The 72,089-nt window shown below is 36.2% G+C and overlaps 3 protein-coding genes across 3 annotated transcripts; all 3 read right to left on the bottom strand.

The window, feature by feature from the left end:
- Positions 1–885: 885 nt before the first annotated feature.
- LOC146166522 (uncharacterized) lies at positions 886–10,231 on the bottom strand. The gene is made up of 3 exons (XM_083388089.1): positions 9,737–10,231; positions 1,268–1,656; positions 886–1,225 (listed from the first exon to the last, which is right to left on the bottom strand). Exons 1-3 carry the CDS (start codon positions 10,229–10,231, stop codon positions 886–888), a joined length of 1,224 nt encoding a protein of 407 aa, XP_083244215.1.
- A 5,071-nt stretch (positions 10,232–15,302) lies between these two features.
- Positions 15,303–38,666, bottom strand: LOC146166521 (uncharacterized). Its single transcript, XM_083387574.1, is given in 7 exon segments — positions 15,303–15,675; positions 19,638–19,977; positions 26,253–26,626; positions 30,662–31,308; positions 33,243–33,969; positions 37,362–37,533; positions 37,536–38,666. Coding segments are annotated over 7 exon segments (3,762 nt in total). The 5' UTR covers positions 38,665–38,666.
- Positions 38,667–51,946: 13,280 nt separating this feature from the next.
- LOC146166520 (uncharacterized) lies at positions 51,947–53,215 on the bottom strand. Its single transcript, XM_083389373.1, has one exon. It carries the CDS (start codon positions 53,207–53,209, stop codon positions 52,391–52,393), a length of 819 nt encoding a protein of 272 aa, XP_083245499.1. The 5' UTR covers positions 53,210–53,215; the 3' UTR covers positions 51,947–52,390.
- Positions 53,216–72,089: the final 18,874 nt, after the last annotated feature.

The raw sequence follows: 72,089 nt of genomic DNA, 5'->3' as shown, positions 1-72,089 counted from the left end.
GGACAAAACAACGCCAAACATTGTAGGGAGAGGGTATGGGAATGGGACCATTAATTTAGTTAACACCATTGCGACGACAAAAAGAATAAGATTGAATAAATATTCTAAAACTTAAAGCCACTGCTTTAACGATATCAATAACTCAAAATGTATAGATGTATTGTACAGTTGGCAAAAAATATAGAATTAAACTTTATCAATTTTGGAAATGTAATGCAGTCTTATGAACTGGTCATTCATTTTATTTTTGCTGAATTGGCATAAAGTACAGCATATAAAGTTGCAAATATATTTCAATTATTGACAACCATTGTGGTTCATTTTCTGTAAACATATAACTTGCAACTTCTATGTTTAATATATTACACAAAACGTTCACACGTATATGTTTTTGTGAGATTTAAAACTAATCACAAGTTTTGGTTTTGAAGGATTTATCTTTAGAGTGCCTTCTTTTATGTTTATTGAAACTGGATGTCTGGCTAAAACATTTTCCGCATTGTCTGCATTCGTAAGGTTTTTCTCCAGTGTGAATTCTTTCATGATCTTTAAGATGTCCTGCCCGTAGAAAACATTTTCCACAAACTTTGCATTTGTAAGGTTTTTCTCCAGTGTGTATTTTATTATGTTGGTTGAGATATGACGGTCGTGTGAAACATTTTCCACAATCTTTGCACTCATATGGTCGTTCACCAGTATGAATTCGGTCGTGTAATATTAAGGTTTTAGCATGGCTGAAACATTTTTCGCAATAAGGGCATTTAAAAGATTTGTTTTTAGTGTGAATTTTTTCATGAGCTTTAAGATTCCCGGTCCGGGAAAAACATTTGCCACAAACTTTGCACCCATACGGCCTTTCGCCAGTGTGGATTCTTTCGTGAGCTTTTAAGGTTTGAACATGGCTAAAACATTTACAGCAATAAGCACATTTAAAGGGCTTTTCACCAGTGTGAACTCGCACGTGTACTTTAAGGTTTTGAGCACAGTTGAAACGTTTAACGCAATAAACACAGTTGTAAGATTTTTTTCCGGATGAATTCTTTCATGATGTTTAAGACTTCCTGACTGGCTAAAACTCCTGCCGCAAACTTTGCATTTGTGAGTTTTTTTTTCAGTGTGTATTTTAATATGTTGACTGAGATTTGACGGTCGTGTAAAACTTTTTTCACAATGTTGGCACTCATATGGTCTTTCCCCATGATGGGCTCTTTCGTGTACTTTTAAACTTTGAACATGGTTGAAACATTTTAGCACAATAAGCACATTTTTTTCTCCAGTGTGAATTCTCATGTGGTTTTCAAGTGCGGTAATTTCTCGAAAAAGTTTCCCACAAACCTTGCATTTGTGTTTCTTAAAATGAACTCTGGATAAATGCCTTTTCAGTTTAATACTACTCGTAAAACACTTTTCGCAAACGTGACATCGGAACTCTGTATTCTGTATTGACGGATTCTTACTTTGTCCTTTCCTGATATTCATTTCATGCAAGTCACTTTGTTCGTCACAATCGGACTCTTCACTTAGAGGTTTATGTTCTTGTGATGACCATTCTGTAATGGTGACAATAGAATCATCAGAAAATCCATCATCGCTCTGACATTTTAAATCGTTTGACGCAACTTCAATCTCATAGTTCGACATGTTTTTTTTGTAAATCTTAAAAAAATCAGCACATAGTTAATCATGGTATCATTAACCTATATTGTGGCAAAATATAACCAGCCAGTTAAACTATGAAAACACAACACCAGTCTGTAGTGAAAGTACTTTGGGGCCAGGGGAACCTGAGACCACAATGCGCCCGTTATGGTTTGGCCACCATTGGATGCCAATAGCCACATTCCTTACTTTAAGCTCATGGTAAAATGTGCAAAGGAACAAGTTACTTATTTCTAACTGACTGTATTACCAGCAACGACCCAGGTTCATTACTTCTAAGTTAAGGCCAATTTACACTACTAGCGAGGGGAGCTTAAGCGCTTGCGACGATGCGTTTACAGCGCAAATTCGCGTGTTTAACGGTGGCGCTCGAGAGTCAAGGTTAAAAGGTGAAACTTGAAATAAATGTTGATCATATTTAATGAAAATGCTTACAGAGTCGGGCGCTGGTATAAAATCCTACAACAAAGAACATTATTTGGATTAAGCTGCTTTGGGTAGGCTAAGCAATATTATTAAATAATAATACTTGACCCACCCTGAACACTAACCGACACCCTAACCCAAATATTGTGCCTTGATTTAATAATTGTTTCAAAAGAATATTGTAAATGAGACAGGCCTCGGATCTTTTTTTGCACTTAAAAACGTGTTAAATTACATTTAAGAAAGCAGTAAAGTGTCGGCTCAAAACGCGAAAAAAGAGTTTTCTAATTCGAGTTTACTCGTCCTCATCCATACTACTAATGAAAAGTGTAATAAAACTACTTTGTGAAAACGCGATAACCGTAAATAGTTAATTAGTGTTTGTTAATATTTTAAGTCAACTACGCACCTCAAATATTTAAACTAGTTAACTTGCTGCCAACTATTTTCTTTTTTGCATTCCTGTCATGGTAAGGCAATTAGAAACCTTTAACCTTATTAATGAAAATCTCACCCATATTAATTTATTCTCCGAGTTTGCAATTTCAATTTTGAATATACCAGAAAAAATGTGGTAGGAATCTAAACCAGCGCCAAAATAGAAACAACTAGTACAGAAAGGCTAGCATTTGATATGCTGCCCAAAGAAAGCACTAAATGTGTACAAAATTTTGCAAGTACTTAACGTTTTTACTAAAACATACACGAATATAGAAAAATTAACATAAACAGCGAAACGGATTCCCTGCACTCCAGGGTCAGGTTTCAAGCGTCAAGCGATTTTTCGCTTCGCAAGCGATTCGGCGCGACGCTTAAGCGAGCCAGGGTAGACGGTTGCATTAAATCAATTTAAAAACGATCCAGCGTCGCTTGCAGTGTAAATGAGCCTTTAATGTGCTATCCGAAAACAAACACATTCTTTACTTTGAAACTACTGTATTATCAGTAAGAAAAAAATGCCTCACTTCCTCTAACCTAGTATATCAATCCTTTTAAATTATTGCATTCACAAAACGCCACATTCCCTACTTCTAACTTACTGTATTATCCAAAAGGATTAACATTTCTTTTTTTCTAACCTACTGTATTATGAGCAGAGAATATTTGAACAACAACATAACTTTTCTGTAACCATTAGATACAAGATAATAAGCTACTAAAATATGTTCATCTGGTTTATACCTGGTGGCGCAAACATTAATGCTTCAACGATTGTAAAAGTTGCAATATTTCCTATCAAATGACTTCGTATAATAAAATAGCTCCTAATTTTACTTTATTACTTCTTGCAGCAGTTAACAGACACGAAAATGTACTTTGCAACTACATTAGCTCGCTCAATCGCTCAAAAAAATGTACTTACTGTAATCGTGCAACTACATTAGCTCGCTCAATCACTTGATCTAAGTCAGCTTACAAAAGCCTCAGGCTATATTACTAGCAACCGTGCGTACTGGAGCGTAGCAGCATAAAAAGAAAAAAATGAATCAGTGGCTGCTCGAATTATCGATGCTGCTTTTAAAATGCTCTTATTCTTACTACTACATTGGAATGTTTTGGTGACATTTGCTTTAATGAATCCTGCATTTATCGTTGATGAAACTAATGCTTCCCCAACCCAACATATAAGCCACTGACTAACTAATTGTCTTGATGTTCAAAATAATACTTAACTTTCTTCCATCGATTAGCATTAAACTTACCAGCACTGTAAACAACCATACACATAAGGTACTGAACGTTACGCATACTGAACAGTATAATAGTGCTTTATCTTTGTTGATATACAGTTGCCTAGCTGTTAGTGCAATATAACTCCTATGTGTTTTAAAGCAACATTTTAACCTCACTATGTTAAACTATATGCCAATGCGCGCATTACAGAAGTGCAGTCTAAACCAATAGCTGTTCATTTCTTTAGCCCCCAAAGCATGGCTTTATATACACAGATTGGTTTTGTGTAACGCATGTCTAGTTTTAGGTAAAGGCGCACTGGTTTTATGTAGCAGCTAGGATTGGAGTGGAAAATTTAATGTTGAAAACATTTTAAACTATCTCAACGGTTAGCATTCATTTCTAGTTGTTGGCCGTTTGCAGAGATATTTTTTTATTTTTTGGTGGTGTTGTAGCGCACGGCTATAACTTACCGACTAAAAGATTGTGTTTACAGTAACTTTTGTGATGTATTTGCTTATGCCACAGATTTATCGCCTACTCGCTCCAAAGTGCTAAGTAGTTGTTGGCTTGCATTAAGTTGTTGGCTTGCATTATTATATTATTTGAGTACTTAAGACCGCCTTCCGCTTGTAAGAAAGACTTCTTCTCAGTTATCGTCTTGCTGTTCGCAACTTTTATATTGCAAGTAGCATCTGCTATATGCTAACTTGTCCGCCTTCAATAGTTTAACTGGTTGTTCGCTTATCATATAATACAATTCTATTAACCTATACGTCTTGTGGTTGGCTCACGAGTTATACGCACACAACCTTCAAGCAACCTTAAAGCGAGAGTCAGAAGCTTCAACCCAACCAAACTATGCTCGTGCCCCACAGTGTGTCTTGGCCCCAGAGTTACAAAGCTATATTCATATTTTATTACAAATAGAATATAAAGTAAAAGTGGTGTGTTGTTTGTTGTATATCAATTGGTACTGGCGGTTTTTGTACAGAATAGCTAAAATCTAGTTAAACTGAAAATGCAACCATGGCTGCTGTGTGAAAGGAAAAAAGTTGACCTAGATCAACTCTTCAATATGAACTGCTTAATTTTAATAAATATGCAAAACAAAACTTAAAGGTGTTTGGTGTATTGCTAGAACATAAAATTGAAATGCGTTTTTTTGTGTGTGCATCAATACAAATAGCTCCACATTCCATAAATCATCTCATACCAAAAAATAACCTTGCAATCACAAGACAGGGGTGTACAACGTCCTAAAAATATAGCGATATATAAAATAAATAAGTAGTTCCTTTACTTAACAAGATTGCTTAAATTTTATCCGAAAAGTAAAGCTTAATACATACGGATGGCACAGGGATAATTGCAAACCCTTTATTTAACACCATTGCGACGATAAAAAGAACAGGGTTAAAACAACTTAAAGCAACTGTTTCAACCATATCAATGAGTAAAAGTAAACTTCATAAAGGTTCTACGTGTAAAAAATACAGAATCCCGCTTCTAAATTGATTTTATAAGTTGAAGACGTCCTTATTAGGCCTAACTGGTCTTTCCCTTTTACTGAAGTGGCATAAAGTACAGCATAGGAAGTTGTACATCAATACAAGTTTGTAGTTTGCGCAATATTCACAATTTCCTTCAAGTTGCATATATATCTTTAACTATTACAGCCATGGTTGCGTTTCTTTTTCTGTGAAGCAATTTCTACGTTTCATATATTATAAATAAAGTTTTACAGATATAACTATTTGTGAGATTCAAAACTAATCAAAAGTTTTGAAAGGTTTATTTTAGAGTGCGTTCTTTTGTGTCTATTAAGATGTCCTGTCTGGCTAAAACACTTTCCACAGTCTTTGCATTCGTAAAGTTTTTCGCCAGTGTGAACACTTTTGTGATGCTTAAGGCTTGTCCGAAAGTGAAACATTTTTCCACAAACTTTGCAGTCATATGGTGTTTCACCTGTGTGAACTCGTTCGTGCAATTTCAAGTTTTGAGCTAGATTGAAACATTTAGCGCAAAAATTACATTTAAAAGGCTTTTCTCCAGTGTAAATTCTCATGTGGTTTTTCAGTTCGAAAATTGTTCCAAATTGTTTTCCACAAACCTCGCATTTGTGTTTCTTGAAGTGAACTCTAGACAAATGTTTATTTAGCAGATCAAGTTTTTTGAACAACTTTTCGCAAACGTAACATCGGAACTCTGTATTGTGTGTTAAAAGATTCTTGCTTTGTTCTTTCTTGGTATTCGTTTGATCCAAGTCACTTTGTTCTTCACAATAGGACTCTTTACTTACAGGTTGATGTTCTTGTGATGACCAATCTGTAATGGTGGCAATGGAATTATCATAAAATCCCTCATCGCTGTGGTTTTTCAAATATTTTGTTGCAAAGTTGGTCTGGTGGTGTGACATGTTTATTTATTTCTAGAAAAATAAAAGTGTGGTAAACTATATTTATTAGTGATTTAATAACACAACAAAGATGGACAACCTAACCTGATTACAAAAAACTAAGTCTCGTTAAATAAGACTGTGATACAATCTATGATGTTTATTGGCGATGGAATTCGATGCGAAGAATGCAACATTACTAGCGTCGATCCTGCTGCTTAATTATTCCACGTGTAAATACAACGCAGGTTATCGTCCTAATCGTTTTAGCAACCCTGTGCAGCTTATGTTGTTCCATATTTAAGACCGAGTGTTACCTTTGCAATACAAACGCGTTGAATTACAAGTTCGCCGCTTGCGCAATAATATTTGATTGATACTTGACATTAATTAGACAGGAAGGATTTACAATCACTCGCTAACCATAACGACGTTTTACGGGAACCAACACATTTGAAATATGCATTGAAAATGTTTGCAGCGACACCAGTTGTCCAAATCTAAAATTTGCAATGCTATAAAGATTTATGAATCAACCACCTATCGCATTTAAACGAGTTTTGCACAAATTATATCTTTTCCAACCACTTTATATTAACGACTGTTAGGATTGAATGGCTCTGGTTCTTATAATCTAAGAAACTACTTTAACTTCACTTTATTATTTATAAGGCTTCAACGAATTCAAGCTACCGGATGAAAGAGCTTTAATAGGAAATATAACCAACCACTTTTCAAATTTATATTGCTTGGAATCCATAAGAAATTAGATTCGCCCAATGAAAACCTGACGTCTCTCTTAATAAAGCATCGTCGTACCTAAAGCTGGTGTCGTTTCTATGTTTATATCACCGCCCAGTGTTGTATATAAACAATATTGTGATAAAACATAATAATAACAAATTTATATATACTTTGCTCATCATTAATTTACATAAACTAGTGATTTCCGCCTTACAGCCTTTCTTTTTAATCATAGATAATATATATTTACAACAACTAGTCAGTAGGCTACAGCCTTGTACCATAAAGCAAACTCCACTCAGTCCAACACTTATATAACGTTAAACACGTTTGCTTGGTTGGTTTTATCGGGTCGAACGACAAGATGTTTCCTGTTCAGATAAACGGTGATAATTGTCCTGGCGCCGGATTAACAAAGCGGCGAACACTGCACAGTAAGCCAGGATAACGACGGGTTCGATCCACGCAACGCTGCTGCTAGCAGAGTGTTATATATCACAGCTGCAAAGAGATTATCGCTTGCACCATGATGTCTTGATTTATAACTGATATAGTTTTAAACAATTATAAAACTTTTCACCTTAGAACACTGTGTTGTCTTTTTGGGCGAACCAAAACCAGTATTAAGTCAAAGTTCACTGCAAGAACGTGGTCTATTTCGTATATTATCCAGGTACAAACAAAATATACATTAACAGGTTTAAAAACTGTGGCTCGCAGGCCACATGCGACTCTTTGAGATATTTGTTTCAAAGATTGATAAAGTTCTGTTACGCATCTATAGTATTAATTATGGTCAAATTGTTTAAAATCAGAAATAATTCCGCAACAAACTAGTTTATCCTGTGTTGTTGTATTATTTCAGTGTTGCTGCTTCAAAGAACATAAACACGACGATGTTCGGCTGTTCTGGCCTTAAAGAAGCCATTCTGTGAAATAACCACAATATTCATCATTTGTTTTCATGTTCCAACATTCTATTGTGGCTTCAGAGTCCTCGCGTGGTTGCATAAATATATACTTTAATTAATTTAATGCAGATCCTTAAACTCATGAATTGTGGAATGCAAGTTACTCACTTTTGCGTCGAAATTGTCTAATAACTATAAAACTTTAAAATACCACCAACTTATATATCCAAAATTTAAACGGAAACAACAGAAATCAGTATCCTGGTATATTTATTATCTTTAGTTTATTGCCGCAAATCTAATTAAACGAAATTACCTTGACTCAGCGAGAAAATGAAAATCTTGTTGCGTTTAAAGTTGTTACCAGCACAGTCGCACCCGGACGACGTAAAGATTAATTGAAGAGCTGAATCAACAGTATAACTAGCATTAAATACCAGAGAAAATTTAAATCTATTTTGCCATTATTAAAATATTTGTAAGACTTGTATCATAACCTTACATTTTTGACATATTTAGCACTCAAGTGTTTTTCTGTAATGTTAATTTATGTGTGGTTTTTAATATGCAACTCTTTCTAAAACCTCAGATGCGTGTTGTTGAATAATCATTTTTATATATGCCCTTTAAAATGTAGCGTTTATAAAACACAAAACATATAATTTGTACATTCCTTTACGCAACAAGATGGCTTAGATTTTAAAATGCGAAGGGCAAATGTCATGACAGCGTTTGAAACGGGTTACACATACAAATTATATACATCGATAATTACAAACGCTTTAAAACCATTTCGATGAGAAAACTAACAAGATTAAATGAAGATTTCACGCTTTAAAGCAACTGTTTTAATGATAACTCTAAAGGCTCGGTGGGTAAAAAAACAAAGCATCCCGTTTTATTTAAAACAATAAACATACATCCTTATGAACTGGTCCGCCATTTTTACTTTTGTTGAAGTAGCAAAGTCCAGCAGAGGAAGTTTGCCCCCAAAGCTTGCGAAATATTCACATTTCTAATGACAGATAAAATTTCAATTATTTACAATCATTGTTATGTTTTATATTGGAATATGTTTATTATAGAACTAAAAATAATTTTTAGGTATATTTTTGTAGGCTAAATGGACAAAACAACGCCAAACATTGTAGGTAGAGGGTATGGGAATGGAACCATTAATTTATTTAACACCATTTCGACGACAAAAAGATTAAGATTAAATAAATATTTTAAAACTTAAAGTCACTGCTTTAACGATAATAATAGCTCAAAATGTATATATGTACAGCTGGTAAAAAAATATAGAATTCTTCATTAATTTTGGGAATTTAATGCAGTCTTGTGAACTGGTCCTTCATTTAATTTTTGCTGAATTGGCAGAAAGTACAGCATATAAAGTTGCACATAAATATATGTTCGACGCTCGCGCATTTTCACATTTTCTTTATGTCACAAATATATTTTCAATTATTTACAACCATTGTGTTTCATTTTCTGTAATGATGTAATGTGCATTTTCTATGTTTAATATAATACAAAAATGCTTTACACGTATATGTTTTTGTATGATTTAAAACTAATCGCAAGTTTTGTTTTTGAAGGATTTTTCTTTAGAGTGCCTTCTTTTATGTTTATTAAAATTGGATGTCTCGCTAAAACATTTTCCGCATTGTCTGCATTCGTAAGGTTTTTCTCCAGTGTGAGTTCTTTCATGATCTTTAAGATCTCCTGCCCGCATAAAACATTTTCCACAAACTTTGCATTCGTAAGGTTTTTCTCCAGTGTGTATTTTATTATGTTGGTTGAGACATGACGGTCGTGTGAAACATTTTCCACAATCTTTGCACTTGTAAGGTTTTTCTCCAGTGTGTATTTTATTATGTTGGTTGAGATGCCCGGCCCGGGAAAAACATTTGCCACAAACTTTGCACCCATACGGCCTTTCGCCAGTGTGGATTCTTTCATGAGGTTTTAAGGTTTGAACATGACTAAAACATTTATAGCAATAAGCACATTTAAAGGGCTTTTCACCAGTGTGAATTCGCACGTGGTTTTTAAGAGCGGCAATTTGTCCAAAAAGTTTTCCACAAACTTTGCATTTGTGTTTCTTGAAGTGGAATCTAGACAAATGTGAGTTGAGCTCATGTCGCTTTTTGAACAACTTTTCGCAAATGTTGCATCGAAACTCGATGTTGTTGTTTGTAATTTTGTTCTTTGCTGAATTATCTTTACTCATATCCTTCTGGGGAATGTCTATTTGATCCAAGCCACTTGGTCCTTCACAATCAGAATCTTCACTTAGAGCTTGATGTTCTTCTGATGACCAATATGTTATCGTGGCAACAGAATCATCAGAAAATCCTTCATCGTTCTCTGTTTTTATCTGAGTCATTGCATCATCACTTTGACGGTTTGACATGTTTTAACTTAAGTTCTGAAAAGTATCAAGTAGCTCGTTAATAATACGAAGCACTGCATAACCACGACCTTGACAATAGTGTTTTGTATGATATACTTGATTTTGCTTATTGTTGCAACTAAGTTAAATTCCCCTTTTCTCATGTGGCTTAATTTTTATATAATTCTTCCAATTGAAAGTCCCAAATTTGTGAACAGACTATTAGGTTAAACGGTTAGATTTGGTGTTATGGGTTTATAGGGTTAGGGGTTGAGGTTAAAGGGTTAGATTTAGTTTTCTGGGGTATAGAGGGTTGGTGGGTCGAGGTTAAAGGGTTAGATTTAGTTTTCTGGTGTATAGAGGGCTAGTGGGTTGAGGTTAAAGGGTTAGATTTGGTGTTATGGGTTTAGAGGGTTAGTGGGTTGAGATTAAAGGGTTAGATTTGGAGTTCTGGGTTTTAGAGGGGTGAGGTTAAAGGGTTAGATTTGGTGTTATGGGTTTAGAGGGATCAAAGAGTTAGATTTAGTTTTTTGGGTTAGTGGGTTGAGGATAAATGGTTAGATTTAGTGTTCTGATTATTATAGAGTTAGTGGGTTAATTAGTGGGTTGAGATTAAAAGGTTAGATTTGGTGTTATGGGTTTAGAGGGTTAGTGGGTTGAGGTTAAAGGGTTAGATTTAGTTTTCTGGGGTATAGAGGGTTAGTGGGTTGAGGATAAATGGTTAGATTTAGTGTTCTGGGTATTATAGAGTTAGTGGGTTAAGGTTAAAGGGTTCGATTTAGTTGGTTGGGGTTAGATTTAGTTTTTTGGGGTATAGAGGGTTAGTGGGTTGAGGTTAAAGGGTTAGATTTAGTTTTCTGGGGTATAGAGGGTTAGGGGGTTGAGGTTAAAGGGTTAGATTTAGTGTTCTGGGTTTATAGGGTTAGTGGGTTGAGGTTAAAGGATTAGATTAAGTGTTCTGGGTTTTATAGGGTTAGTGGGTTGAGGTTAAAGGGTTAGATTTAGTTTTCTGGGTTTTATGGGGTTAGTGGGTTGAGGTTAAAGGGTTAGATTTAGTGTTCTGGGTTTTATGGGGTTAGTGGGTTGAGGTTAAAGGGTTAGATTTAGTGTTATGGGTTTAGAGGGTTAGTGGGTTGAGGTTAAAGGGTTAGATTTAGTGGTATGGGTTTAGAGGGTTAGTGGAACCACTGTGCTAAGGTAAATGTAATGTGGATATGCTGACAAAGTTCAAAAGAATCGTGAAGATAAATCGAGACATTAATAACCAAAACTTAAGACAAAATGTTGAAATATATTTGAGTGATAAGATGACGTCTAATAAGAAATACAGAACCAAACCAAACGCGTGAATTAAATTGTTTAATCGCCTTAAATTCACAACCCGACCCAACTTAATTGTAAAGTTTATAACAATGCCTTAAACTAAATATTTTAACTCGCTAAATCACTAAATGTTATTTTTAGTGTTTTTGGTAACTCCCAAGAAGCCAAAACTATCTGAAACAGTGGACCTTAACTAATGCAACAGTTTACTTTAAAAATATGTTGCAATGCAGATTGCCCAAGTGCGATTTTTATTTCGCGTGTGCATGTGATTTCATACCAAGTTGTTATTGCTTTGTATTGCGCAGCGTAGACCAAGTAAAACAACAGCGTCTAAAGCGGAAACTCAACTGGTTGTGTTGTTTCTATCATGAAGGCGTTATACTTTAATTCCCTACCAATAAATATTGCTTTTCAACAAAGGAGCAATGCAGTACAATATGTTAAATGTTGTATTATTAGAAGAAACTGGACAAACAATCAGAAAGCGCATGAATGGACATAAAAGTGACATAAGGCATGGACATATGGAGAAACCAGTCGGCGAACATTTTAACCAAGGATCACACAGTGTAAAAGACCTTAGAGTTTCGGTGATCAAAAAAGTAAGTAACGGCACCCAAGCGAGGCTCACAGTCGAACAAAACATAATTAAAAAGTTCGATGCCATTAATGTGGGGCTCAATCGGGATTTGGGCTTTATGTCACACTACACCTCATAGCAGGCTGTACTACACCCATCGTACCTTGAAGCGCAGGCATCGTAGCATAATTGTTTTTGCGTCAGTAACACGCTTTTGCGAGCATGTGCCTGGATATGTTAGACGTCACCATTCTTATCGCTTTTACTTGCGCCTGTGCTTTTACGTGCATTTTAATTGTTTTCATTTATGCTTTGACCTGATGAAGCACGGTTGTGCGAAAGCTTGTCGAGAATCAAATACAATTTGTCTTTATACAGTGCCACCTGATTTCTCTATTAAGGTTACTCATGGGCGTCGAAGTAAAGTTGTACACAAGAATGTTATAACAAAAAGGCCCAAGCAACACTTTACAACTTTGCGAATGTTGAGATTTTTTCAAATATAAATACTAGTTGTCGGCTAATTTTACAATATGCCCTAAACAACGCCATTTTAATTATTCTGTTCGTTATCATCATGTGTTAAAATCAACTAACAACCTGTCGCTCTTGTATGACCCAAAAGACCCCGACAGTTTTACCTCGGGACGCTGGAGCACTGGAAGCAATCCAGACCTTGCTTTTGCGAGAGTGACTTCTGGACAAGCCCTTCCCGAACGACACGTCATCAGTCGGTTCCCTCGGTCACAGCACAGAGTTTCAATAACATCAATGGCCGGTCATTTAAAACCCGCCCCAAGCAAACCTGTGAGACGGTGGAATTTCCGAAAGGCACGTTGGTTGCTCTACAACAAGGCAACACACCACATGGCAAAAACCTTGGCTAGCCCAGACTCGCAAGACCAAAATAAGGCCTATTACGCTTTCGCAGGAATGCTGACACGCGCGGCAAAACAGGCAATCCCGCGGGGATTCCGCAATAACTACGTCCCATGCTGGGACCAGGACTGCCAGGACCTGTATAGCCAGTTTAAACGCTCCAGCAATTTGGAAGAAACCAAATCAGCAGCCGATGAACTGGTAAACCACCTAGACCGAAAGCGCCAAGCTCGCTGGATCGAGACAGTAGAGTCCATCGACTTCATACACTCTAGCCGAAAGGCGTGGCTCACCATTAATCGACTCACGGGCCGTGGCAAGGCTGCTCCGGGCAAGTGTCATGTCACAGCAAACGCTATAGCTTCGCGTCTAGTGAAAAATGGTCGCAATGCCAAAATCCATCGGCAATCCAAGACAACTCTGGTAAAGAAACTATCAGAGCTTTGGAGATCACCGACTGCAGACGCAAACCTCTCTAGCGAGTTTACACCCGAAGAAGTCCGCAACGCCCTTCGGAAGCTAAAGTCCGGCAAAGCACCTGGCCCCGATCGCCTCCATCCAGAATTCCTCATACACATGGGGGACTCTGCAATCCATTGGCTTGCAAAGTTCCTCTCGTCGTGCATGAACCGGCTAAAAATTCCAAGGATATGGAGAAGAGCCCTTGTGATAGCCATACCCAAGCCAAACAAGCGAACCGACGATGCGAAGAGCTACCGCCTAATATCCCTGCTAAGCATCCCTTTCAAGATCCTTGAGCGAATCATACACTCACGATTAGAACCTGTCGTTGATCCCCAATTACCATCAGAGCAAGCAGGCTTCAGACGTGGTAGGTGCACATCAGACCAAGTCACCCTCCTGACGCAGGATATTGAAGACGGTTACCAAGCCAACAACAAAACAGGCGCTGTATTCTTAGACCTGACAGCTGTCTATGACACCATATGGTACCAGGGCCTAACCTACAAGCTCCTGAAAACCGTCCCTGACAAACGCATGGTACAGTTTATCATGGAACTGGTATCTAACAGGAGTTTCATTCTCCGTACCAGCGACGGCCAACAAAGTCGTTTATGGCGGCTAAGAAATGGGGTCCCACAGGGTTCTGTGCTTGCACCGATGCTCTTCAACATATACATATATGACCTTCCCCAAACCACTGCCCGCAAATACTCATACGCAGATGACATCGCAATACTTACGTCAAGCCGGAGTTGGGAAACTGTCAAAAGTACTCTCATCAAGGATGTCGGCACACTCTCAACATACCTTGAAAAATGGAGACTGGTGCTGAGCGAAACAAAGTCTGTCGCCTTCGCCTTCCACTTAAACAACAGGGAAGCCTCCAGGGAGATACGCATCATATGTAACGGCTTCAACCTTCCCTTTGACCCGTGCCCAACCTACCTTGGAGTCAAACTGGACCGTTCCCTCACGTATCGAAAACACCTGGAGGGTTTGAGGAACAAGGTCTCATCCCGAGCAGCTCTAATTAGAAGACTCGCTGGCACAACATGGGGTTCCAGCAGCAATGTTTTGCGATCTACTGCACTCGCGCTTGTATACGCGCCAGCAGAATACTGTGCGGCCGAATGGTCCAGGAGTGCACACACCAAACTACTGGACGTGCCAATAAATAACTGCTTGCGGACCATCACTGGCTGTCTAACAGCGACCCCAGTAAACAACCTCCCAGTGCTAGCAGGGATTGTGCCAACTGACATAAGGCGAAAGGGAGCAACCTTTGCTCAATCGCGCAATGCACTTTTGTGGCCTGACCATCTACTGCACAGCAAAATCTCAGGCTGTGCGCAGGCAACGCGACTGAAGTCACGACACTCCTTTGTAACCGCAGCACAGTCATTCAAGAAAGCAATCCTTGATGGCAAAACTGCGTCAGAAAGGAAGGAGGAAACCTGGGAAGAAGAATGGTCAACAAACAAGACAAAGCTACACGCATCCATCTCCGCGGCTCGCTACCACGCCCCAGAGCTGTCGAGAACAGCGAATGTGAGACGCAACCACTTATTAACAGGAGTCGGCCGTTTTGCCTCCTCTATGTTTCAATGGGGCCTTGCCCCTTCCCCACTATGTGAGTGCGGAGCCACACAAACGGCAAGCCACATCGTGGAAGAATGTCCAAACTTTTCCTGTCCCGGTGGTTGGGCAGCGATATTGGCCGCAAAACCCTCTAACACGCAGTGGCTCACAAGCCACTGCCCAGATATCTAAGCAACACGAAAGAAGATGTGTTAAAATCGTTGCAGAAGTAAAATATATTTTTTTTGAATTTGGAACTAATCCTTAGACCGTTTTCACCATGGTTTCTTTACAATAAATTATTTTGTGTCTTTTAAGACTTCCTGCCTGGTTAAAACACTTTCCACAAGCTTTGCATTCAAACGGTTTTTCTCCTGTGTGAATAATTTTGTGTCTGTCGTGATCTGCTGACTGGCCAAAACTCTTGCCACATTCTTTGCAATTGTAAGGTTTTTCACCAGTGTGAATTCTTTCATGTTTTTTAAGACTTCCTGCCCGGGTAAAACACTTGGCACAAATCTGACATTTGTAAGGTCTTTCTCCAGTGTGAATTCTTTCATGATATTTAAGATCTCCAGTCTGGGTAAAACACCTGCCACAAACTTTGCACTCATATGGTCTTTCTCCAGTGTGAATTGGTTCGTAGTGTTCGAGTTTGTTCCAAAACGTTTCTCGCATACTTTGCATTTGTGTTTTTTGAAGTGAACTGTGGACAAATGTATATTAAGCTTACGACGCTTTTTGAACAACTTTTCGCAAATGTTGCATCGAAACTCTGTGTTGTTGTTTGTCATTTTGTTCTTCTTTGTTCGATTATTACTATTTAAGCCTACATCTTTCTTAGAAATGTCCATTTGATCCAAGTCACTTTGTTCTTCACAATCGGACTCTTCACTTACAGCTTTGTGTTCTTGTGATGACCAATCTATATCCGTGGCAACAGAATCGTCAGAAAATCCATCATCGCTCTCTTTTGTCTGTTCTGTCGTAACAAAATCGCTATGCTGGTTTGACATGTTTTAGTTTTATGTCGGAAAAGTATGAAGTAGCTCAATCATAATACGAAGCACTGTATATCCACTACCTTTTGCCAATGATCTTTCATATTTATTGATGCAACTAAATTAAATTTACTTTTTCTTATTTGTCCTAATTTTTATATACCTGTTCAGCGCAAATGTGTGGCCAGGCTATTGTTGTATAATGTTGCACAATTAACATGAAAAACTTTTGTCGTTTCCTAGTATCTTTCAATAGCGATTTGCTTTCTATCTTTAACCAAATTATTAGTTTATCAGTAACTTATAAAATAACAACGCAACAACACTAGAGATAGACTGATATATCGGTTTACGGGTAGACTTCTACCGATATATCGCTGTCGGTAAATGTAGGCCGATATTTTAGTACGAAATTATAATCTAATTTTTCCTCTACAACAAACAACTTACCCATTTTGTCATCATAAACATTTGAGTTTAAGCATCACGCCAAGTTAATCGGCAAATAATAGTTTAATATAATTGATAATTTAATAGAGGTATATAAAATAAAACGACGAGTTACTATACAATGTCGGTTATCGCCTAATTTTTAGCAAACTTACATAGCGTATCCTGTCCACAATTTACTAACGAGTGTTATTTTTTCAATACAAACGCACTTCAAAGAATTGAAATTACAAGTTCGCCGGTCCCCCAATAAAATTTGATTGAAACTTGATAATAATTAGACGAAGGTAGGAAATATTCACAATCACTCGCTAACCACAACGTCGTCTTAAAGGAAGTAATGCATTTTAAATAACCATTTAAGATGTTTACAGCGACATTATCTTGCAACGTTAGTATAAAGATATATGAACCAACTTTTAACGAGCTTTGCATGAAATTATATCTCTTCCAATTACTTTATATTAACGACCGTCGGATTAAAATAGCTATGGTTCTTACGATCTGAGAGTCAAACAACCTTAGCTTCCATACATTGTTTATAAGGCTTTACACAACTTAAAGCTACTAAAGTGCCTAACAATAAGAATTATAACGAACTATAAGAGAAATACCCAACCAATTCTCCAATTTATATTGGCTGGAATCAACTAGAAGTTAGATAGGCCTAATGAAAACCTGACTTCTATACAAATAAAGCATCGGCGTACCTAAAAAAGCCTTGCATTTTTTATCAGCTTCAAGTGTTGTATATTATTACTGGCTTGTAATAAATCATAAAACATAAAAAGATATATACTTTCTTATCATATATTTGCAGCAACCATTCATTTCACACTTACAGCATTTCCTTTATCCATATTTCTGATATATATTGACAGTAACTAGTCAGTACAGCATTGCATAGTAAACTCCACTCAGTCCCAAATCTAATATGAGGTTAAACACATTTGCTTGGTTGGTTTTAGCGGGTCGAATGACAAGATGCTTTCTGCTCAGGGAAACGAGAGCTAATTGTCCTGGCGCGGGGATTAACAAAGCGGCGAACACTGCACAGTAAGCCAGGATAACGACGGGTTCGATCCAAGCAACGCTGCTGCTAGCAGAGTGTTATTTATCACAGCTGCGAATGAGATTAGACGCTTGTACATTTGATGATGTGTTGATACAAAACAGATTTACTAGTTTTACACAATTATTAAACATTTTCAAATTAGAACACCGTGTTGTGTTGTTGAGCGAAAAAAAAATAGTAATAAGTTAAAGCGATGTATTTCGTATATTATCAAGGTACAAACAAAATATACATTTACTGAGGTTGGCAAACTGTGGCTCGCAGGCCATGCGACTCTTTTAGATAAAAGATTGATAAAGTTCTCTTACGCATATATTTATTATTACATCGTTACAAGACCGTAATTTTTTTTATATATAATTCCGCAACAAACTAGTTTATGCTGTGTTGTAGCATTTCAGTGTCGCTGCTTCAAAAAAAATTACGACGATGTTCGGCAGTTATAGTGACCTTAAATTTTTGGATATATATGCTACTGGCTTAATGTTTATCGAAAGTTTATAATTATTACACAATTTTGACGCAAAAGTGAGGAACTTGCATTCTATGTATCATGAGTTTAAACATCTGCATTAAATTAATTAAAGTATATATTTATGAAACCACGCGAGGGCTTTGAAGGCTTGAAGCAACAAATAAATTTTGAAACGTGTTATTTTACAGAGTTGGTTCTTTAAACGGAAAACTTAACGGAAACAACAGAAATCAGTATCCAGGTATATTTATTATCTTTAGTTTATTGCCGTAAATCTAGTTAAACAAAACTACCTTGACTCAGCGAGAAAATGAAAATCGTGTTGTGTTAAAGTTGTTACCAGTACAGTCGCACCCGGACGACGTAAAGATAAATTAAAGAGCTGAATAAACGTTATAACTAGGATTCAATATCCGAGAAAATTTAAATCTTTTTTGCCATTATTAAAATATTTGTAAGACTTGTATCACAACCTTACATTTTTGACATATTTAGCACTCAAATGTTTTTCTGTAATGTTAATTTCTGTGTGGTTTTAAATATGCAACTCTTTCTAAAACCTCAGATGCGTGTTGTTGAATAATCATTTTTATATATGCCCTTTAAAATGTAGCGTTTATAAAACACAAAATATATAATTTGTATTTTCCTTTACGCAACAAGATGGCTTAGATTTTAAAATGCGAAGGGCAAATGTCATGACAGCGTTTGAAACGGGTTACACATACAAATTATATACATCGATAATTACAAACGCTTTAACACCATTTCGATGAGAAAACTAACAAGATTAAATGAAGATTTCACGCTTTAAAGCAACTGTTTTAATGATAACTCTAAAGGCTCGGTGGGTAAAAAAACAAAGCATCCCGTTTTATTTAAAACAATAAACATACATCCTTATGAACTGGTCCGCCGTTTTTACTTTTGTTGAAGTAGCAAAGTCCAGCAGAGGAAGTTTGCCCCCAAAGCTTGCGAAATATTCACATTTCTAATGACAGATAAAATTTCAATTATTTACAATCATTGTTATGTTTTATATTGCAATATGTTTATTATAGAACTAAAAATAATTTTTAGGTATATTTTTGTAGGCTAAATGGACAAAACAACGCCAAACATTGTAGGTAGAGGGTATGGGAATGGGACCATTAATTTATTTAACACCATTTCGACGACAAAAAGATTAAGATTAAATAAATATTTTAAAACTTAGAGTCACTGCTTTAACGATAATAATAGCTCAAAATGTATATATGTACAGCTGGTAAAAAAATATAGAATTCTTCATTAATTTTGGGAATTTAATGCAGTCTTGTGAACTGGTCCTTCATTTAATTTTTGCTGAATTGGCAGAAAGTACAGCATATAAAGTTGCACATAAATATATGTTCGACGCTCGCGCATTTTCACATTTTCTTTATGTCACAAATATATTTTCAATTATTTACAACCATTGTGTTTCATTTTCTGTAAAGATGTAATGTGAAATTTCTATGTTTAATATAATACAAAAATGCTTTACACGTATATGTTTTTGTATGACTTAAAACTAATCGCAAGTTTTGTTTTTGAAGGATTTTTCTTTAGAGTGCCTTCTTTTATGTTTATTAAAATTGGATGTCTCGCTAAAACATTTTCCGCATTGTCTGCATTCGTAAGGTTTTTCTCCAGTGTGAGTTCTTTCATGATCTTTAAGATCTCCTGCCCGCATAAAACATTTTCCACAAACTTTGCATTTGTAAGGTTTTTCTCCAGTGTGTATTTTATTATGTTGGTTGAGACATGACGGTCGTGTGAAACATTTTCCACAATCTTTGCACTTGTAAGGTTTTTCTCCAGTGTGTATTTTATTATGTTGGTTGAGATGCCCGGCCCGGGAAAAACATTTGCCACAAACTTTGCACCCATACGGCCTTTCGCCAGTGTGGATTCTTTCATGAGGTTTTAAGGATTGAACATGACTAAAACATTTATAGCAATAAGCACATTTAAAGGGCTTTTCACCAGTGTGAATTCGCACGTGGTTTTTAAGAGCGGCAATTTGTCCAAAAAGTTTTCCACAAACTTTGCATTTGTGTTTCTTGAAGTGGAATCTAGACAAATGTGAGTTGAGCTCATGTCGCTTTTTGAACAACTTTTCGCAAATGTTGCATCGAAACTCGATGTTGTTGTTTGTAATTTTGTTCTTTGCTGAATTAACTTTACTCATATCCTTCTGGGGAATGTCTATTTGATCCAAGCCACTTGGTCCTTCACAATCAGAATCTTCACTTAGAGTTTGATGTTCTTCTGATGACCAATATGTTATCGTGGCAACAGAATCATCAGAAAATCCTTCATGGCTCTCTGTTTTTATCTGAGTCGTTGCATAATCACTTTGACGGTTTGACATGTTTTAACTTAAGTTCTGAAAAGTATCAAGTAGCTCATTAATAATACGAAGCACTGCATAACCACGACCTTGACAATAGTGTTTTGTATGATATACTTGATTTTGCTTATTGTTGCAACTAAGTTAAATTCCCCTTTTCTCATGTGGCTTAATTTTTATATAATTCTTCCAATTGAAAGTCCCAAATTTGTGAACAGACTATTAGGTTAAACGGTTAGATTTGGTGTTATGGGTTTATAGGGTTAGGGGGTTGAGGTTAAAGGGTTAGATTTAGTTTTCTGGGGTATAGAGGGCTAGTGGGTTGAGGTTAAAGGGTTAGATTTGGTGTTATGGGTTTAGAGGGTTAGTGGGTTGAGATTAAAGGGTTAGATTTGGAGTTCTGGGTTTTAGAGGGGTGAGGTTAAAGGGTTAGATTTGGTGTTATGGGTTTAGAGGGTTAGTGGGTTGAGATGAAAGAGTTAGATTTAGTTTTTTGGGTTAGTGGGTTGAGGATAAATGGTTAGATTTAGTGTTCTGGGTATTATAGAGTTAGTGGGTTAATTAGTTGGTTGAGGTTAAAGGGTTAGATTTAGTTTTATGGGGTATAGAGGGTTAGTGGGTTTAGGTTAAAGGGTTGGATTTAGTTTTCTGGGGTATAGAGGGTTAGTGGGTTGAGGTTAATGGGTTAGATTTAGTGTTATGGGTTTAGAGGGTTAGTGGGTTGAGGTTAAAGGGTTAGATTTAGTTTTGTGGGGTATAGAGGGTTAGTGGGTTGAGGTTAAAGGGTTAGATTTAGTTTTCTGGGGTATAGAGGGTTAGTTGGTTGAGGTTAAAGGGTTAGATTTAGTTTTGTGGGGTATAGAGGGTTAGTGGGTTGAGGTTAAATGGTTAGATTTAGTGTTCTGGGTATTATAGAGTTAGTGGGTTAATTAGTTGGTTGAGGTTAAAGGGTTAGATTTAGTTTTATGGAGTATAGAGGGTTAGTTGGTTGAGGTTAAAGGGTTAGATTTAGTTTTGTGGGTATAGAGGGTTAGTGGGTTGAGGTTAAAGGGTTCGATTTAGTGTTCTGGGTTTTATAGGGTTAGTGGGTTGAGGTTAAAGGGTTAGATTTAGTTTTCTGGGGTATGGAGGGTTAGGGGGTTGAGGTTAAAGGGTTAGATTTAGTGTTCTGGGTTTTATAGGGTTAGTGGGTTGAAGTTAAAGGGTTAGATTTAGTTTTCTGGGGTATGGAGGGTTAGGGGGTTGAGGTTAAAGGATTAGATTAAGTGTTCTGGGTTTTATAGGGTTAGTGGGTTGAGGTTAAAGGGTTGGATTTAGTTTTCTGGTGTATAGAGGGTTAGTGGGTTGAGGTTAAAGGGTTAGATTTAATGTTATGGGTTTAGAGGGTTAGTGGGTTGAGGTTAAAGGGTTAGATTTGGTTTTATGGGTTTAGAGGGTTAGTGGGTTGAGGTTAAAGGGTTAGATTTAGTTTTCTGGGGTATAGTGGGTTGAGGTTAAAGGGTTAGATTTGGTTTTATGGGTTTAGAGGGTTAGTGGGTTGAGGTTAAAGGGTTAGATTTAGTTTTCTGGGGTATAGAGGGTTAGTGGGTTGAGGTTAAAGGGTTAGATTTAGTGGTATGGGTTTAGAGGGTTAGTGGGTTGAGGTTAAAGGGTTAGATTTAGTGTTATGGGTTTAGAGGGTTAGTGGGTTGAGGTTAAAGGGTTAGATTTAGTGTTTTGGGTTTAGAGGGTTAGTGGGTTGAGGTTAAAGGGTTAGATTTAGTGTTATGGGTTTAGAGGGTTAGTGGGTTGAGGTTAAAGGGTGAGATTTGGTTTTATGGGTTTAAAGGGTTAGTGGGTTGAGGTTAAAGGGTTAGATTTAGTGGTATGGGTTTAGAGGGTTAGTGGAACCACTGTGCTAAGGTAAATGTAATGTGGATATGCTGACAAAGTTCAAAAGAATCGTGAAGATAAATCGAGACATTAATAACCAAAACTTAAGACAAAATGTTGAAATATATTTGAGTGATAAGATGACGTCTAATAAGAAATACAGAACCAAACCAAACGCGTGAATTAAATTGTTTAATCGCCTTAAATTCACAACCCGACCCAACTTAATTGTAAAGTTTATAACAATGCCTTAAACTAAATATTTTAACTCGCTAAATCACTAAATGTTATTTTTAGTGTTTTTGGTAACTCCCAAGAAGCCAAAACTATCTGAAACAGTGGACCTTAATTAATGCAACAGTTTACTTTAAAAATATGTTGCAATGCAGATTGCCCAAGTGCGATTTTTATTTCGCGTGTGCATGTGATTTCATACCAAGTTGTTATTGCTTTGTATTGCGCAGCGTAGACCAAGTAAAACAACAGCGTCTAAAGCGGAAACTCAACTGGTTGTGTTGTTTCTATCATGAAGGCGTTATACTTTAATTCCCTACCAATAAATATTGCTTTTCAACAAAGGAGCAATGCAGTACAATATGTTAAATGTTGTATTATTAGAAGAAACTGGACAAACAATCAGAAAGCGCATGAATGGACATAACAGTGACATAAGGCATGGACATATGGAGAAACCAGTCGGCGAACATTTTAACCAAGGATCACACAGTGTAAAAGACCTTAGAGTTTCGGTGATCAAAAAAGTAAGTAACGGCACCCAAGCGAGGCTCACAGTCGAACAAAACATAATTAAAACGTTCGATGCCATTAATGTGGGGCTCAATCGGGATTTGGGCTTTATGTCACACTACACCTCATAGCAGGCTGTACTACACCCATCGTACCTTGAAGCGCAGGCATCGTAGCATAATTGTTTTTGCGTCAGTAACACGCTTTTGCGAGCATGTGCCTGGATATGTTAGACGTCACCATTCTTATCGCCTTTTACTTGCGCCTGTGCTTTTACGTGCATTTTAATTGTTTTCATTTATGCTTTGACCTGATGAAGCACGGTTGTGCGAAAGCTTGTCGAGAATCAAATACAATTTGTCTTTATACAGTGCCACCTGATTTCTCTATTAAGGTTACTCATGGGCGTCGAAGTAAAGTTGTACACAAGAATGTTATAACAAAAAGGCCCAAGCAACACTTTACAACTTTGCGAATGTTGAGATTTTTTCAAATATAAATACTAGTTGTCGGCTAATTTTACAATATGCCCTAAACAACGCCATTTTAATTATTCTGTTCGTTATCATCGTGTGTTAAAATCAACTAACAACCTGTCGCTCTTGTATGACCCAAAAGACCCCGACAGTTTTACCTCGGGACGCTGGAGCACTGGAAGCAATCCAGACCTTGCTTTTGCGAGAGTGACTTCTGGACAAGCCCTTCCCGAACGACACGTCATCAGTCGGTTCCCTCGGTCACAGCACAGAGTTTCAATAACATCAATGGCCGGTCATTTAAAACCCACCCCAAGCAAACCTGTGAGACGGTGGAATTTCCGAAAGGCACGTTGGTTGCTCTACAACAAGGCAACACACCACATGGCAAAAACCTTGGCTAGCCCAGACTCGCAAGACCAAAATAAGGCCTATTACGCTTTCGCAGGAATGCTGACACGCGCGGCAAAACAGGAAATCCCGCGGGGATTCCGCAATAACTACGTCCCATGCTGGGACCAGGACTGCCAGGACCTGTATAGCCAGTTTAAACGCTCCAGCAATTTGGAAGAAACCAAATCAGCAGCCGATGAACTGGTAAACCACCTAGACCGAAAGCGCCAAGCTCGCTGGATCGAGACAGTAGAGTCCATCGACTTCATACACTCTAGCCGAAAGGCGTGGCTCACCATTAATCGACTCACGGGCCGTGGCAAGGCTGCTCCGGGCAAGTGTCATGTCACAGCAAACGCTATAGCTTCGCGTCTAGTGAAAAATGGTCGCAATGCCAAAATCCATCGGCAATCCAAGACAACTCTGGTAAAGAAACTATCAGAGCTTTGGAGATCACCGACTGCAGACGCAAACCTCTCTAGCGAGTTTACACCCGAAGAAGTCCGCAACGCCCTTCGGAAGCTAAAGTCCGGCAAAGCACCTGGCCCCGATCGCCTCCATCCAGAATTCCTCATACACATGGGGGACTCTGCAATCCATTGGCTTGCAAAGTTTCTCTCGTCGTGCATGAACCGGCTAAAAATTCCAAGGATATGGAGAAGAGTCCTTGTGATAGCCATACCCAAGCCAAACAAGCCAACCGACGATGCGAAGAGCTACCGCCTAATATCCCTGCTAAGCATCCCTTTCAAGATCCTTGAGCGAATCATACACTAACGATTAGAACCTGTCGTTGATCCCCAATTACCATCAGAGCAAGCAGGCTTCAGACGTGGTAGGTGCACATCAGACCAAGTCACCCTCCTGACGCAGGATATTGAAGACGGTTACCAAGCCAACAACAAAACAGGCGCTGTATTCTTAGACCTGACAGCTGTCTATGACACCATATGGTACCAGGGCCTAACCTACAAGCTCCTGAAAACCGTCCCTGACAAACGCATGGTACAGTTTATCATGGAACTGGTATCTAACAGGAGTTTCATTCTCCGTACCAGCGACGGCCAACAAAGTCGTTTAAGGCGGCTAAGAAATGGGGTCCCACAGGGTTCTGTGCTTGCACCGATGCTCTTCAACATATACATATATGACCTTCCCCAAACCACTGCCCGCAAATACTCATACGCAGATGACATCGCAATACTTACGTCAAGCCGGAGTTGGGAAACTGTCGAAAGTACTCTCATCAAGGATGTCGGCACACTCTCAACATACCTCGAAAAATGGAGACTGGTGCTGAGCGAAACAAAGTCTGTCGCTTCCGCCTTCCACTTAAACAACAGGGAAGCCTCCAGGGAGATACGCATCATATGTAACGGCTTCAACCTTCCCTTTGACCCGTGCCCAACCTACCTTGGAGTCAAACTGGACCGTTCCCTCACGTATCGAAAACACCTGGAGGGTTTGAGGAACAAGGTCTCATCCCGAGCAGCTCTAATTAGAAGACTCGCTGGCACAACATGGGGTTCCAGCAGCAATGTTTTGCGATCTACTGCACTCGCGCTTGTATACGCGCCAGCAGAATACTGTGCGGCCGAATGGTCCAGGAGTGCACACATCAAACTACTGGACGTGCCAATAAATAACTGCTTGCGGACCATCACTGGCTGTCTAACAGCGACCCCAGTAAACAACCTCCCAGTGCTAGCAGGGATTGTGCCAACTGACATAAGGCGAAAGGGAGCAACCTTTGCTCAATCGCGCAAGGCACTTTTGTGGCCTGACCATCTACTGCACAGCAAAATCTCAGGCTGTGCGCAGGCAACGCGACTGAAGTCACGACACTCCTTTGTAACCGCAGCACAGTCATTCAAGAAAGCAATTCTTGATGGCAAAACTGCGTCAGAAAGGAAGGAGGAAACCTGGGAAGAAGAATGGTCAACAAACAAGACAAAGCTACACGCATCCATCTCCGCGGCTCGCTACCACGCCCCAGAGCTGTCGAGAACAGCGAATGTGAGACGCAACCACTTATTAACAGGAGTCGGCCGTTTTGCCTCCTCTATGTTTCAATGGGGCCTTGCCCCTTCCCCACTATGTGAGTGCGGAGCCACACAAACGGCAAGCCACATCGTGGAAGAATGTCCAAACTTTTCCTGTCCCGGTGGTTGGGCAGCGATATTGGCCGCAAAACCCTCTAACACGCAGTGGCTCACAAGCCACTGCCCAGATATCTAAGCAACACGAAAGAAGATGTGTTAAAATCGTTGCAGAAGTAAAATATATTTTTTTTGAATTTGGAACTAATCCTTAGACCGTTTTCACCATGGTTTCTTTACAATAAATTATTTTGTGTCTTTTAAGACTTCCTGCCTGGTTAAAACACTTTCCACAAGCTTTGCATTCAAACGGTTTTTCTCCTGTGTGAATAATTTTGTGTCTGTCGTGATCTGCTGACTGGCCAAAACTCTTGCCACATTCTTTGCAATTGTAAGGTTTTTCACCAGTGTGAATTCTTTCATGTTTTTTAAGACTTCCTGCCCGGGTAAAACACTTGGCACAAATCTGACATTTGTAAGGTCTTTCTCCAGTGTGAATTCTTTCATGATATTTAAGATCTCCAGTCTGGGTAAAACACCTGCCACAAACTTTGCACTCATATGGTCTTTCTCCAGTGTGAATTGGTTCGTAGTGTTCGAGTTTGTTCCAAAACGTTTCTCGCATACTTTGCATTTGTGTTTTTTGAAGTGAACTGTGGACAAATGTATATTAAGCTTACGACGCTTTTTGAACAACTTTTCGCAAATGTTGCATCGAAACTCTGTGTTGTTGTTTGTCATTTTGTTCTTCTTTGTTCGATTATTACTATTTAAGCCTACATCTTTCTTAGAAATGTCCATTTGATCCAAGTCACTTTGTTCTTCACAATCGGACTCTTCACTTACAGCTTTGTGTTCTTGTGATGACCAATCTATATCCGTGGCAACAGAATCGTCAGAAAATCCATCATCGCTCTCTTTTGTCTGTTCTGTCGTAACAAAATCGCTATGCTGGTTTGACATGTTTTAGTTTTATGTCGGAAAAGTATGAAGTAGCTCAATCATAATACGAAGCACTGTATATCCACGACCTTTTGCCAATGATCTTTCATATTTATTGATGCAACTAAATTAAATTTACTTTTTCTTATTTGTCTTAATTTTTATATACCTGTTCAGCGCAAATGTGTGGCCAGGCTATTGTTGTATAATGTTGCACAATTAACATGAAAAATTTTTGTCGTTTCCTAGTATCTTTCAATAGCGATTTGCTTTCTATCTTCAACCAAATTCTTAGTTTATCAGTAACTTATAAAATAACAACGCAACAACACTAGAGATAGACTGATATATTGGTTTATCGGTAGACTTCTACCGATATATCGCTGTCGGTAAATGTAGGCCGATATTTTAGTACGAAATTATGATCTAATTTTTCCTCTACAACAAACAGCTTACCCATTTTGTCATCATAAACATTTGAGTTTAAGCATCACGCCAAGTTAATCGGCAAATAATAGTTTAATATAATTGATAATTTAATAGAGGTATATAAAATAAAACGACGAGTTACTATACAATGTCGGTTATCGCCTAATTTTTAGCAAACTTACATAGCGTATCCTGTCCACAATTTACTAACGAGTGTTATTTTTTCAATACAAACGCACTTCAAAGAATTGAAATTACAAGTTCGCCGGTCCCCCAATAAAATTTGATTGAAACTTGATAATAAATAGACGAAGGTAGGAAATATTCACAATCACTCGCTAACCACAACGTCGTCTTAAAGGAATTAATGCATTTTAAATAACCATTTAAGATGTTTACAGCGACATTATCTTGCAACGTTAGTATAAAGATATATGAACCAACTTTTAACGAGCTTTGCATGAAATTATATCTCTTCCAATTACTTTATATTAACGACCGTCGGATTAAAATAGCTATGGTTCTTACGATCTGAGAGTCAAACAACCTTAGCTTCCATACATTGTTTATAAGGCTTTACACAACTTAAAGCTACTAAAGTGCCTAACAATAATAATTATAACGAACTATAAGAGAAATACCCAACCAATTCTCCAATTTATATTGGCTGGAATCAACTAGAAGTTAGATAGGCCTAATGAAAACCTGACTTCTATACAAATAAAGCATCGGCGTACCTAAAAAAACCTTGCATTTTTTATCAGCTTCAAGTGTTGTATATTATTACTGGCTTGTAATAAAACATAAAACATAAACAGATATATACTTTCTTATCATATATTTGCAGCAACCATTCATTTCACACTTATAGCATTTCCTTTATCCATATTTCTGATGTATATTGACAGTAACTAGTCAGTACAGCATTGCATAGTAAACTCCACTCAGTCCCAAATCTAATATGAGGTTAAACACATGGGTTGGTTGGTTTATCGGGTCGAACGATAAGATGTTTCCTGCTCAGGGAAACGAGAGCTAATTGTCGTGGCGCGGGGATTAACAAAGCGGCAAACACTGCACAGTAAGCCAGGATAACGACGGGTTCGATCCAAGCAACGCTGCTGCTAGCAGAGTGTTATTTATCGCAGCTGCGAATGAGATTAGATGCTTGTACATTTGATGATGTGTTGATACAAAACAGATTTACCAGTTTTACACAATAATTAAACATTTTCAAATTAGAACACCGTGTTGTCTTGTTGAGCAAAAAAAAAATAGTAATAAGTTAAAGCGATGTATTTCGTATATTATCAAGGTACAAACAAAATATACATTTACTGAGGTTGGCAAACTGTGGCTCGCAGGCCATGCGACTCTTTTAGATAAAAGATTGATAAAGTTCTCTTACGCATATATTTATTATTACATCGTTACAAGACCGTAATGTTTTTTTTTTATATATAATTCCGCAACAAACTAGTTTATGCTGTGTTGTAGCATTTCAGTGTCGCTGCTTCAAAAAAAATTACGACGATGTTCGGCAGTTATAGTGACCTTAAACTTTTGGATATATATGCTACTGGCTTAATGTTTGTCGAAAGTTTATAATTATTACACAATTTTGACGCAAAAGTGAGGAACTTGCATTCTATGTATCATGAGTTTAAACATCTGCATTAAATTAATTAAAGTATTTATTTATGAAACCACGCGAGGGCTTTGAAGGCTTGAAGCAACAAAGAAATTTTAAAACGTGTTATTTTACAGAGTTGGTTCTTTAAACGGAAAACTTAACGGAAACAACAGAAATCAGTATCCAGGTATATTTATTATCTTAAGTTTATTGCCGTAAATCTAGTTAAACAAAACTACCTTGACTCAGCGAGAAAATGAAAATCGTGTTGTGTTAAAGTTGTTACCAGTACAGTCGCACCCGGACGACGTAAAGATAAATTAAAGAGCTGAATAAACGTTATAACTAGGATTCAATATCCGAGAAAATTTAAATCTTTTTTGCCATTATTAAAATATTTGTAAGACTTGTATTATAACCTTACATTTTTGACATATTTTGCACTTAAATGTTTTTCTGTAATGTTAATTTCTGTGTGGTTTTAAATATGCAACTCTTTCTAAAACCTCAGATGCGTGTTGTTGAATAATCATTTTTATATATGCCCTTTAAAATGTAGCGTTTATAAAACACAAAACATATAATTTGTATTTTCCTTTACGCAACAAGATGGCTTAGATTTTAAAATGCGAAGGGCAAATGTCATGACAGCGTTTGAAACGGGTTACACATACAAATTATATACATCGATAATACCAATGCTTTAACACCATTTCGATGAGAAAACTAACAAGATTAAATGAAGATTTCACGCTTTAAAGCAACTGTTTTAATGATAACTCTAAAGGCTCGGTGGGTAAAAAAACAAAGCATCCCGTTTTATTTAAAACAATAAACATACATCCTTATGAACTGGTCCGCCGTTTTTACTTTTGTTGAAGTGGCAAAGTCCAGCAGAGGAAGTTTGCCCCCAAAGCTTGCGAAATATTCACATTTCTAATGACAGATAAAATTTCAATTATTTACAATCATTGTTATGTTTTATATTGCAATATGTTTATTATAGAACTAAAAATAATTTTTAGGTATATTTTTGTAGGCTAAATGGACAAAACAACGCCAAACATTGTAGGTAGAGGGTATGGGAATGGGACCATTAATTTATTTAACACCATTTCGACGACAAAAAGATTAAGATTAAATAAATATTTTAAAACTTAAAGTCACTGCTTTAACGATAATAATAGCTCAAAATGTATATATGTACAGCTGGTAAAAAAATATAGAATTCTTCATTAATTTTGGGAATTTAATGCAGTCTTGTGAACTGGTCCTTCATTTAATTTTTGCTGAATTGGCAGAAAGTACAGCATATAAAGTTGCACATAAATATATGTTCGACGCTCGCGCATTTTCACATTTTCTTTATGTCACAAATATATTTTCAATTATTTACAACCATTGTGTTTCATTTTCTGTAATGATGTAATGTGCAATTTCTATGTTTAATATAATACAAAAATGCTTTACACGTATATGTTTTTGTATGATTTAAAACTAATCGCAAGTTTTGTTTTTGAAGGATTTTTCGTTAGAGTGCCTTCTTTTATGTTTATTAAAATTGGATGTCTCGCTAAAACATTTTCCGCGTTGTCTGCATTCGTAAGGTTTTTCTCCAGTGTGAGTTCTTTCATGATCTTTAAGATCTCCTGCCCGCATAAAACATTTTCCACAAACTTTGCATTTGTAAGGTTTTTCTCCAGTGTGTATTTTATTATGTTGGTTGAGACATGACGGTCGTGTGAAACATTTTCCACAATCTTTGCACTTGTAAGGTTTTTCTCCAGTGTGTATTTTATTATGTTGGTTGAGATGCCCGGCCCGGGAAAAACATTTGCCACAAACTTTGCACCCATACGGCCTTTCGCCAGTGTGGATTCTTTCATGAGGTTTTAAGGATTGAACATGACTAAAACATTTATAGCAATAAGCACATTTAAAGGGCTTTTCACCAGTGTGAATTCGCACGTGGTTTTTAAGAGCGGCAATTTGTCCAAAAAGTTTTCCACAAACTTTGCATTTGTGTTTCTTGAAGTGGAATCTAGACAAATGTGAGTTGAGCTCATGTCGCTTTTTGAACAACTTTTCGCAAATGTTGCATCGAAACTCGATGTTGTTGTTTGTAATTTTGTTCTTTGCTGAATTATCTTTACTCATATCCTTCTGGGGAATGTCTATTTGATCCAAGCCACTTGGTCCTTCACAATCAGAATCTTCACTTAGGGCTTGATGTTCTTCTGATGACCAATATGTTATCGTGGCAACAGAATCATCAGAAAATCCTTCATCGCTCTCTGTTTTTATCTGAGTCATTGCATCATCACTTTGACGGTTTGACATGTTTTAACTTAAGTTCTGAAAAGTATCAAGTAGCTCGTTAATAATACGAAGCACTGCATAACCACGACCTTGACAATAGTGTTTTGTATGATATACTTGATTTTGCTTATTGTTGCAACTAAGTTAAATTCCCCTTTTCTCATGTGGCTTAATTTTTATATAATTCTTCCAATTGAAAGTCCCAAATTTGTGAACAGACTATTAGGTTAAACGGTTAGATTTGGTGTTATGGGTTTATAGGGTTAGGGGTTGAGGTTAAAGGGTTAGATTTAGTTTTCTGGGGTATAGAGGGTTGGTGGGTCGAGGTTAAAGGGTTAGATTTAGTTTTCTGGTGTATAGAGGGTTAGTGGGTTGAGATTAAAGGGTTAGATTTGGTGTTATGGGTTTAGAGGGTTAGTGGGTTGAGATTAAAGGGTTAGATTTGGAGTTCTGGGTTTTAGAGGGGTGAGGTTAAAGGGTTAGATTTGGTGTTATGGGTTTAGAGGGTTAGTGGGTTGAGGATAAATGGTTAGATTTAGTGTTCTGGGTATTATAGAGTTAGTGGGTTAATTAGTTGGTTGAGGTTAAAGGGTTGGATTTAGTTTTATGTGTTTAGAGGGTTAGTGGGTTAAGTTTAAAGGGTTCGATTTAGTGTTCTGGGTAATATAGAGTTAGTGGGTTAAGGTTAAAGGGTTCGATTTAGTTGGTTGGGGTTAGATTTAGTTTTGTGGGGTATAGAGGGTTAGTGGGTTGAGGTTAAAGGGTTAGATTTAGTGTTCTGGGTTTTATAGGGTTAGTGGGTTGAGGTTAAAGGGTTAGATTTAGTTTTCTGGGGTATAGAGGGTTAGTGGGTTGAGGTTAAAGGGTTAGATTTAGTGTTATGGGTTTAGAGGGTTAGTGGGTTGAGGTTAAAGGGTTAGATTTGGTTTTATGGGTTTAAAGGGTTAGTGGGTTGAGGTTAAAGGGTTAGATTTGTTGTCATGGGTTTAAAGGGTTAGTGGGTTGAGGTTAAAGGGTTAGATTTAGTGGTATGGGTTTAGAGGGTTAGTGGAACCACTGTGCTAAGGTAAATGTAATGTGGATATGCTGACAAAGTTCAAAAGAATCGTGAAGATAAATCGAGACATTAATAACCAAAACTTAAGACAAAATGTTGAAATATATTTGAGTGATAAGATGACGTCTAATAAGAAATACAGAACCAAACCAAACGCGTGAATTAAATTGTTTAGTCGCCTTAAATTCACAACCCGACCAAACTTAATTGTAAAGGAGCCTTATCTGACTTTATAACAATGCCTAAAACTAAATATTTTAACTCGCTAAATCACTAAATGTTATTTTTAGTGTTTTTGGTAACTCCCAAGAAGCCAAAACTATCTGAAACAGTGGACCTTAATTAATGCAACAGTTTACTTTAAAAATATGTTGCACTGCAGATTGCTCAAGTGCGATTTTTATTTCGCGTGTGCATGTGATTTCATACCAAGTTGTTATTGCTTTGTATTGCGCAGCGTAGACCATGTAAAACAACAGCGTCTAAAGCGGAAACTCAACTGGTTGTGTTGTTTCTATCATGAAGGCGTTATATTTTAATTCCCTACCAATAAATAGTGCTTTTCAACAAAGGAGCAATGCAGTACAATATGCTAAATGTTGTATTATTAGAAGGTTACTTATGGGCGTCGAAGTAAAGTTGTACACAAGAATGTATTCACAAAAAGACCCAAGCAACACTTTACGACTTTGCGAATGTTGAAATTTCTTCAAATATAAATACTAGTTGTCGGCTAATTTTACAATATGCCCTAAACAACGCCATTTTAATTATTCTGTTCGTTATCTTCATGTGTTAAAATCGTTGCAGAAGTAAAATATATTTTTTTTGAATTTGGAACTAATCCTTAGACCGTTTTCACCATGGTTTCTTTACAATAAATTATTTTGTGTCTTTTAAGACTTCCTGCCTGGTTAAAACACTTTCCACAAGCTTTGCATTCAAACGGTTTTTCTCCTGTGTGAATAATTTTGTGTCTGTCGTGATCTGCTGACTGGCCAAAACTCTTGCCACATTCTTTGCAATTGTAAGGTTTTTCACCAGTGTGAATTCTTTCATGTTTTTTAAGACTTCCTGCCCGGGTAAAACACTTGGCACAAATCTGACATTTGTAAGGTCTTTCTCCAGTGTGAATTCTTTCATGATATTTAAGATCTCCAGTCTGGGTAAAACACCTGCCACAAACTCTGCACTCATATGGTCTTTCTCCAGGGTGAATTCGTTCGTGGTGTTCGAGTTTAAAAATTGTTCCAAAGCGTTTCTCGCAAACTTTGCATTTGTGTTTTTTAAGTGAAACTGTGGACAAATGTATATTGAGCTTACGACGCTTTTTGAACAACTTTTCGCAAATGTTGCATCGAAACTCTGTGTTGTTGTTTGTAATTTTGTTCTTCTTTGTTCGATTATTACTATTTAAGCCTACATCTTTCTTAGAAATGTCCATTTGATCCAAGTCACTTTGTTCTTCACAATCGGACTCTTTACTTACAGGTTGATGTTCTTGTGATGACCAATCTATATCCGTGGCAACAGAATCATCAGAAAATCCATCATCGCTCTCTTTTGTCTGTTCTGTCGTAACAAAATCGCTATGGTGGTTTGACATGTTTTAGTTTTATGTCGGAAAAGTATGAAGTAGCTCACTCATAATACGAAGCACTGTATATCCACGACCTTTTGCCAATGATCTTTCATATTTATTGATGCAACTAAATTAAATTTACTTTTTCTTATTTGTCTTAATTTTTATATACCTGTTCAGCGCAAATGTGTGGCCAGGCTATTGTTGTATAATGTTGCACAATTAACTGAAAAACTTTTGTCGTTTCCTAGAATCTTTCAATAGCGATTTGCTTTCTATCTTTAACCAAATTATTAGTTTATCAGTAACTTATAAAATAACAACGCAACAACTAGAGATAGACCGATATATCGGTTTACGGGTAGACTTCTACCGATATATCGCTGTCGGTAAATGTAGGCCGATATTTTAGTACGAAATTATAATCTAATTTTTCCTCTACAACAAACAACTTATTTGTTATCATAAACATTTGAGTTTAAGCATCACGCCAAGTAAATCGGCAAATAATAGTTTAATATAATTGATAATTTAATAGAGGTATATGAAATAAAACGACGAGATACTATACAATGTTGGTTATCGCCTAATTTTTAGCAAACTTACACAGCGTATTCTGTCCACAATTTACTAACGAGTGTTATTTTTTCAATACAAACGCACTTCAAAGAATTGAAATTACAAGTTCGCCGCTCCACCAATAAAATTTGATTGAAACTTGATAATAATTAGACGAAGGCAGGAAATATTCACAATCACTCGCTAACCACAACGTCGTCTTAAGGGAAGTAATGCATTTTAAATAACCATTTAAGATGTTTACAGCGACATTATCCAAACTTGCAACGTTAGTATAAAGATATATGAACCAAATTTTAACGAGCTTTGCATGAAATTATATCTCTTCCAATTGCTTTATATTAACCACCGTCGGATTAAAATAGCTATGGTTCTTACGATCTGAGAACATGCTTTAAACAACCTTAGCTTCCATACATTGTTTATAAGGCTTTACACAATTTAAAGCTACTAAAGTGCCTAACAATAAGAATTATAACGAACTATAAGAGAAATAATCAACCAATTATCAAATTTATATTGGCTGGAATCAACTAGAAGTTAGATAGGCCTAATGAAAACCTGACTTCTATACAAATAAAGCATCGGCGTACCTAAAAAAACCTTGCATTTTTCATCAGTTTCAAGTGTTCTATATTACTACTGGCTTGTAATAAAACTTAAAATACAAAAAATATATATACTTTCTTATCATATATTTGCAGCAACCATTCATTTCACACTTATAGCATTTCCTTTATCCATATTTCTGATATATATTGACAGTAACTAGTCAGTACAGCATTGCATAGTAAACTCCACTCAGTCCCAAATCTAATATGAGGTTAAACACATTTGCTTGGTTGGTTTTATCGGGTCGAACGATAAGATGTTTCCTGCTCAGGGAAACGAGAGCTAATTGTCCTGGCGCGGGGATTAACAAAGCGGCGAACACTGCACAGTAAGCCAGGATAACGACGGGTTCGATCCAAGCAACGCTGCTGCTAGCAGAGTGTTATTTATCACAGCTGCGAATGAGATTAGACGCTTGTACATTTGATGATGTGTTGATACAAAACAGATTTACTAGTTTTACACAATTATTAAACATTTTCAAATTAGAACACCGTGTTGTGTTGTTGAGCGAAAAAAAATAGTAATAAGTTAAAGCGATGTATTTCGTATATTATCAAGGTACAAACAAAATATACATTTACTGAGGTTGGCAAACTGTGGCTCGCAGGCCATACGACTCTTTTAGATAAAAGATTGATAAAGTTCTCTTACGCATATATTTATTATTACATCGTTACAAGACCGTAATTTTTTTTTATATATAATTCCGCAACAAACTAGTTTATGCTGTGTTGTAGCATTTCAGTGTCGCTGCTTCAAAAAAAATTAAGACGATGTTCGGCAGTTATAGTGACCTTAAACTTTTGGATATATATGCTACTGGCTTAATGTTTGTCTAAAGTTTATAATTATTACACAATTTTGACGCAAAAGTGAGGAACTTGCATTCTATGTATCATGAGTTTAAACATCTGCATTAAATTAATTAAAGTATTTATTTATGAAAACACGCGAGGGCTTTGAAGGCTTGAAGCAACAATGAAATTTTGAAACGTGTTATTTTACAGAGTTGGTTCTTTAAACGGAAAACTTAACGGAAACAACAGAAATCAGTATCCAGGTATATTTATTATCTTAAGTTTATTGCCGTAAATCTAGTTAAACAAAACTACCTTGACTCAGCGAGAAAATGAAAATCGTGTTGTGTTAAAGTTGTTACCAGTACAGTCGCACCCGGACGACGTAAAGATAAATTAAAGAGCTGAATAAACGTTGTAACTAGGATTCAATATCCGAGAAAATTTAAATCTTTTTTGCCATTATTAAAATATTTGTAAGACTTGTATTATAACCTTACATTTTTGACATATTTTGCACTTAAATGTTTTTCTGTAATGTTAATTTCTGTGTGGTTTTAAATATGCAACTCTTTCTAAAACCTCAGATGCGTGTTGTTGAATAATCATTTTATATATGCCCTTTAAAATGTAGCGTTTATAAAACACAAAACATATAATTTGTATTTTCCTTTACGCAACAAGATGGCTTAGATTTTAAAATGCGAAGGGCAAATGTCATGACAGCGTTTGAAACGGGTTACACATACAAATTATATACATCGATAATTACAAACGCTTTAACACCATTTCGATGAGAAAACTAACAAGATTAAATGAAGATTTCACGCTTTAAAGCAACTGTTTTAATGATAACTCTAAAGGCTCGGTGGGTAAAAAAACAAAGCATCCCGTTTTATTTAAAACAATAAACATACATCCTTATGAACTGGTCCGCCGTTTTTACTTTTGTTGAAGTAGCAAAGTCCAGCAGAGGAAGTTTGCCCTCAAGCTTGCGAAATATTCACATTTCTAATGACAGATAAAATTTCAATTATTTACAATCATTGTTATGTTTTATATTGCAATGTGTTTATTATAGAACTAAACATTTTTCGGTATATTTTTGTTTTGTCTTTCCAAACATTGTAGGGAAAGAGTATGGGAATGGGACCATTAATTTTTTTAACATCATTTCGACGACAAAAAGATTAAGATTGAATAAATATTCTAAAACTTAAAGTCACTGCTTTAACGATATCAATAGCTCAAAATGTATAGATGTATTGTACAGTTGGTAAAAAAATATAAATATGTAATGTGCAATTTCTATGTTTAATATAATACAAAAATGCTTTACACGTATATGTTTTGTATGATTTAAAACTAGTCGCAAGTTTTGTTTTTAAAGGATTTATCTTTAGAGTGCCTTCTTTTATGTTTATTGAAATTGGATGTCTGCCTAAAACATTTTCCGCATTGTCTGCATTCGTAAGGTTTTTCTCCAGTGTGAATTATTTCATGACTTTTAAGATGTATTCTCTGGGTAAAACATTTTCCGCATTGTCTGCATTCGTAAGGTTTTTCTCCAGTGTGAATCCTTCATGACTTTTAAGATTTATTCTCTGGGTAAAACATTTTCCGCATTGTCTGCATTCGTGAGGTTTTTCTCCAGTGTGAATTCTTTCATGATCTTTAAGATGTCCTGCCTCACTAAAACACTTTCCACATTGTTTGCATTCGTAAGGTTTTTCACCAGTGTGATTTCTTTCATGACTTTTAAGATGTATTCTCTGGGTAAAACATTTTCCGCATTGTCTGCATTCGTGAGGTTTTTCTCCAGTGTGAGTTCTTTCATGATCTTTAAGATCTCCTGCCCGCATAAAACATTTTCCACAAACTTTGCATTTGTAAGGTTTTTCTCCAGTGTGTATTTTATTATGTTGGTTGAGATGCCCGGCCTGGGTAAAACATTTTCCACAAACTTTGCACCCATATGGTCTTTCCCCAGTATGAATTCGTTCGTGAGCTTTCAAGATGTGAGCACGATTGAAACATTTATCGCAATATGCACATTTAAAGGGCTTTTCACCAGTGTGTATTTTATTATGTTGGTTGAGACATGACGGTCGTGTGAAACATTTTCCACAATCTTTACACTTGTAAGGTTTTTCTCCAGTGTGTATTTTATTATGTTGGTTGAGATGCCCGGCCTGGGTAAAACATTTTCCACAAACTTTGCACCCATATGGTCTTTCCCCAGTATGAATTCGTTCGTGAGCTTTCAAGATGTGAGCACGATTGAAACATTTATCGCAATATGCACATTTAAAGGGCTTTTCACCAGTGTGAGTACGCACGTGGTTTTTAAGAGTGGCTATTTGTCCAAAAAGTTTTCCACAAACTTTGCATTTGTGTTTCTTGAAGTGGAGTCTAGACAAATGTTCATTGAGCTCATGTCGCTTTTTGAACAACTTTTCGCAAATGTTGCATCGAAACTCGATGTTGTTGTTTGTAATTTTGTTCTTTGCTGAATTATCTTTACTCATATCCTTCTGGAGAGTGTCTTTTTGATCCAAGCCACTTGGTACTTCACAATCAGAATCTTCACTTAGAGCTTGATGTTCTTCTGATGACCAATATGTTATCGTGGCAATAGAATCATCAGAAAATCCTTCATCGCTCTCTGTTTTTAACTGATTCTTAACAAAATCACTTTGGTGGTTTGACATGCTTTAACTTAAGTTCTGAAAAGTATCAAGTAGCTCATTAACAAGACGAAGCACTGCATAACCACGACCTTGACAATAGTGTTTTGTATGATATACTTGATTTTGATTATTGTTGCAACTAAGTTAAATTCCCCTTTTCTCATGTGGCTTAATTTTTATATAATTCTTCCAAATGAAAGTCCCAAATTTGTGAACAGACTATTATTGTTTAGTTGCGCGATTTACGTGAAAAACGCTTATCGAATCTTTTCATAGCAAATTTCTTCTTAATCACTAAACGCTTGGTTTATCATTAACTAATAAAATAACAACGCAACAACATCAGGAAAAAAACACATCTAATATTGCAACAAAACTAACAGCGGTGGAAAAATAATTGCATCTGTTGAAACTTGTACGATATTTTTTTCTACTTTAAAACTTAAATTCATGAGAAAATATTCTATTAAAATTACAACATCTGTGAGCTTACATACGTAAAATATACTATTAAAAAGATTACACTGAACTTTTCAATCTGAGGCATTGTGATTATTTGACTGTATTAATGACGTTAATTGTTTTTTTTTTTAAATTATTTTTTAAATTGTTATAAAGCAATAAATATATACATATCAATTAACCCTTGTTATGGTTCGCTTAAAAATCGCTTCACCCAAATGATTATTTCAATTTTTAGGTCGCTATTTGTAACGGTTTATTTTAGGAGAGCAACTTACAAGTAAAAGTAACATTTCCTCGGAATCAACTAAATTTACATGATCGTGGTTTAAATGTGCTTGGATCTCACTTAAACAACTTGTATTGTCGCCCAGCGATGATTTCTGATCTGCTCTTTGATAGTTTCAGTATCATTTAATCCAGGGGTGCTTAAACTGGGGACCATGTACCCCCTGGGGGTCAGTGAACTAGTTTTAGGGGGTCCATGAAAGCCTAATTAAAACCTAGTGTATACTTGTAATTAAAGTGATTAATTTTCAAAAGAAAATACTTTAGTTAAAAATTAAACGGTTTTGCACTAAATGTATAGTTAGACTCCAATTAACTTTCACATTTTTCGGCGGAAATAGAGTCATGAAATCTATTTGTATTGTGACGTCAATTTATCCGGGCTCCATGCAAAGCAAAAAAAAAATTTAGGGGTCCGGGGTAAAAAAGTTTAAGAACCCCTGATTTAATCTGACGCTAATTTTGCAACGAATACTAAACTTACTTGTGATGCCTCATTCAGGTGTGTTACAAGGCGACCCAAGAGCTTGGTGTTGTGCACAGGAAACAAAATGATACTTTGCCTGTGGTGAGGGAAGCAAATAGTTAACCTACCCATATTCGTAAAAATGTGATTTAATAAAAAATTTAAAAAAAACATCTGAATTTCTAAGGTATGCAAACAGAAGGAATTTCCAACTGTGGTCCTTTAGCAATAGCTTTCGCAGTAGTTATGCGGTGCAACGAATTTATCTGTTGCTAACAGAACGCATTTAAATTGCAACAAACAGACAACATCTTACTTACAATTACCTAACGCAATGTAATAGCTAAACATAACTTTAGGTACAGTAACTTTGCCTGTGCCGAGGCTTCTAATATCTAGTTATCCGGTTCAAAAATGATAATGCAAACTTAAAAAAATGTGCACTGCACAACTAAAACAACACAAATACAACGTGAACGTAAAAGCCACACAAAACACCACAGAGTTGCAAGTGGCTCTAGTCAATTGATTTATTAGAAAGTTACAAATACATAAAGCTCTAGCGATTGCAAACTTACTAACATTTTCTGTCAAATGACTTAGTATAATGAAATAGCTCCTAATTTTTCCTCTGTTCGATCTTGCAGCAGTATGCAGCCAAGAAAATATATTTCTGCGTTAGAGCAAGAGCCCTAATCGTCCAACTGCATTAGTTCGCTCAATCATTTGATCTAAGTTAGCTTACAAAAGCCTCAGGCTATAGTACTAGCAACTGTGCGCACTGGAGCGTAGCAGCAGAGCGTAACAACAAAAGAAGCTTTAATCAGTGGCTGCTCGAGTTTTCGATGCTGCTTTTAAATGCTCCTATTCTTACAATTATATTGGAATGGGTTGGCGACTTTTTCTCTAATGAATGCTGCTTTATTTGTGATGAAATTGATGCTTTTAAAAACCAACACATATAGATCACTGACAAATAATCGTGCTGTTTAAAATACTAGCATCACACTTACCAGCATCAACCTTAAATACATAATATTCTACTATACTTGAACGTCCTATAGTGGTTCATCGTTGTTGATAAACAAGGATTAAAACTGTTACCCGGCTGTTCTTAATATAATGTTGTCAGGTCCACATTAAAATATAATGCAATCTAAATATATAGCTGCCAAGTGTTCAAAAGCAACACTTTGACTTACGGTTTCATTTACTAACATATTTCTTCTTCAATGTCATTTCTCGTTTTGTTTAAACGCGAAACTTCATAAATTAAACAATTTTCGGATGCGTGCTTAGTTTGGCGATGTTTTAATTTAACTTCTGAAAATGTAGCTCGCAAATAATACAAAGCACTGCATAACCACAACCTCTAAGTTAATTCACTTTTTCTCATGCGACTTAATATTATACTATTATTGTTTTGTTGCGCGAATACCATGAAAAATGCTGGTCGAACCAGCATCTTTCAATAGTTTTTTGCCTTCTAACCTTGCGCCAAGCGCTTGGTTTATCAGTAACTCATAAAATAACAACGCAACAACACCATTGTAAAATCAACCAAATAACGCATCGAGACTAACACCGGTCTAAAACTTACGTAAATTAAAATGCTTGAAAAATAGATAAAAAACATCGCGTCAGTTTAGAACTTTTGCGCGATATTCGAGTGTGACGATCCGATGCCGATTGATTTATGCATTTTAGCAGTGTTTGGCGATTCATCGCAAAGTTTATCTAATTTTAAAACGTGTATCTTTTTTACACAAAGCCACAGGTTAACATATTGCTCTTAATAGTTTGTTTACAATTTAAATTCTAATATTGACAAAAATCTTATAAACTTTCTTCAACTAAAGGGTGTTGACTGAATAGTGTTATCGTATCTTGTCACATTTTTGTAATCTTTTTCCAAACCGCGCAAGATATTTGTTTAACAACGATATTAAAAACTGTCTGTTATTAAAATCGAACCTTCCAATAGCAACTCGCTTTCGAAATTTGGGAACAATATTTAAAATTTCACCAGGAACTCGGTAACAGTTGAACGTCTTTAATAGTGTTTCTCAACTATCTTTATTTAATCACCCTTTGTTTAGTAAATGTGTACTTTTTAAATACTTAATATTACGATAAAACTTATGTTACTTGATTAGTGAAATGATAAATAATTTTAAGCGTGCGGTAAAACTGTATTCAAATATTAAAAAATATGTATGAGCCTGTTCCTTTTTGGAACTTAATATTAACACCTTTATGCGTGTTGTAACTTTAAAAACATATTAAATCAAGTTTCTGATTAGATTAAAATCAAAACAAAATAAATCTCAACCCTTTTGTACATTATAACTCCTTTTAATAAACGATATATGTTCTTCTGATATACTTCACTAATAATGACTTTACCTAGTGCGTACGTATAAGCCGTGATAAAGTAGAACTGCAACTGTAAGTTAGCTCGCCACACCCTGAGGCTATTCCAATAGTCTTACGCTGAAAAATCATCGCTTAAGGTTTAAATAGCAGATTTAACGCACTGTATAACCTGTTTTATAAGGCAGGTTATACACGATGTTTGATCTTAGTTTTTACCGGCATGTCGCTACGGTTGCTTTCTATAATATAAACCTTGTCGGTTTCCTCTTACACTATTATTATGCTTGAATGCTGATCTATGAATACAAGATGACAAACAATTTGTAAGTTCTAACAAAACACATTTGTTGATTAGTTTCAAAGCAGGCTAAAATAAATTTGAAAACCTTGTGAACTATTATAACTGATTTTTATTATAGTATTATCTTTTCTAAATAGTCTTGAGTATTACCTTGTCTAGTGCGTCTGATAAACTAGAACTGCAACTCTGAGTTGGCTCGCCATACCCTGAGGCTATATTTCCTACAGTCTTACGCAGCAAAACAAAAGCGATAAAGGTTTAAACAGCTAGCAGATATAACACATCTTGTATGACCTGTTTTATAAGGCAGGTTATACAAGATTTTTGATCATAATTTTTACCGGAATGTCGCTATGGTTTAGGTTAAAATTTACATACATTACAAAACCAAAAAATTTGAAAACACATATTAAACAAACAACGGCTAGAAATGAGCCTTTAAAAAAATTAAAATAATATTCAAATTTTCTCTAAATACTTTGTCGTGTTCTTCCTACACTATTATTATGCTTTACTGCTGATCCTTGAAAACAAGATAAAAACGAATTTGTAAGTTCTGACAAAAGACACGTTGGTTAGTTTTAAGCCTGCTAAAAATAATTGAAAACCTTTCGAACTATAACTGATTTTAACAAACGCTTTATCTTTCTCTAAATATACTTGAGCAATACTAACCTTGTCTAGGGCGCAAGTACAAGTCGTGGTAAACTAGAACTGCAACTATAAGTTGGCTCGCCACACCCTGAGGCTATATTTCAGCCGTCTTGCGCAGCGGACTGTAACAATGTATATACAGCGAGAACAAAAAGCGCTGAAGATTTAAATAGCTAGCGGGAATAAGTTCACGGTTAGGACTTAAAATTCTACTTGTTTTTTACTACGCTACGAAACTTAGATTTAATACGATTTACCAAATAATAATTATGCTCCACATTTATTGACCCAAATTTTCGGTTTAACGCAACTAGTATAGTATCCGAACCGGATCTTTATAAACCGGTTTTAAAAATAAATTTAGTCGAACCGGAGCTGAACCGGATTCGGAAAAAATCATTGAACCCGAACCTGAACCGGAAAAGTCGAACGGTTCGACTCCCTGTCAATAATATACGTACTTTTACAGCAAATGCAACTCACAAAAATTTGATACAGCAGGGAAGACGACAGCCAGAAATAAGATAAAAACTGCTGTTAAAAAACGTTGCACTTTTTTTGAATTTGCATAATGCTGTAATTCGTTAAACGTAGATCCGCCTTTTATTTAAGCTGCATTGCGAAGTTGCCTTTTTACGCTGTATGTGTAACGGACTGATGTGCGACATTGTCTTGGTCTCTTGGGAGTTACTACTAAGGTAAAATCAAATGGTTAAACTCAAGTAAACTCGGATGTTATTTTGAAACTGTATCGTTTTCTTTGGTTTTAAAAGTAACGTTTATTTAGGTGTTATAACAGTAAGTTTAAAGATATATAAAAGATAAGTTAGTAGACTTATAATAAAGGAAGGTTACTTTAAATAAAGAATAATTTAAAGGCTCATGCTTTTGAGGAAATAGAAAACTTATCCTTTCAAGGCAGAACTCATCCATTTCAGTTGCATTATAATATAACTTTTCAGGAGTTTTAATTCCCACGTCATACATATATTGAACGCGATAATAGTGAAACCAAATTCTAAATTCCATAAATTTAAACACGTGTCAAATCCAAAAGGCTTTCCCTTCTTCAGCTGCGCAAGACAGTTGGCAAATTCCCCATGACGCTGCTAAGTCACGCCAGCTAAGTCTGATCTTAAGCGGGCTGCTATCGTGATATACTATCACCATTTAGCCTGTCGGCTCTTTACAGTCTAGGGTGGATGCTAAAAAGCGTCTTTTGATAGATGTTGAGCTTCTGATTAAATGTAATTTAATGTGTAAGTTGTTAGCCACTATACACGTTTTTACCTTAAAAAATAAAAAAGATAAGAGTTTACTTCAGCGGTTAGACCTAGATCCATTGTTTAATATAGTTTTTGCAGTTGTAGATTACCAAGACCTAGTTAGGGACAAGGCATCATGTCGGAGTTAATCCGTGCCTTCTTAACGGCGTAAGTAGTGTACAGTTAGTTATGCATCCCGACCTATTAAACACTCAGTTTACTTGTTTGCGTGAATATTTTTTATTAAATAATATGGTACTGTAGATCCCTTAACTAATGTAGCAAATCATTTGGTGTTTGTTTGTTTCTTGACTCGCTGCCTTCTGAACCTGTGTAGCTCAGTTGGTAGAGCGACGACCCTTTTTGACCAATGTTGTGAGTTCGAATCTCACCAAAGGATAGTTGTCTCGTCCGCTTTTCTTGCATCATAAATAGAAGTAATAAGAATATCAAAGCCCATACAGAAGTAGGTATCATTTTGGACGTTTCGAATAACTCTTTATTCATTTTCAACATTTTCAAGATGTTGAAAATGAATAAAGAGTTATTCGAAACGTCCAAAATGATACCTACTTCTGTATGGGCTTTGATATTCTTATTACGTCTTACTACAACCTCCAACCATTATGCTCCAAAATAAATAGAAGTGTTTTTTCTTCCTAAGGCTCCCGCTATACTATGATATCACAAAGCGACTTTAGAAAGGCTATATCATCGTTTTCACAGGCGTGCGTATACATCTTTCATTTACTTATAACGTTGTTATCAAAACAGATCGACAGCCTTTAAAAAAACATAGCGTGAGAAGTTTAGGTTTACCACTCTGTAGTTTACGTGGCTGGCAAACTGACATCAGGTTTTTCTATTCTATAGACGTGATACTGTGTACTGTTGGCGATAGGTGCGGTTTTACATTTTGACAAACCTCTTTCAAGTATTCTTAGGAAATAAAATATGTCAAAATCTTAAACCAATCTTGAAAATGCAGAGTTGAAAAAACAGAGCGATGATGGATTTTCTGACGACTCTATTGCCACGAATATTGATTGGTCATCAGAAGAACATCAAGCTGTAAGTGAAGAGTCCGATTGTGAAGAAGAAAGTGACTTGGATCATCTTAACAAACAGCAAAAGGAAAAAGACCTTACAACAAGGAATGGAAATCTCAAACCCCAAAGCGACAATAATACGGAGTTTCGATGTCACATTTGTGAAAAGTGTTTCAAAAGACGCCCTCTGCTCAGTTATCACTTATCCACGGTTCACTTCAAGAAATACAAATGCAAGTTTTGTGGGAAATTGTTTGGTAGAAGTAGAGAACTTACAATTCACACAAGAATTCACACCGGAGAAAGTCCATATAAATACGAAGTTTGTGGAAAACGATTTAAAAATACTGTCAATTTTAATAGACATAAGTTAATACACACTGGTGAAAGATCATTTATTTGTAAAGATTGTGGAAAAGCCTTTCTGGAATCTTCAAAACTCGAAAGACATCAACGAATTCACACAGGCGAGAAACCTTACAAATGCAAAGTTTGCGGAAGATGCTTTAGCCATGCTGGAAATCTAAAGAAACACGACAAAATTCACACAGGAGAAAAACCTTACAAATGCAAAGTTTGTGCAAAAAGCTTTAAAGAAGTGAGAACTCAAACTGGACAGAAACATTGCAAATGGAAATTTTGTGGAAAACGTTGTATCCAAGCAAGTCATCTTAAAATACATGAACGAATACACACTGGCAAATAACTTTTTAGATGCAAAGTTTGTGAAAAATGTTTTTGTCGTGCAGCAACTCTTAAAGTTCATGAAAGAATTCACAATGGTGAAAAGCCTAAGACGACATGAAAGGACTCACACTTGAGAAAAGTTAAATAAGTACAAACATGGAGAAAATGCTGCTAGTTTAATTCGCAAAAACACATTAATACTTCACACTAAAAAACACTAAACGTTGTTACCACTGTTTTTGTATTTTTTGTAAATATATAGCTTCTGCTTTAAGTGTTTATTTAAAAACTTAAATTAAAAGATTTCCTTTATATTCAAAAGTGTTGACTATAGTGAGCCAATTACTTAAAAAAAAATAGCAATTACTTCATATAAAAAGAAAAGGGATACTTTAAAAACTGCAACTACTTAAACACAGTAAAAAACTGAGTACGAATAGTCGAATACAGATTCTGAAATTAAAAATCGTCTGATTTCTACATCACTGCACATCGTCATGCACCTTACTTATAAAAATAATTTTCTAACACCCAGCATTGTGAAAAAATCATTTAGAAAAAAATTAGTTAAGTCTTTACATTTCGAAAATCATGGTCACTATGCCAAACGAGATCAACAGGGTGTTTAACATCCCTCCGGTTTGCCGTCACCATACAGAGGCAGAATTGAGCAGCTCGCGTTTAAATGGGTCATTGCGATGACTAGAGTTGTTTAGAGTTGAAATGACTTTGTGATATGATTCTCGTTTGTTATCGTTTTTATGTTGCCTACTTTTAAGTTTGTTTTTAAAAGTATGCATCACAAAACTGTTTTAAAATGTATATATATCACGAAGTCTCTTTTAAGAAAAGGTTATTTAACCTACTGTATTCCAATTTTGTAATATGTTTGTTTTAGTTTTCCTCTTTTGCTAAATTTCGTTTCTCGTTATACGCCATAAAGCCGTTTTAAATCGGAGTGCAGTTTGTTTTTGATTGCATTTGTGTTTTTTTAAAGTAAGCTAATTGAGGATTATTTTTAAAAGGGGGTAAATGTTGCAAATGTAATTACTGTGATCCTTTTGCATCGATTATAAAGTTTGGCCACGGGAACCGCCGTTTCTATCGGCTACCCGCCGACTCACTCTACCTGGGGGGATAGGACGTTGTGTGAAATTTGAAGCCACCGTTGCTTCAACGCTGCGTGTGTTTTGTGGCTTTATATTGCGTAGGAGCGACATAATGTCGTCGGGTGGATAACGAAAGAATTAGGTGCATTTTAAGGGCAGTTTGAAATCTTTAATAAGGAACAAGCTGTAGCCTAATGCGATCACTTGGGTTGCATGGGTGTTTGCCTTATACCGATCGTGCTGTCCAATAAACGTCTTGATCGAGAACGTAAATCAATCCTTATCCTTATCAGCTACTTTGGGGATTGTGTCCCAAACTATAAAATGATAATCAGCCGTAAAAGGAAGAAATACGTTCTATTATCGAAAGACTTATGGTTAAGCTCAAAAAGTCGCAAATCATCCAGTAAGTAATTAAACATACTTTAAACACCATCACAACATACTCGGTAAGTTAGTATCAATTAACACCAGTAAAACATACTCACTACTCGTTCTTATCACCGAGTACGTTTAGAGCAATCTTGTTCTTGGTTGGTTTGTTTTTTAACAGACAAAAATGTTGTGAAAAACAGTCCAAGTTCAAACTTATGCTTTTTCAGATCGATTTATTGAAACATCGAATTGTACAAAAACTTTATTGGCGAAATCTGCGTTTGTTCGTAAAATACCTTTAATAAATCTGCATGTTGTTACAAACTGCAGTAGTTTTACCCGCAGTAAAAAAACAATTATTCTATACGAGGTCGATGTAGCGCTCTTTGCTCACAGTCGAAGTCCTTGTGTCTTGCATTTTAAAATATACAATAAAGATACATAAATTTAAAAAAATTATTAAAACTTTCTCTGCTGTTTTACAACTGTTTAAATGGAAACATACAAAATTAGTAAATATAGAGTTGATTTTTACATATTTTCAATATATATGTATGGAAGAAATTCGTTAAATTTACATGAAAAATAGTTCTTTGTCTCAGTCTAAGCCAGCGGGCCATGGCTCACTGGTGGGCCATAAGAACATTTGAGGTGGGCCACAGACCAATTGAAAAACGCTAGATTTAGTTTTATTTGTGTCACTATGTTTAATTTTACAGGAATAATGGCTTGGGGACGAATTAAAAAGGAATATAAATTTATTGTTCAGCCGCAAGTATCTCATTAATGCACGGTTGAATAAATAATCTGTTTTGAAATATGTTCTGCTGTGTTTTGTTCTAAACCTATTTTACATTTTTTCTTTCATAAAACAATTGGGCCACAGATTTTTTTTGCAACGTAAATGGGCCACGAAAGAAAACAGGTTGAGAACCACTGATCTAAGGGTTGTTGTTGTTTCCGAGCATTTATTTAATATGAGTCCTTTCATGTCTTCGAAGATTTCCTGACCAGCTAAAACATTTTTCACATTCTTTACATTTGTAAGGTTTTTCTCCAGTGTGAAATCTTTCATGTGCATTTAGACTTCCTGTCTGGGTAAAGCATTTTCCACATTCTTTGCATTTGAAGGGTTTTTCACCAGTGTGAAATCTTTCGTGATACTTAAGATCAACTGCCCGACAAAAAGACTTGTCACAAACTTTGCACACATATGGTCGTTTTCCGGTGTGAATTCGTTCGTGTAATTTCAAGGTTTGAGCTTGGTTAAAACATTTAGGGCAATAATTACATTTGAAAGGTTTCTCTCCAGTGTGAGTTCGCATGTGGGTTTCGAGTAGGCTACTTATTCCAAATAGTTTCCCACAAACTTTGCATTTGTGTTTCTTGAAGTGAGCTCTGGACAAATGCTGTTTTAATACGTAACCCGTTTTATAACACTTTTCACAAACGTGACATCGGAACTCTGTCTTCCGTTTTGACCTATTCTTGCTTTGTTCTTTCCTTGTATTCGTTTGATCCAAGTTACTTTGTACTTCACAATCGGACTCTTCACTTACAGGTTGATGTTCTTGTGATGAACAACCTGTTATTGTAGAAACTAAATCATCAGACAATCCATCATAGCTGTGTTTTTTTAACTTCGTGGTCACAAAATCAGTTATCTGGTTTGACATATTTCAATCCCTCTCTAAAAAACATTAATTACTTATTTTCATTAAATTATCGCCACAACAAAATGACCGATTCAGCAAAAAAAAGCTTGGAACTGTTCCCTTACTGTGATTAGCTTACTGCACACTGCTGCATTTGTAGCTCTAAGGTCATATAATGGTTTATCAGTGGTGACAACTGTGTTAATATAGAAAGCTTGGAACTGTTCTCTTACTGTGTTTAATATATAGGTACCATATGTTTATTAACGTATAGTTGTGTTTCACCTTAAATCTTAATCTTAAGCAATGTTAAACGCTTAATCGCACGTTGTTAAACTATATACCACTACATTACAGAAAGGCAACTATGAACACTGTACAGCTTGTCTAAACCAAGAACTTCCGTTTCCGCACGCCCGAAACGCGTGGCTGATTAATGAAAGCTAGTTTTATTTCACGCATGGATGATTTCATATGCAAACAGATGTAGCGTAGTTTATTTAATTGAAGCGGAAAAATGTAAACATACTTTATGAATAGTTATGGTTGAGGTCATTTGAAATTTTTTTAAATATGTTTCTTGTTTTGTAAAAGTACCTTTATGTGTTTTGAGGCTTGACGATTCGGCGAAGCATTTTTCATTTTCTTCACTCTCATTTTTGTGTTTTTTCTTGATATCTTAGGCTTACTGAATAAATGAAACATCTTCCACAAACTTTACATTTATAAGTTTTTTTTCGAGTGTGAACTCTTACATGAGCTCTAAGGTACCTGTTACGTGTCCACTAACACATTAAACACCTAAATTAATTAATTGCCTTACGCCAAATCTTAGAGTTCTTTAAGTTATTTTACGAATTGATAAATAAGGTTTCAGATTAGCGCGTTAGTTTTTGCACAATCAAATGTATTATAGGTTGCATAATATAATATTTCATGATTTAATGTTTTCTGTATTGTTGTGTCGGTGAAGCAATTCGTCGATTTAATTGCAAAATTCATGAGTTTTTGTACGTTCGCTCGCCTTGTTTCAAACTTGACTTTTAACGTTTAACCTCCTAATATGTTATTAGTCCTTGCGGGCGGTGATAAACGCGCTCTTCAAAACAAGCCACTTGTTTTGCTAGTGCCTAACCATGTTTAAAAAGTGTCTTATTGGCCAAATATGACGTGTAACTTTCTCGCTCTTTATGCCATGTCTCAACAGTCTGGAGCAGTGTTGAGCCGACAGTGGCGGCAATAGGCCGTGGTAGTAACTTGAAAACAAGTATACATTCACTAATGCTATTTCATAACGTTTTACTTCAAATTGTAACAGTATAATTTTAATTGGTATTTCAGTTGTGGTTATTACAGGTGCATATCTAGCCAGAAATCTTCGCCAACCAATGAGAACTTACGCGGTTGTGTCCTGCCGGACAACTGTATGGGGTCAGGGACCAGGCCCCAGTGCACAAGTGGCGGCGGGGCGTAACAGTACCCTGCATAGAAAAAACGATTGCACTTTAAATATGTGTTCAGTCCTCGCGCAATATTTACATTTTTTATTATCATTTTTTAGGTCACAAAAGTATTTCTCACACTATTTACAAAAAATACTTTGTTTTGTTCTTTTAAAACTATTTTGTTCGTTATATCCATGTTGAATACGTTAAAAACGTTTTAAAAGTAAAATATATTATGCATTTTGAAGTAATCTTTGCAGCGTTTTCAAACGCTTTGTTTTATATTGGTTTCTCTAGAAGTGTGAACAATTTTGTGTTATTCAAGACTTCCTGGCCGACTAAAACATTTTCCACAATATTTGCAGTCGTAGGGTTTTTTCTAAAGTATGAATTCTTACATGTAATTTGTCCGGCTAAAACGTTTTTCACAAACTTTGCACTCATATGTTTTTTCTCCAGTGTGAATTCGTTCGTGCGAATTTAAGTTGCTAGCTTGGTTGTGGACAAATGTGTATTGAGCTTATGGCGCTTTTTGAACAACTTTTCGCAAATGTTACATCGAAACTCCATCTTGGTGTTTTTTAATTTTTTTCTTTTTCTATTATCGTTACTTATATTTCCTTAGAAGTAGATATTTGATCTAAGTAAAATTTTCCTTCAAAATCGGACTCTCACAGGTTGATGTTCTTGTGATGACCAGTCTGTTGTCGTGGCAACAGAATCCTTGCTCTCTTTTGTCAGTTCCATCGTAACAAAATCGCTATGGTGGTTTGACATGTTTTAATTTACTTGAAAAATAGTTTCACTAATAATACAAAGCACGAGCTTTTACCAATGCTATTTTAAACTACATTGATCCATCTAAGATATATTCCCATTTTTCTCATGTGACTTAATTTGTTTAATTCTTCTCAAGCCAAATCTGTGACCATACTATTATTGTTTTGTTGCACAATTAACATAAAAAAACTTTCTTGGAACCCGAACCTTTCATTAGCAACTAAGCTTTCCAAACTTGCATCAAATGCTTGGTTTATAAGGTCTATAACTTATAAAATAACAAAGCAACATCACCATTAAAAAATCTGTAACTAATAGCAAAGAGACTAACAGCGGAGCGGGCTCTCAACATTATGACAATAATAATACAAGAATTGGATACATTTTCCACATATATTTCTTAGAGAGTAAAATTCGAAAAGTAAAAATTATGACAGCGTTTGAAACGAACGATACATATAAATTGTACAGGGGTAATTACAAACGCTTTATTTAAGGCACAAAAAAGAACAGGATTAAATAAAGATCCCACAACTTAAAGTAAGTGTTTCAACGCTAATGATGGATAACATAAAATGAAGAGTTAAGCGGATAGAAAAAATACAGGATCCTGTTAGTTTATCGAGTTTGAAAATTGATTACATTCTTATGAATATATATTCGCGCATATTCACATTTCTTTTAAATTGTAGGTGTATTTTCAATTATTTGCAACATTACTGTTTTTTATATTTGAACAGAATAAAAGGGTTCTGTCCAGGAACTAATAATTCAATGTTCAGTTTTATATTTTACAAAAATATTTTACAGGGTATATTTTTTAAGTTTTTTTTCTCTATATAGCGTGCGTGCGTCTTTTGTGTCTATTAAGATTTCCTGTATGGTTAAAACACTTTCCACATTCTCTACATTTGTAAGGTTTTTCTCCAGTGTGACTTCTTTTATGATTTTTAAGATGTCCTGCCTGTTTAAAAGACTTTCCGCATTCCAAGCATTTGTAAGGTTTTTTTCCGGTATGAATTATTTCATGAGTTTTGAGACTTCCAGCCTGGGTAAAACACTTGTCACAAACTTTACATTTGTAAGGTTTTTCGCCTGTGTGTGTGATATTATGTGTGTTGAGGTTAGACAGTTGAGTAAAACACTTTCCACAATATTTGCACTGATATGGTCTTTTCCCAGTGTGAATTCGTTCGTGTACTTTTACGTTTTGAGCTACTTTGAAGCCTTTATCGCAATAAGCACATTTAAAGGGTTTTTCGTCAGAGTGAATTCTTATGTGGTTTTCAAGATCGCCAATTGTCCCAAACGCTTTCTCGCAAACTTTGCATTTGTGTTTCTTAAAGTGAAATCTGGATAAATGGCTATTGACCTTATAACGATTTTTAAACAACTTTTCGCAAATGTTGCACCGAAACTCCATGCTGTTATTTGTAATTTTGTTCATCTTTGTTGGATTATCCTGACTTTTATCCTTCTTAGAAGTATCCATTTGATCCAAGTCACTTTGTTCTTCACAATCGGACTCTTCACTTACAGGTTCATGTTCTTGTGATGACCAATCAGTAACCGTGGCAACAGAATCATCAGAAAATCCATCATCGCTCTCTTTTTTCAGCTGATTCCTTGCATAATCGCTTTGGTTCTTTGACATGTTTAATTTAAGTTCTAAAAAGTATCAAGCAGTTCAATAATATACTAAGCACTTTGGTGTATAGTCACGACCTTTTACCAATGCTCATCATACAAATAAGTTAAATTCCCTTTTTCTCAAGCCCCAATCTGTTACCAGATTATTATTGTTTTGTGCGCGTTTAACATAAAAGACGCTTCGAATCTTTCAATAATTTGCTTTCGAAACGTGCATCAAACATTTGGTTTATCGGTAACTTATAAAATAATAAAGTAACAAGACCATGGAAAAATCTTCACCGAATATCGCAACGAGACTAACGGCCGCCTCTCAAATAAAACTTACGTTCAATAAAAGCTTGGAAAATGCATTGCGTTAAAAATACAAACTAAATAGGCTTATTTATGCAAAACAAAATGTCGGCTTATAATCTGAAGCATTTATAAGCATTTAGCGTAGAAATAAAAACTTTGGGGTTAGGTTGCGGCAAGGGGGTAAACGAGTGGACAGAATTCCTAGGTTGAACCCGAAATGCCTATATATGTGACATCAGGGGCGTATCCAGAAATTCAAAAAGGGGGGGTTACGAATTTTCAACTTAGGGAATTGCCCGTTGTTTTTTCATCTGACGTTAATGACGTCATAAAATAGTGACGGATAGGACGTCATGAACAAGAAAAAAAATCATCCGAAACAGCCGATTAACCTCCAGCAAAAGCGAACATTTAGACGGAAAGCGTACACGTGCGTTATCGACAATCCTATCAGGCGCCAGCTGCCAAACCGCTTAGTGTGTAATCGTTAACTTCAGGCGAAAAACTAAACCAAGACCGTGAAATATGTGTGATTGATTTTGGTAGATCCAAGTACGGGACTAGGCTATATTACAATCACGTCTTTCGCCATCTGCAATACTAAACGGAGATCGTTTTTCCCGGGTGTTGTTTTGATTAGCGCAACATATAAAACTATTTCGAAAAAAACGGTCTAACTTTAACAGTTAGTTAATTTAGTTCAGCGTTTGATAACCGTTTTAAGTTTGGGCGCACCTGGCGAGCGAAGCGAGCGCGATTTTTTTTTTGATATAACGGCGTTTCTTTTAAATTTTTTGCAAGTTTTTAATTACATTGCTGAAAATGAAAAATGTTGAAAAATATATGTCAAATATTTTTGAATACGTTTCCGGTTTGTCCGCGACGCAAATGGCAGCTTTCCACGGCGCAACGGTAAAGAAGCGCTGATCTAGTTCAAAATGCAGCATCAAAACGTTAACAAATGGGACGTAGGAAGATTATTTCGCACTTGCGTAGTTAAAATAGTCAAAAAGTATTAGAAATGAACTCGTGTATAGTTTGTCAAAGAGGCGACGGGCCCGATACAGTAGGTTGCCGACCCCAGTCTTACACCAACATCTGATATTAACGCAGACAACAAACAGCGAGAAATATCAGCACAGTCTAACTCGACGTTTTCAGAGAGAAAAAAACGGAAACCGGTTGATTTATATTATTAGTTGTCGAACACACACTTGCTGATCAGCCAACCCGAACGAATAACGAAAGAAGAGAAAAACTATCTAGCGTTTACGGTCGACCAAACAAAAGACGAAAAACGGCGTTTTGCTTTTGATTTTGGTTTCGCATTAGCTCAAGACGCGTGACCCAATTACATTTAAAATCACGCAGCTTCGGACGGTGAGTTTAAACGCTGACAAAAACGAACAAAAAACGATATTGTCACTTACGAAAAGGGGGGGGGGGGGTCCACCCCCCCTGGATACGCCACTGTGTGACATGATCTACAATCGGATCCAATCACGATATTTTTAAACGAAAATATCGGTTATTAGAAATACCAAGTATCGGACATCCCAAGTTAGTTCTTAGCGTTAGGAATGACAAATTGGCCACATCGCAAAGATTATTTCCAAATAATACTAAACTCTGTTTGAGCGCTGAAGTAATTCTAATTGAACTCGAAAGGCGGTATGTGAACTGTAAACTGTGACAGGCTGCGTTTCGTACAGAATGTTTACAAAACAATATATTGTTAGCATACATAGATCTACCCACAAATATGCAAACACGTGGAATAATATGTTAGTTCTGGCATGAAACTATTATAAGATTATATCTAGGTAAATTCTATTTATCAAATATATGTTTCGATCATTCCCCTAATACTACGCCATATTTGAACCGCTCTCGCACCAAAGCCATAACTAAATGGGGAAATTTTCGGCCCAAAAAAAAAATAGTAAAAAATAAAATAATAATAATAATTAAAAAAAATAAAAATCATAAAAATAATAAAAAATTATAAAAACCAAAAAAAAAATAAATAAAAAAAAAATGAAAAAAAATAAAAAAATAAAAATAATAAATAATCAATAAAAAATTAAAAAATAAAATTAATTCAAAATATGAAAAAAAAAAATTAAAAAAAAAATTAAATTCAAGATTTAAAAAAAACATTAAGTCCTGAAAATACACCCCTTGACAAAATATACACAACAAGCGCGCCCCCGCCTAATTTTGTCTGTTTATTGTCAAGATTTTGCATAAATGTTGAAGGATTGACCTAAAAACTATTTCGTTCACAATAATCTCAAGCTTTAACTTATAAACGATTTTGCAGACTTAAAAAAAAGTTTCTATTTTCCTAATTGCTAAAAAAATGCATATTACTTAATCCTCGTTTTAGTTCGTTGTATATCGCTTCACCCTGCTATTATAGGACACAGAGCAACTTTCAAGTAACAATTGTTTAGAACTAACTTAGGGCGTCCGTAGTTAATGCTGGCCGCTAATTTTTTTAGAATAGGGTGTTGTGGCTAAAAAATCACATTTAATTGACACAGAGAAAAAACACCTTACTAACTTTTGCAGCAAACGCAATGTAATAGCTAAGCACAACTTCAATGTACTGAAACCTTGCTTGCGCTACTGTAAGTCGTGATATTATTTTACAACAGCAATCGCTAGTCGATCCAAAATAGCTCGACACACCCCGAGCCTATACTTGTGCATTCTTGCGCAGCGGACCGCATAGAACACCGTGTCATCTTGTTGGGCGAATTTAAGTCAGACGTCTTTAAGTAAATCTATTGAGACAACTTGGTGTTTAATTGAAACGTCGGTTCGGCCAGTGATTAATCAAGGAGGTCATATATTAGCCACTTTGACAAACGAATAGCTGTCTATCTAAGTTATGTTGTATTTTATATAAAGGGCACGCGCTGACTAGTATTAAATCAAACAGAAATCAAATTCAAAACCTTGTGAACTATTACAACTCCTTTCAACAAACGGTTTATCTTCTCTAAATATACTTCACTAATACTAACCTTGTCTAGTGCTTAAGTACAAGCCGTGATAAACTACTGCAACTTGAAGTTGGCTCGCCGCGCCGTGAGGCTTTATTTCCTACAGTCTTGCGCAGCAGACCGTAACAATGTATAAACAGCGAGAAAAACAGAAGCGCTGAGGATTTATTCTCCACTAAATTTTAGGGAAAATAGATTCTAATGTTCATTCATAATTAATAAGTGAGGAAGTATCGTAACGTTTAAGATGAGTAGTTTTAATAATAAAGTCGAAGTTTACAATTTTCTAAATGGTGGGAGCATATTCTGGTTGTATTGCTATCATGTTTGATTTTAAAGTTAAAACCATAGTCGTTTTTATCTTTCATAAACTCATTTTTTCTCTTAATTTACTTGACTAATAAATATTTTCCAGCGCTCAAATGCAGGTCTTGATAAAAACTAGAAATGCAACTCTCAGTTGGCTCGCCACACCGTGAGGTTATATTTCCTACAGTCTTGCGCAGCGGACCGTAACATTGCATATACAGCGGGGGGAAAAGCGCTGAAAATGTAAATAGCTAGATTTGCATAAGAGAAATCATCAGAAAAATCCGAATCATCAGAAAATCCATTATGCTCTCTTTTTTCAGCTGATTTGTTGCATAATCGCTTTGGTGCTTTGACATATTTAATTTACTTCTGAAAAGTATCAAGCAGCTCAATAATAATACGAAGCACGGTAGAGCATAGTCACGACCTTTTACCAAATGCTCGTTCAAATATTATTTTCAAATAATACTAAACTTTGTTTGAGCGCTGAAGTAAATCTAATTGAACTAGAAAGGCGGTATGTGAACTGTAAATTGTGACAGGCTGCGTTTCGTACAGAATGTTTACAAAACAACATATTCTTAGCATACATAGATCTACCCACAAATATGCAAACACGTGGAATAATATGTTAGTGCTGGCATAAAAAAATAATAATAAATAAATAAAAAAAAAAATAAAAAAAATAAAAAAATAAAAAAAAAATAAAATATAAGATTTAAAAAAAAAACACCAAGCCCTGAAAATATAGCCCCTGACAAAATACAACAACCGCACTCCCGCTTAAGTTTGTCTGTTTATTGTCAAGATTTCGCCTAAATGTTGGATTAACAGAAAAACTATTTCATTATCTCAAGCTTTAAAGTTATAAATGATTTTGCAGACATATAAAAATGCTTCTATTTTCCTAATTGTTATAAAGCAGGGGTTCTTAAACTGGGGTCCGTGAACTAGTTTTAGGGGGTCCATGAAGGCCTAATTAAAGAAATAGTGTATACTTAAGGAGTAATTATATTTCAAAGAAAACACTTTAATTAAAAATTAAACGGTTTTGCACTGAATGTATAGTTAAACTCCATTTAACTTTCACATTTTTCGGACCGAAATAAACAGAGTTATGAAGTCTATTTGTATTGTGACGTCAATTATGACATAATTTTGGAGCATGTCTTGCCTACCGGGGTCCATGCAAAACAAAAAAAATTTTAGGGGTCCGCGGTATAAAAAGTTCAAGAACCCCTGCTATAAAGCAAGAAATATATAAGTATCACTTAATCCTCGTTTTAGTTCGTTGTATATCGCTTCACCCAGGTATTAAAGGACACAGAGCAACTTTCAAGTAACAATTGTTTAGAACTGACTTAGGGTGTCCGTAGTTAATGCTGGCAGCTAGTTTTTAAAAATAAGGTATTGTGGCTAAAAAATCACATTTAATTGATACAGAGAGAAAACACTTTACTAACTTTTGCTGTAAACTCAATGTAATAGCTAAGCACAACTTCAATGTACAGAAACCTTGCTTGCGCTTCTTTTAGTCGTGATATTATTTTACAACAGCAATCGCTAGTCGATCTAAGTTGACTCGCCACAACCCGAGGCTATACTTGTGCATTCTTGCGCAGCGGACCGCATAGAACACCGTGTTATGAATTTAAGTCAGACGTCTTTAAGTAAATCTATTGAGACAACTTGGTGTTTAATTGAAACATCGGTTCGGCCAGTGATTAATCAAGGAGGTCATATATTAGCCACTTTGACAAACGAATAGCTGTCTATCTAAGTTATGTTGTATTTTATATCAAGGGCACGAGCTGGCTAGTATTAAATCAAACAAAAATCAAATTCAAAACCTTATGAACTATTACAACTCCGTTCAACAAACGGTTTATCTTCTCTAAATGTACTTCACTAATACTAGCCTTGTCTAGTGCTTACGTACAAGCCGTGATAAACTACTGCAACTTGAAGTTAGCTCGCCGCGCCGTGAGGTTTTATTTCCTACAGTCTTGCGCAGCAGACCGTAACAATGTATGAACAGCGAGAACAACAGAAGCGCTGAGGATTTATTCTCCACTAAATTTTATGGAAAATAGAATCCAATGTTCATTCATAATTAAGTGAGGAAGTCTTGTAACGTTTAAGATGAGTAGTTTTAATAAAAAAGTCGAAGTTTTCAACTTTCTAAATGGTGGAAGCATATTCTGGTTGAATTGCTATCATGTTTGATTTCAAAGTTAAAACCATAGTCGTTTTTATCTTTAATAAGCGCATGTTTTCTCCTAAATTACCTAACTAATAAATATTTGTCTAGTGCTTAAGTACAAGCCGTGATAAACTAGAACTGCAACTCTCAGTTGGCTCGGCACACCCTGAGACTATATTTCCTACAGACTTGGGCAGCGGACCGTAACAATGTATATTCAGCAGAAAAAATCGCTGAAAATATAAATAGCTAGCTTGCATAAGGTATTGTTTAACTTATTTTATGAAGCTATAAGATTTTTTTACTTGTGGTTTCAATCAGTTGATTCAATAAACATAAAAAACCTTGAGCATAATGGTTGGAGGTTGTAGTAAGACGTAAATAGACGGGCTTCGGTTGTTTTATATTTTGTCGGGGGATATGCTTACAGGGCTTGGTGTTTATTTTATGTTTTTTATCTTTTTTTATTTTTTATTTTTGTTTATATTTTATTTATATATATTAGGGTTGTTCAAAAAAACACCTTTTTTGTCAAATTTCAGTAGGTTGCATCTTAAAACCCCACAAACCAAATCTAAGTACGTTTGGTTCAGTATTGACCGTGCTACTTCAATTTGAAAATTCAGAGTTGGGCTAATTTTTTTGAAAAAAATAAATTGTCCTCCCCTAAAAAAAATTGTTTTTCTTTTTTTTTGCATTGCTTTGCACTTGAATAGCCATACATAAACCTGTTTTGCAGTAAAAAAGTGAGTAGTCATGGTACAAATGTCACATTTCAACAACATCTGTTTAAAATAGTGCATTTAGTCTTCACACAATTATATCAATTACTTATCTAAAGTTCAAAAAACTGTGCTGAAAAGCCATTTGTCGTACAAAATAGCCTAAAAAATGTTGTTTAAATGTGACATTTGGGTTTTTAGACGCAATCTAACAATTTCAGGGGGTCCCCACTGAAATTTGACAAAAAAGTGATTTTTTGAACAACCCTAATATATATATATATATATCTATACATTTTTTACTATTTTATTTTACAGGTTCATCCAAACAACGTCTAACCTAGCTGATTTAAGGTAATACATAACCTCGCCCATTCATTTATATTAACACATAACCTCGCCCATTCAATTTTATCGTCAACTGAACAATTCGCTAATAACAGGTAGTACAGCATAATAGATGCTTTATGATGTCACAAGAGACATCACAAAACACGCTATATTATCGAATAATAAAGCATAACTAGAGACAATAATGATAACAGATAAGTAGGGCGACTAGTTTTTGACCTGTCAAAAAAGTCAAAATTTTGTTAAAATTTACACGTTAGGTCAGAATTATTTTAAGTCAAAATTGAATAAAAATGCACATTTACAAAATTACAAAAAACTTTAGTCAGCTTTTTGAAATTGTCATTCAGCTTTTTTTTTTTTTTTTTTTTTCGCGAGTCGGTAGAATTAACCACCCAGGCCTCTATGATTTGGAGTAAATTATTGAAAAGCATTTTTTGTCTTTTTTCGCTTGTAATTTGCAATTATTCTATTTCCTATTTCAATAACTAGGTCTTTGTTTATTTTCTGCAATTATTTTACAGTTGCATTTCAAGTTACACCACATTATTCCAAAATAACAAGCGTCTCGTTTTTTCTTTGGCATTATTATAGTTGATTGTCATTTCGAAATGACAAAAATATCAACTAAGTATTTTCTTGAGTTTTGTATAAACCCAAAAAATAACTAATTTGTGTTGGAAACCATGTGGTTTAAGACTCTAACGCAGTTATTTAAACAACAATAATCCATTTAAATCAACGTAGTTCTAACCTGGTCGAAATTTTGTCAAAATAAATTATTTTTAGTTCCGGGCGTAAGTTTCTTATTTTTTAGGTCAAAAATATTTGCCCTACAGATAATGTTTAAAAACATTCGCTACAGCCTAATGTTGAAAACCTTAAGGACTAATTCTCCTTGCGGACCCTCTGAAACTGCTGTACAGACCCCAGTTTGGGAACCGCTGGTTTAGACTGACTTCCAATATAAATAAGAAGGAGAAACAAAACGTTTTCTACAGCAAACTACATTTGTTACATTAAAACTGAGTTTTTAGCACATCGCCAATATTATGCTGTCATAGTCAAAAGTGCGAAACCTAATTAACCTAAATTGAATCAAGATGCAGGCGAGCTAGAGCTGACAACTAAGAAGTTTGTCCTCAACAGAAAAGTTCCTCATTTTATTCTCTGCAGGGGCGAACAAAATATCTCATAGTCGACCAAGCGCCAACACATTCGTCAAGCGAAACACCGGGTTCTTTCTTTCTTTTTTTCTTTCGTCACAGTGAAGTACAAGTTCGGCTGTGCTTGGCTGCATTTTGTGCAAGCTCCACTTGTGAGATAGCGGCAAATTGGTTAAGTTCTTTTAAAACAAAAAGACAGGCCCGACCCGTTTAGCATAGGTTCTGTTTCGTTTGATTTGTTTTTTACAGGGGCTGACACCAACCAGATTTTGTCGTTAATCTGTTGGTGCTTAACGAAATGTCCGGTACCACAAAATATTGAAGCAATATTGTCAAAGACTAAATGCCTTTATAATTGTTCACTATGTTTTACTATCGCAAGCGAAACGTTTTGCAGTTTTTGTCCAATGATTTTTTCCAGTTTAAATGCAAAATTTTGACTCTTCCTTATCCTTGCGAATACGTTTTCATGGTATTGTAGCAATAAACAGACGTTGTTGTGTAATCGCAAGCGCGTCAAAGCTTGCAGTTCCCATTAAGCGTAATTCATTTCGTTTAGTATATACACTATTCTTTACATATTTTTTTCAGAGGGTGGTGGGGTTTGCAATTTGCCTTACCCCCGCTTAGCCTGCTTTGGAGGTCCCTATAGAATCACATCAACTGCAGTTTGTACGCGACTACAAACATAAATGAGTCACGCGACACCATGAAACACGTCACGCGGTGTTTTTCTGGCCGCCCTGCTCGGTCAGGCATGGGCAACTTAAACTATATACAAAGGCAAGCAGCACGCCATTGTTTTCCATCTTTTAAAATAAAAAATACGGCTCGTTTTGACATAACTTTTTGCATCCTGTCTGAGATTTTTAAGGTCCCTGATCTGGAGTTGGCAAATGCAACCGCGGTAATTTTGTCAGGGATTTCGCGTTTCACAACATGGCAACCCTACATTAGTATTAATTGTGTAGGAGGAGGTTTGTATACGTTTAATTTTGTAACCACCAACATCCACGCACCGCCTAGTTATTTTACGTTTTTTTTGTATTGTTTCAGACCGTTTTTTTGTGTTTATAGTATAAACTTTATTATTATTCGGGGAGATTTCAAATATCCAGACACGATTGAAGCGTTTTAATGATGGCATCAGTTTTACCATAATGCAGCCAACCAAAGAGCCTTTTAGCCCGCAACAGAGCAGTAGAAACTCCCCCAGACTTCAGCTGCGGTTTTCAAGTCGAGTGGTTGTGCGCCCGACTGTGGCATAGCGGATGAACGGCGCTGATGAATTGTATTTTTTACTTTAAAGATGTTTTTTCTAAACTCCAATGACTGCAACTGCAAAGCGGTAGTCGCACATATGTTTACTTAAGCCAAATCATTTCCATTTAAAAACATATTTTACTTAAACAAATTCATTTTTCACATTTTCACATAATACGAAACATAATATGCTGATATAACATTTGAAAATCCTTTTCCACTTGCGCCTTAATTAAACATTTAAACCAGAATGGACTAGTTTATTACAAAGGGACACATGAGATACAATGTTGACTTTTGAAAATCTTAAAGGATTGCGCAACGATCCACTTAAAACGAGCTAAATCATACTAGGGCTGCAAGGTTATACATTGTTAACTTTGAGTGTTGAATCCATAACATACCGTAGCTATTACATACGGTAGTACGTGTTTGCCAGAGTGACGTGATCAATTTAAAAAAGAATTGATTATATTGTGGTTTGCCTAATGGATTAATGATAAAAATAAAAATACACACATCTAAAGGCTTATAAAAACATAATGGTCAATTTTCATAATTGCATATAACATCCGATGGCAGGGAAGATGTTTAGGTTTCTGCTGTATGTATTGACATATTTGTGTCTGGCGATTCAAAGCAGAATGTACTCTTAAACAGTGCCCCTTTGTCGCGTATTAACGCGAGGCAGTCTGTATAACCGGCGTCACTTTAACCATATCCTTTTATAGGAAATATTGCCGCCGCTAGATAGGAGTACACAGAGCTAAAATCAATTTTACGATGACGTCATATTTTGTTATCTACCCCAAGCTGAAGGCCCCTAGGTAAATGGTCTTCTAAATCATTAAAACGTCATCTACATAAAAGCCTTAATCGTATCTGGATATTTGAAGTCTCCCTGAATAATAATTTTACTATAAAGTTTTTACTATAAACACAAAAAAACGGTCTGAAACAATACAAAAAAAAAACGTAAAATAACTAGACGTTGTTGAGCGGCTGTGCGTGGATGTTGGTGGTTACAAAATTAAACGTATACAAACCTCCTCCTACACAATTCATACTAATGTAGGGTTGCCATGTTGTGAAACGCGAAATCCCTGACAAAATTACCGCGGTTGCATTTGCCAACTCCAGATCAGGGACCTTAAAAATCTCAGAAAGGATGCAAAAAGTTATGTCAAAACGAGAGGTATTTTTTATTTTAAAAGATGGAAAACAATGGCGTGCTGCGTGCCTTTGTATATAGTTTAAGTTGCCCAGACTTTTATTTTCGAGGGTGCGATGAGACACACGGCGCATTCTGGCAGATCCGATTTCAACAAAACGGGCCAGACATGGATTTCGCGCTTTTTCATTTACATATTTTATGCTAAGTTTGTGAACAGTTCCTCGCACGTTAAGTTAACCAGCTCGTTTTGCAAGATAACCCAGATGCATTTCTCGGGAGATTGGCAGACGTTGAAGACAACCCACACAAGACATGAGTACCTTAAAAATGGAGACTGGCTCTCAGCAAGAGTAAAACTGTTATGACAGCCTTTCATCTAAACAACAGGGAAGCAAGGCGTGAACTTGAAGTTTACCTTGGCGATGGTATTTTGCCTTTTTCCAACGAGCCGAGATATCATAGGGGAACTTTGGACAGGACACTGACATTTCGATGCCTCTTGCAATCACTGCGATAGAAACTGTCATCACATATTGCGTTACTTCGTCGTCTGGCGGGATTCAACATTGCTAACAGCAACCCTGGCCCTGGATTACTCAAAACCGCTGAGTACTGTGCATCTGCTAGGTGTCGCAGCTGAGCCCTAAACTATAAAAAACGAATAAAAAAAAGCAACAGCCTGTTTGTTGCCCTCAATTAATTTTAATTAACTTACTCCTTAAAACACATTTTTGGAACAAAATGCTTTTAATAAATGTCCAGAAGTTTATCCCATTAAGTAACTGTCTTCATAATCAACAGATGGGTCACAAACAGGGAGTCGAACCGTTTGACTTTTCCGATTCAGGTTCGGTTCGGGTTCAAGGATTTTTTCGGAATCCGGTTCAGCTCCGGTTCAACCATCGTTATTTCAAAACCGGTTCATAAAGTTCCGGTTCAGATACAATATAATTTGCGAATGTGGGTTAATAAATGTAGAGAAGAATCTTTTAATTGTAAGTCATTTAATCTAAGTTACGGGACTGATTAAAAAAACAGCAACTCAATATTGAAATATCTAAAAAATAAAAAATTAACGATATTTTCATTCAATATTCATATTTTTTTCATAAAATTTCGAGCATGGCGTAACTTGACTCTGTAAAATAGAAGTTGTGACGTCATGCAGGAGCGAAACGCTTTAATTTACAGGTTCGGGTTCGGTTAAGGTTCAGTTACTTTCAAATTATTCGGTTCAGTTCCGGTTCGGCTCCTTAAAATCTTATAAAATCCGGTTCAGGTTCGGTTACGGTTCGGATAAAATTTACCCAAAACCGGTTCATAAAGTTCCGGTTAGGTTACGGTTCGACTCCTTGGTCACAAACCATTGAAATGCTGACATACTTTTCTCGCCATTGGTTTCAGCATTGTCTTTGTTTTCCACTATTTTTCAACGATTACAGCATTAATTTTCAAACTGTGTGCCTCGATATATCTTTAAGTGTGCCGCGTGATTTTCCGTGTTATTTTCTAAAACAAGTATTATATTAAGATTTACAATAAGCATGGAAACTTTAATGACGCGTCTTCAGTTATTAACTCAAAGTTAATTCTTTAGACTTTCTTGCCTTAAGTCGGTACTCATAAATAACTGACTTTGATTAAGACAGTACAATTTACAGAATATTTGTTATATTTTGAAGTCATTGTGAGGGATTAACTAAAAGTATTGTGGTATTTACTTTTCCGTTTAATAAGGATGAGTTATATTGGTTTTGAAGTTTTAAGGAAAGGTATATTTTACAACAACGATGCCGTGATTTTTAATAAATGTTTTATTGAGACCAACCTCAAGAAGTTTGAGAACAACTGGATTCCACTAACAACCCACCATCTTCGAAAATTAAACTTTAAGTTTTTCGTTGAATGCGATGAGACGTATGACGCCTTCAGGGAAAATATTTCAACACAATGTGGTGAGTCAGAATAAAAACCGAGTTTAGATTCTCGGTAAAGATTTTCGATACTTTTTATTCCGATACCGGTACCCGATATTTGGGACGATAATTATCGAGATACGATACTAAGTGACGTCATTACTATGCTAAACAAGCAAAAACGATTAACGCAAAACGAAAAAGTGCTTTTCTAGATTATTAAGTCAACATTTGCTTTAAAGTTGAGATGTTCAGTTACTTAAAGTCGTTAACTTACTTAATTTAGCTTTCAAAATAAAAATCGCGGCGTTGGATTGCAAAACATGACTTTATTCCTATATTAATTTGGTATCGGATCGGCACCGATACCACTCGAGTATCGGGTATCGGTTCCGATCCGATTTTATCGGAAATGTCTAAAAGTATTTAAGTAAATATAGAAAACATTAAATTAATTTGTAGTAGAACAATTTTAGGATGTGCGATAAATTAGAGGTTAATTCATTTTAAAATTGACAAAAATCGTAACTAAAATAGGGCTCAATGAAACACTTGAACATATGTGTGTTAATAACTGAGATCTAGCCCTTCGAAGCTGCTTTTTGACCAACCATTACGGCTTACGTATCATTAGTATACCTAAAGCCATCGCAGACTCACCGAATCTGTCGATCTATGATGCAAGCAGAGCAGACTACTCACGGCCTCCGGTCAAGCCTGAACCGTCGCTCTACCTACTGAGCTATGCAGGCTCAGAAGGGAACGAGTCTAAAATAGGGCTGTTATAATTTTGTATTTGTTAAATATTCTAAACATTTATGTTAAGTGAGTATGCTCGGCGCCCTAGAGCTAAAATATTCACTTTAACAAGCTAAAACCATCACCAAGCCGACCCCTAAAACTCTTTTTTAGAGATGACGTCATAAGACAATTAGATTTGCTGTATTTGGTGAAACTCATGTGTATTGACGGCATAAAAATTAACTCCAAATACATTCAACGAGGGGTCAGAGAATATTTTTCCAATTAAAATCTTCTGGGTGAACGCATTGTTTATTGTTTTACCAGGTACATCCAGTGACGTGGGATAGCGATGTATGTTTGTCGTTTTTTCTCGATAAATTAGCGCCTTGCTCTTGTGTAAACGCACATAAGACGTTCGGAAACATGATTTGTATTTAGATCTGTTATTGGAATGCAGGCGCAGCAATTAAGAAAGCAGAACAGACCGTCATTATGATTATGTGCGGTTTCTCCGAGAAAAAACATAAAATAATCCAAAGTTTTTTTTACATTAAATAGCGTTGTTTAAGGTTTCCCCTGTAAAATCGAAACTGCAATGACCAAAGTGTCGCTTCAATGATTCATAATGAAAGTTGTTTTTGCCTTGTTGTCCTATTCAGTTTGTATTTAAAATTAAATGTCGTGTATGATTAGCGACTAGTTGGTGTATAAAGATATGGTGTATTCGTAAAGATGCAACTGGTTTGGAAACTGGCATTTTGTTTGTCGCTGTTTTTTTGTTATGGCAGCTACACTGTTAATGCAGGTGAGATAACTTTACGCGGTCGTTAATAAGGAGTCTATATTAAATATACAACTTATATGTGGTCTTACAGTTTCGGTGGCATGTGGTGGAGGGTTGTGTGATGGTTACATCAGTTGTTCGGCTTCGTTGTTCAGGAATGAGAGCAATGAAGCGGAGTTTACTTCGATTGTCAACGAATTCCGCAATAAGAAAACATGCCAGTACAAACGTAAGTTGATATTTTGTTGTACTGTTGATCGTTATATAAGATTTCAAAATAATATATTGGGCTTTATTATTATAAAAATGTCAGTTGTTTGTTCTTCTGCATAAGACGATAAATTCTGCAACTGTGGTAATTGTTTTGTAACCTTATATTTATTATTCACTATTACAATTGTAACAGATTCTGAGTTAGCGAATCAAACCGAGTTCGTCCAAGATTGCCTTCAGCTTTTTTCCAACGATGAACTTCACAACAAACTATCAGAGAGAGGTTCGTTAATGTTCCATTCAAAATATGCCACCAGAAATTTAAAATAAAATTCCGGTATACAAAAAAAAAATTCGCGTTTGGTTCGCTCGCCACGTGCGCCCTTACTTAAAAAGATTAACAAACACTGAACTAAATTAACTACTAATGTTATCGCGTTGTCTGTAACATATCATTTTAAAATATGAAGTAGTATGATAACGGAGTGTAAACTCGGATTTTAAACCGAACAAACGCTTTTTTGCGCCGACACTTTACTGCCAACGATTATCTAAATGGAATTAAACACGGTTTTAAGTGCATAAAAAGATCCGATAACCGCATGATCACAGTTGTTCTAACATTTTATTAACACAATTCTTAGTTGACATTTTGTGCGGCCCTCTGAGACCCTTCCGAGTTAAAAAAATGCTTTAACAAATAAAAGGCGAAATCGGTCTTATATTGCAGGTGTTGCAGGTGTCCCAGCTCCCACAAAGAAGTTTTATTGGGTGAAGTATACAACAATGAACCAATCATATGCTAAAGCTTACTGCAAAGAAGTTGATCCACGAGCTGAGTTGATGAAGATAGAAACATCAGAAGAGATAAAGTTGGCCACTTGTTTGTTTGGAAACACAATATTAACGTTCTAAAAAATGCTTCAACTTAGTTTAGCTGATAAAGCAAAGTTGTTAAATGCATCGTTCTAAAATTAAAAAATACCTGCATCAACTGATAGTAAACAACTATAAAATTGTAACGTAAACAACTAAAGTCCCTCTTATTACGCAATAGTGGTTGGCAATGGAAACCGCACAATGTTTATCTTTTTTTGTTTCTTAGGCGTTTTATTCGGACAATGGCAAGTATTTTATTATTTACTGATCTTAAATGTAATATGCATCCATCCTACTATTATGACGTAACAATTGAATGAATATTGAATCTCCTGCTTATATTAGAGTACCCTGATCTAGTACACAGAAAGCCATCGCAGACTCATCGAATCTGCTGATCAATGATGCAAGCAGGGCAGACTAGAAAAACAACTAGCCTGCAGTGGGGTTCGAACTCACGACCTCCGGTCAAGCCGGGACCGTCGCTCTACAAACTGAGCTATGCAGGCTGAGGGAGGAGCGAGTCGAGAAACAACCATAGGCCAATGCTTGCTCAATCTGTTAGTACAAGCAACTTCATATTGAAGGGGATACGCAGTACCATGTCATTGATTCAAAGAAACATTCACACAAATGTGTGTTAATATCTGAAATCTAGCCCTTCGAAGCTGCTTTTTGACCAACGACTACGGCTTACGTATAATTAGTACACCGAAAGCCATTGCAGACTCACCGAATCTGTTGATCTATGATGCAAGCAGGGCAGACTAGAAAAACAACTAGCCTGCAGTGGGGTTCGAACTCACGACCTCCGGTCAAGCCGGGACCGTCGCTCTACCAACTGAGCTATGCAGGCTCAGAGGGGAGCGAGTCGAGAAGCAACCATACTCCAATGCTTGCTCAATCTGTTAGTACAAGCAACCTCATTGAAGGGGATCCACAGTACCTTGTCGTTTATTAACCCTGATCTATCAATTGTGTTCCGCGAGTAAATACATGGTTTTATTTAAGCCCTCAAGTCCCCGACAATTGGTCTTGGAGATCCTTGATTTATGGCGACGGTCCAAGACAAATAGGAAATAAACATAACAGAAGTAACACGCCCTTCTTCAATTAGAGCTAATGTTAAACAATACAGTTTGTGTTTGAACAGAGTTAACCTACCAAGGCGGAAACCAGACTTACAACAGGAGTTTGTGGAAGTGGCCTGACGGGTCATCGGTCAACCCTGACCTGTCGTGGGGGTCAGGTCAGGAGGAACCGGCTGGTGCCACGGAGATATATACTTGCGCCTACGCATATATCTTTCGATTGTACAATTATCCTTGTTCATGGAATGTTTTACATCCCGCGTGCTACATCAACTCTACAGCTGCAGGTAAAACAACAACAACATGTCAGCTCGTGGTGGTTTGCTGACAACTAAACTTCCGGCTAGAATAACCAATAAAACGTGAATGCGATGGGTTCTTTGTAAAATCATTATAGTATGTCACTAAGCTGATCTTACAATAGAAAATACCGATATTAAATATACAAAATAACAACATTAGTTTACACTGAAGGGCTGTCCAACTCATACATGCCGATGTGAAATTTCTTATCTTATAACTTCATTCTGTGCCAAATTTTTGGAACTAATTCTTTGCAAAACCAAAAGCACTTTTTTACATTAAAAAACGTTTATTTACACGAAAAAGTTTATTTAATCAAGCAAACCATGCATAGTTGACCAAAACTGCTTCTTTGCAAACGTTTGTTTCCAGTAAAATTCTGAAGATTGGCTTTAAGCTGTTTAATATGCACATTACTGCATCTAAGTGTCCGTCGGTGAGCTAACTATTGTAACGTCACACCAAGCTTTACAATTATGTGAATGCTAGCCTCAACTTCAGTTTAATGTTATAATATCGAAGGACTTGTTGGTTGTCGTGACTGTCGCGTTTGTTTTATATTGAAAAATGAACAATGCCAATTAGCTGTATAAACTAAGTTTTTTTAGGGGGATCTTGCGTGGCCTTTTTTATTATGTGCTTTTTTGTTACCGTGTTGGACACCCCTGGCTTACAGGAAATTCCACCTCTACTATCTGGTGAGCTTTTTTCACATTTCATAGTATTTTTCCGAACCATTTTTTTGTATTCCTACAATCCTTTAGCAGAAAAATAAGTTACTTATATAATATTTACGATATTACGTTTGTTTAAACATAACAATTTATTTGCAGAATTTCCAGATCCGGTCCAGCCATCGACTGAGGATAAGATTGAGCAGGTGGTTGACGGTTTAAGCAACGGTTCAGTGAGTTTGGGCAAGTTGCTGTCGTTGGAAAGCGATCTCGTAAATGTTGCGGCCGAGGCTAGCAATATTTCCATTCACAAAACCTTCGGCAAAGGTATGGTTCACATCAACTCCTTGGATACAACCGGTGGTCAAGCTGAAACCGGTTTGATCCAGCTGACCAACGCCACTTCCTTCAATTCCACGTTCCCGGCTGAAAACGGCTCCAATGTGGTCGTGGTGGCATTTGAGGTGAGCGTTACAACACTCAACAACCAGTTTCCAACAAAATGCTTTCAGCAGTCTCAAGGACCCGACAACTTACTTCGTGGATCTTTATCCGATGGTTTTCACCGGTGTCTCGGGCTACGACGTCACGAAAAACTCCACACTAAATGGTTCCATCTCTCTGTCGAGGAGCGTTGCGCAAGACGAAGAGAGCGACAAGAGGATTTGTGAGAAGGTTTCCAGAGAAACCTCCAACACTTCCTCGACAGATCTCACGCTTAATAAGGTTCAACTCACATGTGTTTTCATCGAGCAGTCATCTGGAGCCTACTCCACCGCTGGTTGCCGCACTAGAGTGGACGGGAGCCAGGTCTTGTGCGAATGTGATCACCACACCGTGTTTGCTGTGCTTCTCTCCATAAAGATGGTCGCTTTGACTCAGGGGATTAAGGTAAATCCCTAAAAATAATTGTTATCGCGTGCCGAAATGGTTATATGAAAAATGTATGGGATAAAAACAGTTAACCCAAAGCTATTATTTCAATGGACCATTTAAATTTTGTTTGTTAGATCTTGTCCTACGTTTGCGAATCGATTTCGGTCGCGTTCCTCGTCGCCACCATCGTACTCCTGAGCATTCACAAACGCGAGATCAACAACGACCGTACTCTCATCCAGCTTAACGTCGCCATCGCCCTTACATTGTTGCATGTGGCCAATCTTGTTCATGATGCCGCTGTAAAAAACGACACCATGTGCCTCATTCTAACGGCCGCCATTCACTACTTCCTTCTTGCTACAGGTAATTAATGCTTGCATAAAAGTGTACTCATTTTAATTAATACCTAAACATCAAACACCTTAAACACCCGAACACAAAATACGTTTCATTATCATTTAGGCAACTGGATCATGTTCGATGGAATCCGGATGATAATGGCCTTCAAGTCTCCAGCAAGCTTTCGCGCCCAAGACCCCGAGAAGAGAAACAGAGCGTTCTTGGCGCTGGGATGGTTCGTTCCAGCCCTGATAGTTGGCTCGGCGCTCGCCGTCGGTCTGCTGTTTTCGGGAGACTACATAAAGCCCAGCACTCATCACGAAAAGTGCCACCAATATCAACAGGTGAGGAATCAAGGAAAAGTATACCTACTAAAGCTGTATCACATTCGAATACATGTATATTCTTTCAATGAATATACATGTTACTTTAAATGTATTAAGTCAATATAAACTGGTGTTCAACTTTTATGCATTTAAACGCATAATGTTTCATTCAACAGGGAATGCTGAAATACACCAGATGCTGGTTGGATCCCGGTACATTGGTGTACATTCTCTCGG

This window comes from Ascidiella aspersa, chromosome 1 (genome assembly GCF_963924565.1).
Source record: "Ascidiella aspersa chromosome 1, kaAscAspe10.2, whole genome shotgun sequence".
NCBI classification, from domain to species: Eukaryota; Metazoa; Chordata; class Ascidiacea; order Phlebobranchia; family Ascidiidae; genus Ascidiella; species Ascidiella aspersa.
The sequence above is the reverse complement of the archived record's forward strand: the minus strand, read 5'-3'. Positions and strand labels throughout refer to the sequence as shown.

Coding starts and splice junctions, on each gene's coding strand:
- LOC146166522 (XM_083388089.1), bottom strand. CDS start 10,231: ATGTCAAACCGTCAAAGTGATGATGCAATGACTCAGATAAAAACAGAG. Junction 1,657..9,736: donor AAAGGCCGTATGGGTGCAAA/GTTTGTGGCAAA, acceptor GATTTTTTTAAG/ATTTACAAAAAAAACATGTC. Junction 1,226..1,267: donor AGAATTCACACTGGAGAAAA/AAATGTGCTTAT, acceptor CCATGTTCAAAG/TTTAAAAGTACACGAAAGAG.
- LOC146166520 (XM_083389373.1), bottom strand. CDS start 53,209: ATGTCAAAGAACCAAAGCGATTATGCAAGGAATCAGCTGAAAAAAGAG.